Genomic DNA, 72,089 nt, shown 5'->3' with positions numbered 1-72,089 from the left:
TTTATAAAGATGCGCTTCAGAGAACCCTCCACTCTGGTCCTGTTATTCGCAGACTCATTGTCAATGGGAGAATCATTTCAAGTACTTAGAGTGGAGATAGTAATGCCCGAAAGAGAACCCTAAGGAAATTACGTGTCTTCCACTAGGTCTGTCGTAGAAGGCGTGTTTCAGGTCAGCACTGCCACGTGTGAGTGTTGGAGTAAGGACGACTCTTCAAGGCTGCCTTGTTCTGAATCCAGCAGGCACCTCCTCTGTGCCTGTTCTGTGCTGTCCACAATGGAGGCCCCAGGGAGCCACCTGTGAATTAGCTTCATTTTCTCATTCGATATCATTTAGTTGAACTGAAGAGAAAAATAAGCCAATGACTGTAACCCTGTGATGCTCTTGGCAGGTAGTGAGTGTGTTCACAGACACAAACATAAGGGAAGTCCAGAGTGTGGAATCCATTGCTAGAGCAACGTCTGGGAAGAAATGAAAATCTCAGGTAGACATCTTCCAAACTCCATATTTGAGCTACTCTGCATTCAGATGGCTCACTTTATGTGTCAGTTTGGAAGGTGTTAGAGGCTTTAAATTGCTGGACTTGGCATAAACAAATAACCCTTCATCATAGCGGGTGGGGGCCTGATCAAGTCAGACAGAGGCCTAAGTAGAACAAAAGGCTGAGTTTCCTAGGAATGGGAGCTCCCCCCACAACAGATCTTGGGCCTCTCCAGCACCATCGGCTGCCTCCTTCTCCAGATTTGGACTCCTCAGCCTCGGGAGTGACGTGAGCCAGTGCCTGACAACAGTGCTCTTTCCGTGTTTACACATCTGCTTCCTGTGGCCTCTGCTTCTCCAAAGACTCTGTTATGCGGACGTGCACTTAAACAAGGCTGCAGAAATATCCAGCTTCCATCTGGACAATGGGAAGGGCAATCATGTTCACAAAGAGCCTGGGCTGGTGACACGGGACATCCAACAGAAGAGGCCATGACTGAACACAGGATTGTAATTTACAGGAAGAAAGTTTGCAGAAACCGCGGTCACCCGCACCTTCCGTGCCCTGTCAAAGGCTGCTGCATCCAACTGGGTACCATCAGCGCTTTTGTCCCCTTGGATAATGTTCTTGGCAAGTTGGATTCCCCATGTAGTCCGGAGTGGCTGATTCCACTACTAATCAATTTTAAATTGTTCATTCTAGGGCAAACTGTGTATGTGACATACGGGGAAAGAATCTACAAAACAATTTGAATAAAAAACTGAGTGACAGCGTAATGCACACAGCACACTGTGTTCCTGTGGAAAAATCCCAAAGCAAACAAGTGATCACTTGGAGATGGTGGAGGAGACGGAAAGAAAATGGGGGTGATTCCGATAAAACACCCAGGAGTGGCTGTCACTGTGGGAGAGCAAGGAGGAGAGGAGGAAGCTTCAGAAGTTACACAGCTTTCTGCAGGCATCTGAGGCTAGTATTTGTATAATTACGTAAAATGTGTGTGCATGTCTGTGTGTGTGCTCAAATTCTATGCATGCAAACAGAAAAGAAGAAAAGAGTCTGTGATAAAAAAATAGATTTTGTCATCCCAGATCTGACACAGGAATCTTGGAAGGATGAAATGAATGAGCAGTCTTGTTCTTACCGTTCACTTAAGTAGTCACTGCCTGCATTCATTAGTATAATGTCTAATTTAGTAAACACAATCTTCAAATTTTGTCTGAAAAACATAAATTACTAAACTTCAGTCCTTTTCCAATGTATCATAAATAAATGGTGGTGAGGAGCAGAAAGCAGATGAAATAAAAATGCAGTCCATCCACAGCAGCGCATTGGGAAAGATTGCTTTAGTAGCAAAGTACAAATGATTAAATTGGGAGTGATCCTAAAAATCTGAACTGTCACAGAATGTGTTGGGGGGGGGTGACTGAGCACTGTTAGGCCCCCAGCTCTACATTCCATCCACTGAGAGGCCTCCACTTACCAATGGGTAGAGCCTGGTCCAAAATCGATCACAGACCTCTGCCACATACTCTGACCATCCCCAGACCCGATCTAGAGCACTTTATTTCTTTTAGTCCTATTTGTAAATCTGGATGGTAACACCTGTCCATTTACAGGGGAATTACGGAAATTAGATATGAAACGCACGTCAAGAGAACAACAAAAAGTAAAGGAAAAATTCATGCAAACTGTGTTACTGTTATACATTCTAGGATGTATCACAGTCAGAGTGTGAAAGATGAAAGATTATAGTAGAAAATAACAATACAAGGTGCGACCAGTCAGTATGGTGAATTTTACATTAAAAATATTGTTTGGTGATGCTAGGAATCTATATCCTCAGACTTTTTTATTTAGAGATTCTCACTAAGTTGCCCCAGAAGGACCAGAACCTATAATTTTCGTGCCTCAGTGCCCAGCCCTCTGAGTGCTGGGATTATAGCATTTGTTCCATCATTCTTGGCATTCTGAAGCAATTCTCAAAGTTCTCTTTCCTGAGCGCACGCTGCAGTCCAAGTCCAAGTCTGGACTCAGGAGACCGATGCTCCAGCTTAAAAGTGAACAGATTTGGGGGATTCTTTCTTAGCCTTTCACTGTCCTGGAGTCTCAGCAGATTGAGTGGGCTGCCTTGAGAAGAGCTGTCTGCTTTACTCAAATGTTCATCTCATCCAGAAGCAGATTCACCCAGAGTGATTTCAGTCAGTACCAGGGCCTTCTGTGACTCCCTCCAGATGACACATGACACAGTTCACCTGAAGGTTATTTTTCTGCAGTGTAGCTGGGGAATCTGGAAGGACACCTCGCTGAAGCAACAACAGTGCGCTGACTTTCGATCAGGCCCCGAATCTCGGTTCCCCTCAGTCGCTCACTTTGCATGGGGCTAAAGTTCAACTTCCCTGAGGTTCGGCCCTGAGCCACGATGTGTCCTATGTTGGCCTCTGAGCCTCATCCTGACCCAGTTTCCTTAAGTTTCTAACAGTTTCCCAGTCTTGCATTTTCTTTCCTTACTATTTCTATGGTTTTCTGCCAGAGGACTGGAACAACATACAATAATGGAACACCAAGCCGAAGGATAAAGCAAATAGGCTTTGCATTTGCATCTTTGGAAGATCATATACAACACACCTGGAGTCTGCGTATCATCCAGAGTTGTCACTGACAATCTGAATGTGCTAATAATTTACTGCACAGCTTCACTGCAAAATCCATATGGATAAAAGAAAATGTGTTTTTCTGCTCTAGTAGCAAGAAAATCAGTCTGCAGCTTCTTGACAGATTGTGATCCTGTGATTTAGGCACCCTCAATCAGAGAGGTCCTGTGAAGTCTGCAGATGCAGTGCGGAGCACATTGGAGTAATAAAGAAGAAAAGGGGAGAAGCAGCAAAGTCACAAGCACAGAGGGGCCCAGCAGGTGCCGGAAAAATGAATGAGGGACTGTCACCATGCAGAGACCTATGGCCAAGACCACGTTCAGCCATGCAAGTCAGGAGCTGCTCTGGCACAGTGCTCTGTGCCCACATCTGTGAATTCTTGGTATTGATTCCTGTCTCCTAGAACTTTCTGAACACGATGGCACAGTTGACACAGGACTCAGAAGGATCACAGTGGAAGACTGTGGGTCAGTAGCAGTTGGTCAGGAGCCGCTGTTTGGCTCTTGCTGCACATCAGGAGCTCAGAAATTGTGTCTTCCAAAGCGAGCTCCTCGTCTTCCCTTAAGAATTCATTTACGCAAACCCAGATCATCTCAGGCTCTGTACATCTCTCACTTTTTATCCTCTATAAGAGATCAGCTGCCCCAAATTCTCCTTAGCTGCACAGGGTGGATAAACAACAAACCTAAGCACACAGTGAGAAAATCTATTAGTTATTTTTAATCTATTTTTCAAATGTTTACTAGCTCGTGTTTACAGTATGTAATGACTGCATTCCTTTTGGGGACCTGGTGCATGTACATAACACACCTTAATTCTTCCCATGTCTTTCCGCCCCTCCCCACTCCATGTCTTGGTTCCCTTCTTAATTGCAAAAGATCTATCTTCCTGTTTCCTATTATCTACATTTTATTTATATCGTTACATTATGTATACTTTGGGTTGCTCATATAATAGAAACCATGCCTTATGTCTGATTGGTTTCACTTAACATTATAGCCTGAAGGTTCATCTTTTTAACTAAAAATGCTTCAAGTTTCTCCTTCCTGATGGCAGAGTAGTACTCCATTGTATATAAAACCAGATTTTTTTATGCATTTATCTGTTGGGAATATGGGTCATTTTCAAGATTTAGCTATTATACATTGTGCTGTTATAAATATCGGTGCACATATATTGCTGTAGTATGATGTGTTTAACTCTTCCAGGAACATACCGAGAAGGGATAATTGGGTTGAATGGAACCTCTTGTTTTAGTTTTTTGAGGAATCTTCATACTGATCTCTACAGTGGTTACACAAGTTTACACTCACACTGTGTGGAGAAAGTTTCCTTTTTCCTCACAGCCTCGCCAGCGTTTGTTATTGGTTGATGTCTTGATAACAGCCATTCTTTCGGGATGCAAATGGAATTCCAATGTTGTTTTAATTTGCATTTCACAAATGACCTGTGATGCTGAGCATTTCTTCATATATTTATTTGCCTTTTGTATTCCTTCATCTGAGAAATAGCTATTCATTTCCAATGCCCACTTTAGATTGGCTCTTTACATTTTGGGTATCTGATTTTGGCGGGATTCTTTATATAGTTATTAGTTCCATGTCTGAGGAGTAGCTGGTAAGGAAAACCCCCACTCTGTGGTTTATTTCTTCAACCTGCTGGGTGATGTTTTTGCTATGCAGAAGTTTTTTAGAATGATGTGATTCCAGTGCTCCATCTTGGTAATATTTCCAGTGGGATCAGAGTTTTATTCAGAAAGTCTGCCTGTACATTTGTCTTCAAGAGTTTTACCTGTTCACAAGATCATTTCTATTTTAATATTTAGATCTTTGATCTAGTTTGATTTTAATTTAGTTCATGGGGAGAGACATTGATCTAACTTTAATCTTTGGTGTGTAGGAAGCCAGGATTTCTAACACCATTTGGCTATTTGTCTTTTACTGCAAAAAATTTTTAAATTTGAAGTATTTACCATGTTGTTTGATCACAGTACATGACTAGAGTTTATAAACTGCACTATTCTGTAGCCAAAATCAGCAACTGTAAAGTTTTTAAATGAAATTCAACCCAGAAATGTTAACGTCCTTTCTTCCTGCCCCAGAACATGTGGAAAAGACATACCTAAAGAAGTCATCATCATCCTCTGTCACTGTGACTTAAAGATACCTGTGACCTCCAAAGACGCCAGTGGTGCTTGGTCCATTGCCAAAAGGAATGGAAAGTGGATGAAGGTAGTGAAGAATTCATTGTGTTTTAAATTTAAAACATGTTAGGTGCCTGTAGACACTGACAAAGTCTTTCCAATCTGTGAGTTACCTTTGGGGAAAACAGTGAAGAGTTCATAGGGATCAACTGGGGTGGTGTCAGCTTGGGTTCCCTTTGCTTCCAGAAGCCAGGCAGGAAATGGAAATCAGCTAAGGAGACAGATATAAATGTGAAGGTTTTGCACTTGAGGATTCACGCAGATGCCAGAGACTCATGTCCATCTAAAGGCTTTCGGTGGTTGGGCAGAGCTGTTTTTTTCCTTCTGAGAAAAGCTACAAGCTCTGTAGGTATAGAGCACAGTCAAGGAGTCCAGGCTTGGAGTCTCATGAGGACATTAGGATTAAGACAGTGATATTCCAAGAGATTCAGCTACATGACTTCATGAGCGCCCATGCACACACGGTAGACATACGTATCAATTGTGGGTATGCGTAAGATGATCACTTGGTTAACAGCTATTTCACAGTTTCTTTGGTTCTTCCCAATGGAAATTTTTGTTATTAAAAAAACATCCAGTGGGTTCTTCAGCTTTCCGGCTTCTGAGAAAATGGCATCTCACCACCTTGTCTTAGAGTTAAGATTTGTGTCTCCTGTTTGAACAGCGTAAATCAATGCGTACATTGTGCAACTCACTTAGGTCCCAGTTGCTGAATTTTAATGGCGTGGGAAGGAAAACAATGCACCCAGTGGGCTTGGAAGTTCCTCCCACTGTGAGCATCTCTGTTGAAAGCAGCATGAATTTTCCCTGTATGCATTCTACTGGTGTTTTCCCCATCAGGTAAGTGTAATGGCTTAGGTCTGCAGTCACCAGCAAGGTAGCTATTGCTTACCACTGGTGCTCAATGCTTGAAAGGGGAGCGATCCACTTTGAAACATCCTGTGCTTTAAAATGCACATCACTTCTCAGGGTATGCAAAAAGAAATGTAAAATATTTTCTACACTGACTATATAATCAAACTATAAAATTTTGTGCATACTATTAAAGAAAAATACATTCTTAGAACTAATTGTGTTTGTTTGTGTTTCTTGTTTTCATGAGCTTTTAGAAAAATTTAAAATATATACAGAATCTGCTAAAAAATGTATACACATTTCATAGCTTGCTCTATTGAAAAATGTCTGGAATCTAGTGGCCACCACTTTTGAGTATCTTGTAATTGTAGAGGTCAAAGGTATCTTGTGTTAAACTCACATCTCAACAAAATTAGCATTAAAGTTTTTATCCAAGGTTTTCTTTTCCTAATGTATAAACTTGTTGGCAGGATATATGTATTCATCTAGGCCATAGCCCACCTCCATGATGGAGTTGTGAGACTGAGGTTTATGCAGGAAGCCATGAAGGCAATTGTTAGCAATACTGTGGTAACTGGATTCACAAGAAGATGACCACAGTGGTGTTCACCTGAAGCTGACCCAGTGAAAGAGCCATCTGAACATGAATGCTTTGCCTGGCCTAAGGCCACGCCCCTTCCCCCCACGGTGACGCCCCTTCCCCCCACGGTGACCCCACTTCCAGGGCCATGCGCAGCGTGCCAAGCCGGGACGTAGCGTGATTTGGCGTGACGTGGCGTGACGTGTGATGTGGCGGCGTGTGGCGTGCGGCGTTCGGAAGTCACTGGCACACTGCCTGCCTGGTAAACAAGGAATGCGAGTGCGGTGCCTGTGCGAGTGCGAAGCCAAGGTAAGGAATGGCTTCCAGGCCACTGAATTAATCTTGGGAGTATCTCTGGGTGGGTTAAGGGGTTGCTGTATAAAACGCTTTCCCATTCTGCGGCTTCTTTTTTTTTCCACTCCATTGGTGATTTACTTTGAGGTGCAAAAACTTTTCAATAATTTAAAATGCCAGTTGATTCTTTGAAGTGTTTCCTGTGCCGTTTGCATTTTGTTCATGTGTTTTCTGCCTACCCCTATGTCTCCAAGATTTCGACCTACCTAGTCTTCCAGTAGATTGTCTTTTAATACGTAGGTCTTTGAACCATTTTGACTTTAGTTTAGTGCACGGTGATAGGCATGGTTGTATTTTAAGTTGTTGGCACGTGAAAAGCCAATTTTTCCAACACCATGTATTAAAGAGGATATCCGTTTTCCAGTCAACATGTTTAGCCCCTTTGTCAAATACTGGGTGGCTGAGTGCCTTTGTAGTTGTGTTTGTATTTTCTAATCTGTTCCATTGATCCTAGGCCTATTTCTTTTCCAGTAATACGCTGATTTTATCACTGAGCCTTTGTAATATAGTTTCAGGTCACGAAAGGAGGTACCTCCTGCCTTGCCTTTTTTGCCCATAATTGTCCTTGCTATTCTAGATCTCTTCTGTTTCCCTGCCTTGCCCTTCTTTCCCTGGATTGTGCTTTTGGTATTCTAAGTCTTTCCTGCTGCCATACGAATTTAGGGTCAGGTTTACCTCTTCTGTAAGCTTACTGCTTGTATTTGAAGCTTGATTTTGTGAGAGCTAAATAACAGTTTTACAAGAATGGTTACTTTTTTGAATAAAGTAGTTCTATGTGTTCAGAAATGGGATAACTTGCCAATTCTAGATATTTTATCTCTCTTATTTGAGTGTTGTTTATTATATGGAGATCATTCACTTTCTTGTTGAGATTAATTCCTGGGTGTTTCATTTCTTGATGCCATGGAGAAAGGTACTAGTTTTCTAATTTGTCTATTGGTATTCATGAATGCTGTTGATCTTTGAGTGTTGTGTCTATATCCTGGTACTCCTCTGAATGTAATTGCTACTTTTATGGACCTACTGCTGGATTTGAGGGAGTCTTCTGTGTAGTGGGTGACATCCTCAGCAAATAATGATACATTAACTTCTTTTCTTAGCCGCATCCTGTTTATTTCGTGTCTCATGCTGTTGCTTTGCCTAATGGTTCAGTATGTTTCAATATCGAAGGAGAATGGAGATAGTGAACAAGGTTGAGTTCCTCATGTTTAGGGAAAAGTTTCAGCTTATAGTATGATGTTGATTGTTATTTTGTGACTGATAGTTTTCCAGGTTGAGATAACTACATTGTGTACCTATATTTTCAAGGCTTTTAAAATAAACCTCATAAGTGTGTATTAAATTTTTTGAAAGTTTTTTCTGAATTGAAACGATCATGTGATTTCTCTCCTTGCTTTTATTTATGTGATTTGTTTCCCTCATTGATTTGCATATGCTGAACCATTTCTCCATCCTTATAATGAATTTTATTTCATCATGGAGTATAAGCTTATTGATTTGCTGCCTTCTGCTTGCCAGTATTTATTGAAGATCACTGCATCTGTGTTAATGTGAAAGAGAGTGTCCTGTAATGCTTGTTTTTGTTGGGTCCTTTTCTGGTTTTGGAATGAGGTTAAATCTAGGTATTCCCTTTCAATTCATTGAAGAGTCTGAGGAGTGTTGGAATTAGATCTTTTGTATTGTTCTTATACAACTTGACTGAGTCTTCTTTTTTGAACTTTGGTTATATATGTGAATTTACCCCCTTTTTCTGAATTCCTATATTATTAAAATAGAGGTCTTGAAAACATTCAGAACTGATCCTGTAGCTTTGTGCAAAAGCCATTGTGATTTTAACTTTTACATTTCTATTGGCATACATTTGGGAAAAATTGTTTTGTTAAAATTAGCTTAGAGTTTGTGTAGTTTGTTGAACCTTTCAAAGAATCTGTTCTTTGATTTGTTCACAGTTCCTAGTGAATTTTGTTTTGATTTCATTCATTTCTGATCTTTAGAGTTGTTCTCCTGGTACTAGTTTTGAGACTGGTTTATTATTTTTTAAGAGTCTACTGTGCATCTCTAGGTTATTTATTTGGGCTTGCTCTATTTTCCTGATGATAGAATTCATGTATAAATGTTTTTCTTTGTCGAGCTTTCATAGTGTACCATGCATTGTAGTATGTTGGCATTATGATTGGATTGCAGGAATTGTCTAATTTCTTCAGTAATTCATCTCTAGTACATTGATTATTCAAGAAGGTGTTGTTTAATTTCCATATGTTTACATAATTTCTGGGCTTTCTTTAGCCTCAGTTTTCTAGTTTTTTTTCATTGTGTATGTCTGATAAATGCACGAGGTAATTTAAATTCCTTTCCATTTACTTAAGCATGCTTAATGTGCTGGTATGTGATCCATTTTAGAGAAGCTTCAATTTGTGGCTGAGAAGAAAGTGTATTCTATTTCTTTTGAGTGGACTACTCCGTGGAAAGTTTTCTGCCATCCTAACAGGACCTGTCTTTTATGGCACAATGTGCTTTGTTTTGGTTTTCACTTATTCCAATGATTCTCAATTAGTCTTCATTACATCATCTATCAATTTTTATCCTTAATATTTTCTATTTTAAAGGAGCTGATCTTTGATCTTTAACAGCTTCATTGTCTTCTAGTTCTGAAATTCTAGCCTCACATTGGTGACTTCTGTGCCCATATTTTCAGTATGATTTTTAAACTCTTACATTTCGGATAGAAAGCTTTTTATGGCCTCCAATCTTCAGTAAACTGCTTTTTATGGTTTATATCTTTTTTCTTTTAGCTCATCTAGGGCTTTGTTATGGTCCTCTGAAAGTACCTGCATCTTTGTGGTTATGATTCTGATTGTCTTATAAGTGGTATCTTCTTTGATCCTGCTGAGCCCTTGGTAGTGTTTTGTAACCTTCTCTGCTATCCTTTTGAGTGTTTATCTTTAGTTGCTATGCTCTTCGGTACTTGCCCCACTGGATAGATTTTGGGTGTATTGGGAGTTCTGGGAGGCATTTTGTTTGTTTCTTTTCAAGTTTCTGTTGTTTTTATTTATGCTTAAATTTGTAGATAATATATCTTCTGAAGACTTTGCTGCTAGTATAGAGAACTCATTAGTTTCTACTCAGCGACATATTTAGGAGTGGTAATTACCATATTTACCACAATCCAAAGGTTTGAATGCCTCAGTAATTTTGAAGGTGAGGATTCTGTATAGTAAGGTCAGCAATGAAGTTCTCGGGAATTTGCCTCTGGTATTTTTTTAAAATTTATTTACAGAAAAATGAGGTTAACAAGACAAAAGAGAAAAAAGGGTAGAAGCAATGCAGAGTTTCAAAGAATAATATAAACAATCTGAAGATGTTAGTTGATACGTAACATGTTATCCTCTTAGAAAAAGTTACAGTGGACACTCAAACACTGACAGTGTGCACCACACTGTTCAATGATCTAATTGAAACTTAGAAACCTGGGCACCTATCCTATACACCTGGACACCTATATAGTTATATCCTTTAGAGCACTTTCCTTTCATTTTAACAATGTGAATTATGTATTTTGGAGCTTTTGTATTTGAGGTTTTATAGTTTTTTTTTTACATTAGAGAGACAGTGTGATATTTACAAAATGTGACCCTTTTATTTCCCTTCTGAGAATAGTCTCAAGTTGCCACAGTTCACCTATAAATATCTCAAGATTATCCTTCAATACAGCTGAGTAGTATTCCATTGCATAAAAACACCACATCTTTTTAATCCACTCCATGGTTAATGGGCATTGTGGTGGTTTCCCAGGGTTAGCTATTACAAATGGTGTTGCTATAAACATGGGTGCACATATATGAGGTGTGGCATGAGCTTTTCAGTTTTTCTGGGAAAATACCCAGTCGCCGAATAGCTGGGTCGAATGGAACCGCTAATCCCAGTTTGCTAAGGAATCTTCCTGTTGTTTTCCATATTGCCTGCCCCAGTCTACACACCCATCAGCAGTGCAGAAGTGTTCCTTTTTACCCAGTGCCCTGCCAACATTTGTTATCAGTTCTTTGCTTGACGGAAGCCATTCTTTCTCGAGTGAGATGTAATCTTAGTGCTGTTTTGAATTGCATTTCTGGAATGACCAGTGATGATGAACACTTGTTCATGCATTTACTTGCCATTTGTAGATCTTCATCTGTGAAATGTGTGATTATCTCAGATGTTCGTTTTTCAAGAAGGTCTTTGAATTTGGGGTCTTGATGTTTTTCAATTCTTTTTTTTTATATCTTCTTTTTTTAATTTTATTTAAGGAGAAAAGAAAAAAAAGCAGGGAAAGGGTACAAGTTATACAGATTTACAGAAAAAAAATGAACAGTAGGAAATCTTTAGTTAATGGATTACATATTTTCATCTTAGAAATAATTGTTCAAGTCACTAAATTAAAGCTTGTAAAGTGGACATTCCATCAATGATACTGAAAACAGTTCTGTTCATTGATCCAATAGAACTCTGTGATATCATTTTCTATCTTATACACTTAAATATACATGCAGTTATATAGTTTGGAGCACTTTCTTTTCCTCTCTTTTGTACCATGACTATTACACATTTTGGGTTTCATTGCTCCCACGGTTCTTATTACTTTTTTGGAAGAGAGTAAAACCAAATGTGACATAACAGAACAGAATCAGTCAAGTCAAAAGGGTGGACATAATAGATAATGTAAAAACATAATACAAGGTGATCAACAATGGTTACCATAATGCCTCCCGCTATCTCTAATAGAATTGCCTATATCATTAGTTATAATACAATTGAACAAAACAGTAAAGAATAAAACCGACAAAACCAAAACACTGGAGACATTGTAGGTCTTCAAAAGTAGATAAAAGTCAACAAGAATGGGTGTCATAATGAATCTCATTATCTTCACAGTTGATGCCTAAACTTTCGAACCTGATACTATCCAGCAAAACAGAATAGGGGAACATCAGTTAAAAACCAGATGGTGAGAGTAATACAGGGCTTTAAATCAAGGTAATGAAAAGTCAAAGTGGGTTACTATAATATATCCTGCTATTTTTTTCCTTTAATTAAAAGGATAAAGATAAAAAAGTAAATAATGGAGTGGAGATTGAGATAAAAGAGGGCATAACAATGAAACAGCGCAGATCAAAACATAACCATTTAAGCAGAATAGTGTTTCACCACCAGATAATCCTAACCTAAAAGTAGTTACCATATTGTCTCTTTCTTTGAAATCCTTGAGTACAACTTCGTATACTGTAGCATTAAGTATATCAAAACAATGTAAAACCATTCAAGAGAATGACAGCATTACAGAGTATTTAGAATCGACTAACAGAAAATGAACAATGATTTCTGTATAATCTCCTTGTCTTTAAAACGTTTTTGCTTATACTATCGTACATAATAAAATCCAATAAGATACAGGATTTCCTAGGAAAATAGGCTCGGCCCTGAAAAATGTCAAAGGAGCAGAGTATAGATCCTGTTGGCAGGAGCCCCTGCATGCTTTGGGGAGATGTTGGTGAATGTGGAACTAACTCAACTCAGTAATTAAGAAATCAGAAGTTATCAGTAGGAGATTGCCTTCAAGGGAGAAATATTCCTTAGTGTCTAGACAGGATACTCCTGTGTGTAAAGACAACAGTGCAGGTCAGCTACAGTGAAATCTCCCAGGTGCCAACACAAAACACTCAGCAAAGAAATTTGCGTCATTCTACACCAGTTCATGAGAGTGTGAGGTCCTTCGGTGTCCCTCCAGTTTGTTACCTGAAATCAACACCTCCTTTACAAACTAAGGACTTAGACGCAGGTTCAATAATATCTTTAAACTCACAGTATGCTTACCAGTATTCTCTGTGCACATACACTGAGTACCAATGGTACTTTTTGGGTTTTTTACAATAAAAAAGAGACCTGATCTCATTCAGTGGGAAATGAGATGCTAATCTGACTATGGAATACCAGGTTTGCAGAATTCTGTTATATTATCAGACAATGTTCCAAAAAAAAAATATTTTCAAGTGGACCACAAACTAAAGGTAAAATGAAATGTCTGTAGTAATTTTTGATTACAAAAACAAAATCATCAAAATTCCTGCTTTATTGTGGTCTGTGCCCATTTCAATGGATGAAAGATGAATACATGGATGGAAATTAATACAACAGGTTCTAGACTAATATAGATGAAGCTGCCTTCAGTGCAGAGGAAAGGAAAGGTGTCTTAGGGATTGACATGTCACAGAGGGATTGGAGGAATGTCCTCACAAAAGATATATCTATGTGTTTTTTATAATAAAATTGAATTTTAAGGGTTGCATTAAAATGACATCATTGATCATCTGCTCTTATACACGGTATTTGAACACTTTCAGAATTGAAATTCATCATTAGGGTGTAAAGATTTGTTGATTATGAGATATGAACATAAACATACTATGGAAATGCTAAAGGAAAATTTTGAAAGGAATTTTAAACAGGATATCGTGTAATTCCAGCAGTCAGGAGGCAGAGGCAGGAGAAGAGTCATGAGTTTAAGGCCAGCCTAGACTATACAGTGAATCCAAGGCCAGCTTTTACAGAGTGAGACCCAGACCCATAAAACAAAGAAAAAACAAAAGAAAGAAAATTCAGTAGGATGCTGCTCCATAATGTAAAACAAGGGAACTTTACAAAAGATACCAAATGGGAACTGGCCGTGGTCCAGGCCTACATTACACATCATACATTCATACCCGCTGGACAGTAAGAAGCACTAACTTACAGGCCAGACAGCTTCAAATATGGATCTGCATATGTCCAGCCGAAGTACTCTGTAACATTCCATGTAAAATGGTGGTTACAAGGTAGAAGGCCTAAATTTCTAGTTTATTTATAAATATAAAATATGTTTTAGGAGACACGGGCTCAATACACAGTCCAGAATGCCCAGAACTCACTGTGAAGCCCAGACTTAACCTGAACCCCTACCTCCTGAACCCCTGAACTCCTACCTCTACCTCCTTTGAGGCTTTTCACCTTACTAAACCTTGCCAAAGATTTAGCAAAATATTTTACCTTATGGTTTTTCCACCTTATGTAAAAATATCTCAAGCTGTGGATGGTGTCCCACACGTGTTCTCTGAGCTACTCCAGCGGCACAGGCAGGAGAGTGGCAAGTTCTTGACCAGCCTGGGAAGCACATTGGGAGACCCCACCTCTTTGTCAAACAGAAGAAGCGCTGGCTGCATAGCTCAGGGAAAGAGTGCCTCTGGGATTAATCCTCAGTAGCTCCCACAACAAAAAAATTTTTAAATATTTAAACAACATGAAACACCATAATATGTATAAAACCTTACAGGATGGATGTTGAAGCCTCAAAACCCAGAGTGTAAGACTCAGTGTTTAAATGGGAGCCAGCAACTCTCATCATCAGTAACCGCTAGACTGGAAATCACCATTAAAAGTATGTTAGCTGGCTAAGATATATCAAGAGCCAGATTTGGTTTGACTTATTCACCTTTGTGGATATAAAGCAGAAGCAGAAGCAGAGATATGCTCACCTAAACAGTCCCTTGGCATCTGAGACCAACTGTCAGTGTTGCCAAGACCCTAATCAGGAGAGGGACCTCATGCCAGTGACATCACAAGTGTTGCTTGGCAGCCATGCAAATGAGCTGATTTCTCACTCCCCATTGGCTAGGACACTTCCCAGCCTCACTATATGGTTGAGATCTGCTTTAACATGTGCATTATTGCCACTCACCCAGCATAGATTTTCCTCTAACTTCTTTTTGTAAATTTTTAATACTCAATTTTACTAGTAATTGTTTGCAGTTCTTGGAGTTTACAATCCTCTTAGGGAAGGGTTTCAGTACATACCATGAATTGCTCCTTATTCTCCTCCAATCCCCTTTTGTCACTTTTCACTCCTTGTGATATCATTCATCTTACCTGAGGTGCAGAACTGGCTCTGTGACTTGGTGGTTCTGACTCAGTCTTTCCTGAGGTTGTTGAGTGTGTAAGTCATACCTGGTTCCACTGGGGCTGGAGAGCTGCAGGCTCCCTGCTTTGTTATAGGCAGGCCCAGCTGCTCTATATGCAGGCCTACAGAGGCTAGGCAGAGAGAAGGAACAAAGGGAAGACACAAAGTCTTTTGAACTCATCCTGGAAGCCACATTCTCTGTGCTAATGTTCAAAATATATAAAATTCTAAATAATCCAATATCAAACATCAAATCTAAGATGGAATTAAAAATCTATTAACAGAAGCAAAACCCAGGCCCTGATGATTCCCTGCTGAATTCTACAAGAAATTCAGAAAAGATCTAACACCACTACTTCTCAAACTCTTTAATAAAATTGAGATGGAAGCAATACTCTCCAATTCATTCCTGGAATCAAACATTACTCTGATGAAAACTGGAGAAGAATCCAACTACAAAAGACACTTACAGGCCCATTTCCCTAATAAACATAGATGCAAAAATTCTCAATAAGAACCAGGCAAGCAGAATGCACAAAATCATCAAGATTCTATGCCATGATCAAGTGGGATACCCAGGGATGCAAGGATGGTTCAACATATGTAAATCAACAAATGTAATGTGCCATAACAGAGCCAAAGACAAGAATCCTAAGATCATCTCAATAGATGCAGAAAAAGCTTTTAACGAAGTCCAGCATTCATTCATCATAAGAACTCTACAGAAAATTGTAATAGATGGTCTTCGTCTCAGACTGATAAAAGCCATCTACCACAAATCACTAGCCAAATTCATACTAAATGGACAAAAACTAAAAACTACAAAATAAGGAACAAAACAAAAATGTCCACTGTCTCCACCTTATTCAATATAGCCCCAGAAACTTTAGCTGGATCAATTAGACAAGAGAAAAAATTAAAAGGAATAAAGACAGGAAAGGAAGAAGTTAAACTGTCATTATTTGCAAATGACATGGTACTCTACTTAGAAGACCCCAAAACCTTGACTAAAAAACTGGTAGATTTAAAAAGCTAACTCAGTAATGTAGACAAAGTCAACACAGACCTAAGTCTATCACCATGCACTAAAGTCCAAATGGATCAAACTAAATATGAAAACAGAAACATTAAATCTGCTGTTAAGATAGAGTAGGAAAAACTCTTAAAGACATTGGTGTATGCAAAGACTTCATGAACAAAACCCCAACTGCCCAACAACTGTCACGAAGAATCAACAAATGGGATCTCATCTTACTAAAAAGCTTTTGCACAGCAAGAGAAACCACCAACAGAGTGAAGAGACAACCCACAATGTGGGAGAAAATATTGGCCAGCAGTTCCTCAGGCAAAGGATTACTATCAAAAGCATACAAAGAATTCAAAAACATCAGTCTTCCGATATTTAACCCCCCCCCAAAATGGGTTCACACCCTTCTCACATGAAGAAATGCAAACAGAAAATAAATAAATTTTAAAATATACAACATCACCGGTCATTCAAGAGATGCAAATTAAAACACTGAGATTCTACCTCACTCCAGAAAGAGTGGCCATCATCAAGAAATTAAACAACAACAAATGTTGGAGGGGCTGTGGGAAAAAAAGAAACCTTTTAAAAAGATGGTAACACTTTTTAAAAACTCTTTACTGTAGATTTTTTTCCTTTCATAATCAGCCTAAGTCCATTCTTATACTCCGATATCAATGCAGTAGTTATAGCTATTGTAAACCCAAATATCGAGTTCAGTCATCCAAATATTGTAATGTTCTTTCTAGTTTTTCTCATAATCCAAGAAGTTATATTTATAATCCCATTGAGACTTATTGGAATCCCAGCAAGTTAATTCCAATCTACCACCTCCAATGCAACCCACAGCAAGAGTAAAGACTCCAAGACATGTTCCATGTTAAGGTCAGCCAAAGGATCCTAAGTCCAATCCTCGTGAGGACATGCTGACAAAGGCCTCAAACCTAGGCCTCTCCCAGAATTTATTGTCTTGTGAAGAAGAGGGGTGGCTCAGGGATGAGTGACAGTAAGAATAGCAGGACATATGTGACTAACTTGAGCTGGTTGGCCACCTGCAAGAATGGCATCTCTGTAAATTGAATAGATAGATATGTAGAAGGCTCAATTTACATAATCCAATTAAGGTAGCATTGAAATTGCTTGGAGGGGCTATTGCTTTGGTTTCTGATATGCAAACTCTTGTGCCCTGAGGAGTCACAGTCTCTTATCTTGAAGCCTATACCCAGTTGATATTCTGAGAGCTATTTGCGCTAACATGTGGCACGCTCCTATGCTGTACATATCTATATTGTACAGAGAACACTATGTGAGGAAACAGGACTGTCTGTTGGCTCTAGAGATTACATATTAGCATCTTGGCTAGCCTTATTTGCAATGCTTAGAGCCAATTAAAGAGAAAAGGAAATATTCTAGCCAGCTTTTTACATATCAGTATAAGGAAATGAGTCTCCAATGTATAAAAGTATAAGGAAATGTGACTCAAAGTCACAGTAAATGTTCTGCATTTAAAGGGAGTCACTGGAGTTGTCTCTCATAAAGAGCCTTTTTTTAAGCCCCTAATTGGATGACAATGTGCAATGTGTGTGCCATTGTTGCCCCAATTTATGTGTTTTGAAATTTTTTTCTCTTTGAAATAAAATGGACTTTAGCAATACTTTAACTGAAAAATAATTCAATAATGCAAAAAAAATAAACTCCCATAATTCAAGACTGCTGCGCAGATCCCACGTTCTTTCCTTGGAAACCAGAAGAGGAGAAGGGACTGGCTGTTAGAGGTGCTGGAGGACAAGCTGAGGGCTTTTGATCCAGTTCCTCGGTTGGCACCTTACTTCCTGCCTCAGCCTTCTGGCAAGAAGCAAGGGAAGGGAAGGACATCAGCACTGGAGGGGGACGTGGAAGAGGCCATGCCTGGGTGTTTTAACCTGGCCTCCAGGGTAAACCCAGTGCCCTGGCTGGAAGGGAAGATGGAAGCATTGCCTGGGTCTACGACAGAGTCACATGAAGCCAAGGGGACCAGGCCCTGTTCCTCAGCACACCTGCGACATGGAGCAGCCATGCAGGCTCCAAAGGACCTTGGGAGGTGACGCCTGTTGTCAGCACCACCTCAGTGCCACGAGGCCTTGGCCTGGCTGCTTAGGTAAGGGGACCCCATGTGGTTCTCTGGGAACACACAACTTTACGTCATTTCCTCTTCCCACACAGAAGGGAGGGCCTGTGAAGCAGGAGCACACCGAGAATGCTGCTACCCCAGCCCTCGCTCTGCTGCTCCCCAGGACTCTGTGGCCGAGCCCCGTTTATTATGCCAGGTGAACATCCTTCTCCCCACTCTTCCCATCTGCCTGCCCAGAGCCCCAGCCAGACCCTTCTCCCAGCCAGGCCCAGTCCTCCTGCTTGCTCTTCTCTTGCCTTGTGAGAAACCATGTGTCAGCTCCCACGTTAACACTCTGCTCTCTTCAGAGAATCCTGTGGGGGGCACTTTTGGCCTGGGACAAAACCTGAGGATATGTGACAAGGTGAGGTCCTTCTCCCCTGAGCTGGGCCCTCACTGCAGCACAGCCTGGGGAGAACACGGTTCCAACTCCACAGTCCTCATTCAGCCCGTGTCTATTGCAGGGAGCTCTCATCTGTCCTCCCACCCTCCAGAGTCTCTTGGAAACCAGCACCATTTCTCTTCAGGCCCTGGAATTTTGTAGCAGGTTGTGCAAACCTGTCAGCCTGGGGCCTCTGAGGGCTGAGTGCAGGCCACAGAATTCCTGGACACAGCCTCTGGAGCTGTTACTGCCTGAAACCCCTTCCTCCAGCTCTCAGGAACTCCTTTACTATTGCTTCTTAGAATCCCTTCTGATCCAAGTGACCTCACTTCCTTATCTCAAAGCTGCCCTTGGAGATGGCATTTTGGGTATTGTGGCCTGCTTTTTCCCAACTGCTCCCACTTGCAAACAATCCTTGTGCCCCTGACTTCCCCCTCCATGGTTGAGATCTGCTGTAACATGTGCAGACTTTTTCCTCCTGTTTCTGAGGTGTAGCATTAGCTCTGTGACTTGGTGGTTCTGTTCAATCCTAAGGAGGTTCAGGGCTCCAATTTCTTTTGGGTCCAATTCCTTCTAGGATGAGGGTCTTTCTGGTAGCAGCCTCAGCTATTCCCCCTGGGGACCAGCAGAGGTGAGGAGGAACAGAAACAAGATGGAAGCCCCTGTTTTGAACTCATGTTGGAAGCCACATTCCTTAAGTCTCGTTACTATGAATTGTTTCTATGTGGATTTCAGGACTAGGGGAGAATATAATGTTTCTCTTCATGGTTTTTCACAGAGGTACAAGACATGGAAGGTGAGACCAACAACCCAGATTTCATCCAACTGAAATCCCAAAGGAGAGAATGTCAAATGGAAGGAAATGTTGTAAGAAAACCTTGGTGGATTTTAGAAGACTAAGAAAATACTCTCAGATTCACTGAACTTACCAGATGGTAAGCAGTATAAATTGTTGAAAGATCTATATTTAAATGTATTCGACAAACTATCCTAAAAGTTGTGGGTCAAGAGGTAGTCATTAAATTTTCCAGGAAGAAAAGCCAAGCCATCTAAGAAAAAATGAGCTCGTTATCAGGAAACGCTGTATCAGAAAGAGCAAGGAAACAGTTCCAAGATGTGAGGCACAGTGAGTTCAAACAGCAAATTCAGACTTCCCTAAATGTCCCTCAGGAGGGCACGTAAGGGAGGGCACGTAAAGACCTTTCCAGTCAGGCAAGACTCTGTCACCAAGACTTTCCCCTGGACTCTAGTAACTGAGAAGTTGGAGTTTTGCACCTCTAAACAAACAAAACTAATCCACAAGGTAGAAAGCTATGTGATGTTTATAGTTCAGCCAGATATGGTGGCTCCAGCCTGAAATCAAGGCTCTCAAAGGCTGAAGCAGGAGGATCCCAAATACAATTCCTGCCATGGGAACTTGGTGAGGTCATCTCGAAAAATGTAATTTTTTTAAAGAGAAGAACAGTGTATAACTCAGTTGATAGAGAATCCATGGGTTTAATCCCCTAGTACTGGCAGGAGGGAGGGTGGGGCTTACAGGTAAGTCTAAATGCAAAAATTAAAAGGCAAAAATACACAGGAAAGTACCAGTCAGCTACATTTTCCATTTGGTGACAGATAAATGTAAGTTTAGGTAATTGTTAGAATTTTAAATTGTTAAAATAGACACAGGAACTAAATATCTTAAATAAGTTACAAGGAAAGTTTGAATAAAGGAAACTTGATGAATTTAACAAGAGGCTGAAAAGGCAGCTGAAATAGAAAGCACAAAATAAGAACCCAGGATTAAGTCCTCACAAATCCATGATCAGAAATCTGACCAGGTCAAATTAACTTGTTAAAAACAGAAACTAGTACTGAAAAGGTTGAGGCAGGAGGACCAAGCATTCAAGACCAGCCTAAGCTACCCACAGGGGAAACCCTGTCCCAAACAAAAAGCAAACAAAGCTTGGCTGTTAGGTTTTTAAAATTCCAGCTTCTTCTGAGAGACACATGTAGGTTAAAAATAAAGAAGCATATGCTAGGGGCTGGGGGTTTAGCTCAGCGGCATAATCACCTGCCTTGCAAGCAGGTGGTCGTGAGTTTGATCCCCGGTACTGATAAAAATGAAAAAGACAAAAAAAAAAAAAAAAAAGAAGCAGATGCTAAGTTTAGTAGTTTGAATGGTGGCCACCATCTTGTTTGATTTTTTGAGCAATACTTTAAAATATTAAAATTTTCTAGTGAAACATTTGATTTCCTTGGTGAGTAACTACCTACACAACTTATCAGTGTCCAAGGGGTACTGCAGAAAACCAGCCATAAACTGGGTGCCTTAAAATACAAAACTTTATTCTCCTGCAGTTCAGCAGGCCAGAAGCCTTTCTGCACCAAGGGACAATGCCTTGCAGGCCTGTCCCTGGATCATGGGCACATCACTCCAAGCTTTGCCCCCCTTCACATGAACGTCTCAGTTCTGAGGACACTTGTCACCATGCTCAGAGCAGGCTGCTCCTGTGTGCTCCCTTTCTGTTCTGGCCTCTCTCCCCTCTGAGGTGCAGTCTCACAGTCATAGGTGCCCTCGTCCTCTCAGGCTTCTGACTGCTTTCACCTCCGCGTCTCGGATGTGAACTTGAACAGTGGGTCCCAGTTTCTCATGGCTGCAGCCCCAGTCTCCTTCAAAGGAAACTCAGCCTCCCCAGCGGCCACTTCTGTTCCGCACCTGCAAGCACAGAAATTTCCTTGTTCCAAGCCTGACCGGCTTTCTTAAGTCCTCCTGAGTCATGTCACAGGATGTACCCATGTTCCTTGAGGTCTGAAGTGTACTGACTTGCAAAGATAGGTCCTGAGTGTCCAGAGCAAACCCTCCCTTGGGCCTATTAGACGTTTGGCTTCTCAGGGCACAGCCACCAACTTTGTAGCCACAGAGATTATAGAACACATAGGAGGGATGGAAATAGAAGGTGAGAGGACTGCAAGAACCTCTTAAAGCTGTGGCCCCTCCAGAGAAAACCGGAGGTACTGCCTGCTCTTGAGCTGCTGGTTTTTCAGTAAGGCCAGCTTCCTGATCTTTGGTGCCAGTCATAGACCAGGCCAGGGAGCAGTAACAGCGCTGCCTCTGCTCATGGGGGCCCCCCTGGTGTCTTTGCTTCATTACCATACCCCTCTCTTGCTCTGCAGTTTTCAGGACAGCAAGGTTTACCATCCTGTTGCACTGTCAGGCTGGTGAAGCCTTATATGAAACAATCACTTGTAATAATTTGTTCAGTAACCCACTTATTTGTCTTTAAACTGGTACATCACCAGAAGACACATATGTACTTTTCTTTGGATGGGTAAAGCGTAGAATGGTATTGGAGTCTATGGCCATACCAAGATGAACACGTCTGATCTCCTCTGATCTCAGAAGCTAAGCAGGGTCGGGCCTGGTTAGTCCTTGGATGGGAGAATGGTATTGGACAATCAGACCATGCAGTTTTCCTGTCTCTCTGATACTTTGGCTGAGTCCAAACCAGTGAGATCATCACAATGCGTTTCTGTCCATGGAAACTGAGTCTGACTTGCCTTTCTGATACTTCCTGTCTATGGTAGTCACCGTTTGCAGGGGAAACAATGCAGGACACATAATTTATAGGATTGTCTTATAATACTCACCCCAAGTATCAAATGCAAAAGAGTGGAGCAGATCTGTTCTCACCATAGAGACTCAAAGAATGTGGCTGAGGGCCTGGATGTGTAGGCACCATGGGGACCTGATTCATATTTTCACATTTGGTGCTTGAAAGCTGTGTGTCCAGAGAAGGGCACAGGCATGGTGAGTTGCGAAAGAGGCCACGGCATGGCCACTGCCAATGAGCTTCCATGGATGTGGGCAGCTGATTACTGGCATAGAGCTAGGGGTTCCTGAAAAGTCCTACAGCTGTCAATATTTTGTGCACTGCACCGAGGGCAGGAGCAGACCAAGGGGACAGAGAGCAGTCAGCATTGCCTTGATACAGTGGGTCCTTGGCTCTTTTCAGCCTGTGCAACTCTTGTCACTCTGTCCTTGGCCTATCACTCAGGTGACAGTGCCGGTACATGGGGTGGCCCAGCTGGCTGCCCTGGGCAGAGAGAGGGAAGGGATAATAGATGTCCTAAGCCAAGGATATGAGTTGTTGGAAGGAGCTGCTTGCTATGGAGACAAATGTGAGGCTGAAGAGTAAGGGTCCTCGAGCCACTGGGGTGGAGGTCTGGGGGGATCGGGACAGAGGAGAGTCACTGGTGGAAGTACAGGGAGCACCAGACAGGGGGCCTGGGAGGAGCAGTGCTGCTGTCCTGTGGTCTGAGCAGCTGTCTAGGGAGGCTGGTGGTAGGCGGGCAGCACACTGTGGGATGATTTGCTGAACAGGGTGAGGACAAGGGAAGAGCAGCAGGCATGGCCTGACCTAGCCCAAGGTGGCTGGCCTGAGACCGGGACCATGTCATAGTATGAACACTTTGGAGAAGGTGCCAGCAGAAACAGATTCAAATGTAAGTAACCAAGGAGAGAGGACAGAGTAGAGTAGGGGACAGTAGTGGTCAGCAGGGAGCAGCCCAATATGGGGATCTGCAAAGCAAGAACAGCCTTCCCTGCCCACTGAAAAACTGAGGACAGCCAGGGATTTAGCTCAGTGGCAAAAGCACCTGCCTGGCATGAGCCAGTTCAGGAGTTTGATTCCTGGTACCAAACCCCTATACCCGCCCAAAATACAAGCATGTCGGAAGCTTCATCAGAGCCTCTAGGCCTGACCTCAGCTCTCACCAGGTCTCAGGACACCACAGCTTGGAACATCACTGAGTGAAGGACTGGCCATGGCACCTGCAGAGGAGAGCAAAGTCATGGTCCATGCCCTCCACCCTCCAGGTAGACAGAAAACAGGAGGTGGAGGATGCCATGCAGCCCAGGAAAGCACAGAGGGTGGGGGTTGCAACTTTAGGGAGGGTAGTCAGTGGGACTCCTCACAGGGAGGGGCCAATGGCAGCAGCATCTGCTCACTGGGACCTGGTCCCTGAGGCAGGAGCAGCCACTGGCTTGGGCCTGAGGTGAGGCAGGCCCCAGATGTATCTTACTGCTGCTGGCCTTCCTCCAAGTTCAGTTCTGTGATGCTGATGTGGCCTCACATGCACTGTAAGCGCTGTGGGATGTCATCAAGCTCCAGAAATCACTGGTGGGATCCAGGAAACTGTGCCAGTGGGGACAAAAGTACTGGGATCCTTGCAGAAGTGGGGCTTGCTGAGCTGTTGGCTACAGTCACAGAAAAGACAAGCAGTTGGTAAATCTCTTCCCTGAATTACTGAGTGTAAAGAAATCGAGTCTCTCTGCTGGTTCTGAGGACCCCTCTGTCCTCTGTCTTCTTGCATTAGCCAGAGGCTCACCCCTGATCCCATGAGGACAGAAGAGTGAGGCTGTGGGACTGAGCTTCTGAGCCTCCTCATGGTGGCCCTGTAGCTCCTCTTATCTGGCAACTGCTTTTAAACCTCCCCAAGTTCTCTGCAGATGGGCAGTGCTGATTTGGAGGTGTTTTTATGTTTTCTCTTGCAGTACTAGAAATCTATCCCAGGGCACCCTCCTGGGGCATGTGGGCCTTTCTGTTGAAGGTGTTGAGAGAAGTGAGCATGGAGTCTTGTTGGTGAATCTTTTATCACCACGGTCACCTCTGTGCATCTATGCCAGATGGCTGCTCACCCAGGATCAGGCAGAAGACCCTGGGGCTCAGCATCTTCAGTAACTTGCCCTATCAAGAGCCTTGCTTGACATCGCTTAGCTCCAGGATTTCTGTGACAGTATTAACACTGAAGGCATCTGACATCCTGCTGTGTACCTGACCTATACCAGGCAACCTAGAAGTGGGAAGAGCCTCCCTTCAGTGAGCAGACAGTGAGGCTCAGTTGTGCTCATCGCCTCCCCACGTGAGGGTCTAAACTTTGTCTTGCATTATTGGTCCCATGTCTGGCCAGAAACCAAGCTTCCTCCAGAGACAAAGGGTGGCAGGCAGTTCTGAGCAGGAACCTGGGCCCAGAGATGGCAGCTCCACAAAGAGCACCACCAGACGAGCTGTCTTCCTGGGTCCCGGGTACCATTTGAGGTTTATTTGGCCCGACCCTATGGGCACACGAGGCCCCATATCTCCAGGTTCCTGAAACAGTTCAGGTGGTTTAATGGGACACTAAATGAACTCAAATTAAAACTTTTGTAAATAAAGCAGCATCTAATGCCTCATATAAAGCAGTGCTTGTTTTTAAGATTAAAAATGCACCCATCTACACAGATGCTCTGCTGCTATTATAGATCAGAGTCCAGTTTTCTTATTTTTATTTTCTTTTTCCCCAGAAAATGTCTCTATTAACCGAAATATAAGCAATATGTACATAAGATAGATTGATTTGAGTGTTTCGCTATTCACTGTACATACCTCCTACCACTTACATGAGTAATTTCTCGATAATAAAATATCTACCAATAATTTTCTGTAAAGTGAGCAAAGCAAGTGAAATGTGTATGGCTGTTAAAGCTTGCAATATTGCCTTCACTAAATCAAAACCACATGTGTTTTTAAAATAAGGCTGTCTAAGGCTTGCTTCCTTAAAATAGAGATGTGCTGGGCCCAGCACAGCACGGCCTGGTGGCCCTGGATCCTTCGCTGAGGTCTGAGGCCCCCCTGGAGATTCTGGCAGAACTGTGCAGCTTTTCAGTATAGTGAACGAGAAGACAGAAGATGCAGGTGCAAGTGAGTGGGGACAAAAGCTGACAAATGCCACAAACTGACGGCTTTGCTGCCGTTTATGGACTATGTCAATTCCACCTGCTGCATATTGACAGTGGAGCAAGTGCTTTTCCATCTTTAAGAGAACAAAGACCAAACTAGGAATCGCTGAACCGCACAAACTGTCTAAACCATGCAATTATTTACACAGACACTACTAAATACCATGCTCCCTGCTCCAATATTATAGCATAGCCATATGAAAAATAACATCACGGCATGATTTTGTCCATAACTAGAACTCTTAGGACCAGGCTGACAACTGACTCCAGGATCCTACAGGTGACAAGACCCAGTATAAGAAAGGGTTATATCATAAAGAACATACTGTAATCTTCACAAGTATTTGGACTTTAAATTAATAGTATGAATACTCAGCATAGCTGCTAAGTTGTTTGGAATAGTTCCGCAAAGTTCCAAAGCAAATCTTGCCTGTGAAACACCTTTTCACACCTGAATACAATTAAACTAGGAAGCAAATTAATTTTTTAGTGTCAGACACCACAGATAACAGCCTGCCATCAAAGGTCGAGTTGAAAGCTTGTAAATTTTTAAGTAAGTCTTTAAATGAAATCCCTGTGCTGTCAGTTTGTCCTTTTAATAATTCCATGGTTTCCCAGTTGGTCTTGCACAATCACGTGCCTAACTTGGAGGAACACTACATAAATATGAGTCCTCAGCCTGAGTGTGTAATTGTGCAGTTCAGCAGCACGTGAGATGTGCTGTGGCTGAGTGTTATTTTCATTGTGATTTATATACACAGCATTTTACAATGTCCACAGGTGCAGAAAGTGTTCATCCTTTTGGAATAGGGGCAATTAAGAAAAGATAAAAACCCAAAGAATCATGGCAAAATATGTACAGCATTTACTAAGGAGGCATCACCCAGATTTGAACAAATTTATGTTAATACTGTAACCGAGTTGGGATGACTGCTGTGGAACATGTTGAATCTGAAAGACAGGAGGCACAGGCATTAGTCAAAAGGAGGGTCCCCCCGGAGCCAGGTTCCCCTTTCTGTCCCCCCCAGTCCTCAGGTCCCCTTGCTCTTCAGGAAGCTCTTTTCAACTGAAGCCATGGCTGCCTTTCTGAAGGCAGAAGAGGAACCCATGGAAGCCAGGCAGCTGCAGAGGAGCTTCCCTGGCCAGGGAAGCACCACCTGCTGGGCCACACTGCACCTGCATAGCCTGGAACCCAGCTGTGGCCAGTCCTTCCCAATCCTTAGATCCTCTTTCACTCCAGAAGACTTTCAGTCCTCAGACTTAAAGGCTTTCCCTTGAGGACACACAAGTAAAGAGTGTTAATTAACTGCACACTGATCGTCTTTCGATAGTTCACCTCCAAGTTCATTTAAAATCATCCTTGCTGATTGGTTTATGAGTACCATAAAGACAGTTTCCTTTCAGGAGTTAAATGGTTCACCTCTCTCTTTGCTTCCACCAGTGGATAACATGGAACAGGAGTCCCCACCTCCCAGGACTACAGAACACCAGAGACTCAGACTCAGCCTCCATAAAATGAAGGCTCTGCACTAGTCCCCTGGACCTCATCCCAACAAGATGGCAGTGTCAAGTGAGGGGTATGACCTAGCCTCGGCCTGACCACCCACCGGGCATAGGTGCTGAGCTCTTGTGATGGACTCTGCTTTCTGGGGAGGGGACAAGGGCTTCTCATCCCAGATGCTTATCTCATGGTGGCTGATTCTGATGGGGGTTCCCTGTGGGTTTCTTCCGCGGAAGAAGGTGGGAAGAAGCAGTGCCTCCCCTTGCCTAGCCAGGGAGAAGAGGTCCCACCCTCCAGTGCTTGCTTAGAATTCAGAGGTCCCCATCATTGCTGCTGGTTCCATAGCTCACCACTCCATGACCCTTGACTTTCCTCAGAAATGTGACACCTTCTCTGTCCCTTCCCAGTGCTTCTATGAAGAAGAAAATGCCCAGGGGAAGCACTTACCTGAGCTAGTGATTATTATTTGTTCCGAGACCAAGTTGTCAATCACCTGAAAGGCAAAGGTTAATAAACATTGTAATGACAGTACAATTTCTAGTGTCTGTGCTCTCAGCATGAATGAAGTGGTTCTCATAGTTTTGTTGAAGCTTAACACTGGCTGCCTGCCTTCAGCACCAATCAGTCTGAGCAAGGTCAAGCTGCACACAGCCCCTGCAACAAGAGTCCCCTGAAAGTAAACTGAGGTCCCATGATGATGGATTGTCAAGCAGGTCATGATGGACCTGCTTTAGTCTTCTACTTGCAGCTTGGAAACTGTGTCCCAGGACCCATTCCTGTCACTTTCAATCTTAACAAGCTTCTCAGGGCTCCTCCTTGGGGAACCTTTTACAAAGGGGGAGGGGCTGCCCGACTGCAATCAGAGCACAAAGAGCTGCTAACTCACAAGAAGACACAGCTGACACACAAGGATCCAAGATGCCCAGTATCCCAGAATAAGAGGGCGAAACCAGGAGCGCAAAGGCGTCGACTTTAGAGGTGGCAGCTAACTTTTGAATGGCCTATGTCATCAAGTTGTGAGTTACAATACACTCTGCCTGTGCAAAAGCATCATTACTAAAAATGCATCAAAAACAGTAAGTTCTCCCTTGTAAGTAAATATGCAGAAATCCAGAGAGCCATGAATTTCAGGAGTCATAAATTCAACTTCCAAGAAACCATCCTTCAGTGCTAATGGATCCTTGTCAAGCATCCAAACTACACAAGGATAGTGAATCAACAGGGCCTGTGAGTCAAGGCTGGAGAGACAGGAGCCCTGCATTACTCACACCACCTTCCAGGGACTTGGGCTTACACCTCCCTGTGTCAGTCCTCATTTCATAACAAGTTTTGTGAAAGAGTTTTTATCTTCTTAATTCCACAAATCGCTTCTTACCCTGGCCATACTGGTACCGGTCAGTCCTGCTGTCCAGCTTTAAGGGTTTCTTTTCCATTTGAAAAAGTCCAAAGCCCTCCACAGGCAGGCCATCAGCAAGCAGGGAGCTACCCTGAGGTCTCCAGACATCATCCACAGTCTCACAGCTTGTGGTCTTGGGTGAGTGAAGTCCTGGTTCTGTTCCAAAGTTCTCCGAGTGCCTCTTCTTTTGGTATCTGCAGGGCTGAGTGTCTGACTGCACTACTGGGAGGTCTGTGTCCAGCAGACACCTGCAGAAGCAGCAGCCAGATATTAGCAACAAAAGCACCAGCACCACCTCAGACAGCACATGGCACTGTCCTGACCACTTACTGAAGGCACTCAATGTAAAGCCACGAGTCAGTGCTTATCTAGTTCAGAAGGGTTCTCCACTTTCAGCTGTAAATCATTTTAAAGCCCAGGGCCATAAACTCACCAACTTCAACCCACCCCTGACTCCCCCACCACAGGCTCTGTGCTCAGGAGCTGGGGGTGTCAGCTGGAAACATGGAAGTATGGGACATCTACTGAAATCAGTGATAGAAGGAAAAGGAAAAAGACAGACAGACAGACAGACAGGAAGGAAGGAAGGAAGGAAGGAAGGAAGGAAGGAAGGAAGGAAGGAAGAAAGAAAGAAAGAAAGAAAGAAAGAAAGAAAGAGGAAGAGAGAAGGAAGAAAGTAGAAGAAAAACCTTTTTCCAGTGTCTGAGACTTAGAGGAGGAAGGGGTTGGTAATTTGCTTTCATCTGCCCCCTAAGTAACCGATGCCTGTTTATATACAGCTTTTGGCCTTCCTTCGCTAGGATTTTAGGTTTTTAAAGGAAGTTAAGTAGAATACACAGGAATTCCACCCATCCTCACTCATCTTCTCATGAAGCAGTCGGTTTCAAGGCGGCAGCCAAGGCTGGGCCTGTGGCTCCCTGGCAGGCGCTGGCCTCATGAGCACAGCTGTGGGTCTCATCCCCAACACACACACACACACACACACACACACACACACACACACACACACACACACACTCACACAATCAACAACCTATTTAGCATTTTAAAAATGTGACTGTTTTTAGGTTTTGTATTGAGATTCTTAGAAGAAGACCAAGAAAATAAATGATGCCCCTCAGAATCCACCCTTGGCATACAGGGCAAATACCAATAGAACTGTGCCCTACCTTCGCCTGCTTCCATTTAGTCTCTCAATTTACAAACAAAAACAAAATTATGAAATGTAACTTACCTGATCATCAATTTTGAAGTCACCAAGTTACCTCTACAGAACTCACAATTATTCGTAGGATTTACAAAGCATTCACTGAGAATGGCGAAATGAGGCATTTTATGATACAGGAGGTAAAAGCTGCACCGTTTTAGAAATGCAGAGAAACAGTGAAGTTTCAAAACCCACAGAGCTGAGGGACTGGACCCTGCTGGCAGAGCCCGCACTCACCTGTGCTCCCGCTCATGGTGTTTGGCTTTAGATTTGTTAGGCTCCTCCAGGTCTCTCGGTAGGCTCCTGCGGGCTTTCTTTGGTGTGCTACCCCCGTTACAGATACTTTCTGCACTCTGGTACCTGCGCTTGCGTGACCTCATGGTTTCATGTCCACGAATCCGGTGCGACAGGCTGCAACCACTGTGGTCAGCCCCGAAGGCAGCTTTCTCCTGAGGGTAGCACTCAGGGTGCAGAGGGAAAGGCGGTGAAGCACCAGTGTGTGGGCTGTGGAAGCCGGTCCACTCCCACAGCAGGGCAGGCAGCTCCTGGCCCTTCCTGGCCTGGGAAGAATCCTTGTGTGACCGTTTCACACTGCGCTCCCTGGCTTCGTATGGAGTGTACCTGTTGAGGTATCTGCACTGGTCCCACCACATTTTCTTGGGGTAAGACTTCTCTGGAAGCCTGCGATGCTCCCTGCCAGAGGAGCAGTCTGGGCTCCAGTCCTGCTGAGCCCCACTCCAGGTTTGGGAGTGGTGGGAGCTGTATCTGCTCAGAACACAGGGCTTCCCGGGACTGACTCTGTCTCCACAACACAGAGGGTGCTGGTTGGCACTGCAGTGCTGCACAGCATGGCACTCCAGCTTGTTGTGCTTTCTCGCGTAGCAGAGCCACTTTCTGTCACAGTTACCCTCAGTTCTGCTCCTGCTCCTGCTCCTGCTCCTGCTCCTGCTCCTGCTCCTGCTCCTGCTCCTGCTCCTGCTCCTGCTCCGGCTCCGGCTCCGGCTCCGGCTCCGGCTCCTGCTCCGGCTCCGGCTCCCGCTCCGCCTCCGGCTCTGGCTTCTATCCCTGCTTTTCTTTACATCTTCCCCAGTGGAGGAACAGTCGTGACGGTAATGGTAACCTTCATGGTCACATCGCGTACGGCTGCTTATTTTTTGTGTACGGTGGTCAGGAACCTTCTGCACAACCTGAACTTCACTGCACCCCTTGGCATGGCTGTGCGCAGGGTCCCCTTCAGGATGGGTGCCTGGGGTACTCTGTGGCTGAGTAGAAGGCAGTGCATTGGCACATTCTCCTATATTCTGGGTCTCAGCCCCTGTGTCACCACACTGATCTCCCCTGAGGGAAACCAAGGGCCCGGGCTCACATCTGCCTTCTGACTGTGTGAAGGGAGCCGGGCTCAGCTGCTCCACTGTCCCGGCTAGTCCAGAGTGCTGCAGGCTCTCAGGTAACCCGTTCACCTTGCTGCAGTCCTGTGTTACCTTCCCAGCATCACAGGGCTCATAAAGTGGGTCTGCACCCGTGCTTGTCTGGTTCTTGTTGCAAAGTTTCTTTACAAAGGGCAAAGACACATCAGTTATGGCTGAGCTGGTTTCTGACATCACATCTCTCATGGATTTGAGGCTGATTTCCGGGGTCAGCAAAAGTTTCTTAAACATTTCACACAGACTTGCAATCGGGTCCACTTCATCATGGGAACCAGCAGAAACACTGACAGCCTCAAGTTCTGCAGTCAGGTCCCCAAACAGACTTTGCTCCATTCCAGGAACACTGCATCCCGCCAAAAGAAAGAGACAAGCCAATAGTTAGCAGGATGCTCTACATGCATTGTCATGGCTTTCATTCAGTAAATATTTTTTCACTTTAAATATAGCTACTTTAGGTATATTTAGCTACCTTATGGACAGTATCAGGCTACCACTTCTGGACACCAACCAAAATTTACATCAAGCCTACCCGGTTTTCAACAACAATAATTCTGCAGCTCTGCACATTGCTTGTTTCCAGATGTACTTCTAATTCTCAAGAACTAAGTCATTAGTTGATGACTTTCCTGCCTCCCTTCTTTCTCTTGGAAGCTCAGAGGTGAGGTAGCTATTTCCAAACAGAGCCAACAACTCCTTAAATTAAGGAAAACTAAGGGACTCATTGAGGCTCTCCACAGCTCTGGAAACAGTGCAACCCCTACCGTGATCTCCACTCTCCACTTAGGAGATCACTCCTACAGCCCTGAGGGCAAGGTAGTAGCCCTGAGTGTAGCAGGGGACTTTTGAGGCTGCAAATCAAAGCACATGTGCTTGGCCACAATGCATGCATGGCCTCACTTAAGTGTATACACACAAATTCTCTTGCACATTCATTTTGAGCAGCAAGGTGAATTAGGAAAGAAACAAGGGCAAAGTCATTGTGCAAATGCAGGGCACCCAGCTATTCTATCTGAAGGCAAAGGGGGATGGAGTGTGCTCTGCCTCTCCATTCTTCTTTAATAATGCCACATCCCTAACATAGGGTCTTGGGGGCCATCTGGGGTGCTCACAGTGCCATGGAGGTGGCTATTCCCTGACATGTCCTCACATCTATTGGGGTGAAACCCCAGGTTATACTATTGTTACCATTTCTTTTTTTTATTTAAAGACAAAAAAAGACATGACATAAAAAACAAAGCAGTAAAAGGGTACAAGTAATACAGAATTTCAAAAACAAATGTACAGTAAGAAATCACTGGTAAATGGGTACATACTGTCTTCTTAGAAACAGTTGTCCAAATTACAAAATTAAAGCATATAAAGTGGACATTCACAGAGTGAAATTGGAGACAGTTCCGTTCCATGATCCAACAAAAGCTCCGTAATATCGTTTTCCATCCTACACACTCAAACATTTCCGTAGACATTACCCTTCCCAGGAAGTAAAGGATTGTGTAAAATGAGAAATGGTCACAGTGTGAAGTGGCTGAAGCTTCCCCAAAGTGGCTCACAGCCCAGTGGTGCCGATGGCAACTCTGGATGCAGTGTTCATGCTGAATGATCACAGGGTGCACCTGCAGGTGCTCAGGTATCTGCCCACTGATACACTGTGTCCTGCAGCTTTGGTTCATCTGCAGATTCCACATGAAGCAACCACAGCTTCACTCCATATTCCTTTCCTCTTATTCCTGAGTTGTGTTACAGCTATGTCAGCACACTGACTTGTTTTTAAAAATTGAATGTAGGTCAGCCTGCCGAGAACCAGCTCAATAGGGAGTCAGCACCAGCCCTTGCCCCTGCACACTCCAGCAGCCCTTGGGATGCTCCCAACCCAGGGAGAAAGCATGACTGGGGAAAAGCAGCAGCAGGACCTGTACCAGCACACCCTGTGGCCACAGCAGTCGGGAGAATCCAGGAGAATCAAACTTGCACACTTTGGGGAAATTGTAGCCAATGCAGGAAGGGCCTGGGACACCACTACCCGCTTGTTTGGAAGAACCCAAGAAAGTGTCAAGATGAAGAAGCAAAAGGCATCCCGTGGACTCAAACCAAGCAGAGCAAGTCTAGAAGAGAAAAACATGGGAGAGATCGGGAGTTGCGCGTCTGAAGTTTCTAAAGAGATGGCAAGTGAATTAAAGAGACAACTTCAGGAGGCTCTAAAACAAATTAGTGAACAGAAATACTATCTCAGGTAAAAGATGAAATGAAACGCATGATAAAAGAGTTGCTAAACGTCTCTAAAAAACGCATAGATTTAAAAAGGGAAGTGCATAGGAAACAGAGAGAAACCTTTAATGAACAAACTAGGACAGATTTAGAATGCACGAAACAGATTCAGAGAGTTATCCAGGAAATTAAAACTTCCATTGAAATCTGGTAAAACTGCTTGAAAGAAACAGAAGATAGACTTTCAGACCTTGAAGACAGGTGTGGAGGTTGCCATAGTAAGGGAAAAATCTCTTAAAAATAATAGCAGGAAATAACAATTCAATGATTTCATGATGATGCAAAGCAAAATGATTTAAGAATACTAGGTGTCACTGAGAAAGCAGGGGTCAACACAAAATGCCATTTATGGAAGTAGGAGCAGAAAACTTCCCCAACATGGGGAAAGAATGTGACATACAGATAAGGCATATGGAACACCAGCTAGCCATAACCAAAATAAATCTCCACATATAATACATATAATAATCAGGATTCCAAAATTTCAGCACAAGAGCACAATATGAAAAGCTGCATGAAAAAGAAACAGATCACCTATAAAAAACCCATCACATTCATGACAGACTTCGCAACACAAACCAACAAGTCAAGAAGAACTTGGAGTGAAGCATTTCCAGTCCTGAAAGAAAACAGCTTCCAGCACAAATCAATGTAGCCTGGAAAAGTTTTTTCTAAACTAATGGAGAAGCAAGATACTTCCATGACAAAGAACTGAAGGAATTCATAGCCACCCAACCAACCCTGCGAAGAATACTAAAGCACATGTTAGTGAGAGATAATAAGACCAGAATTCCAGAAAGAGCATCAGAAGGGGACCATGGATTGGGGAACTCAGTTGAAAGGAGGGAAAAGTAGGCAGCCAGTGGCAGGAAAATAGCACAGCAGAGACCAGCCAGTGGATGGAGGCCATAACATTAATGTAGATGGCTCCATTCACCAATAAAAAGAAACACAGGCCGAGTGGATGAGGGGATAAGACCCATTACTGCGCTTTATTCAAGAAACACATTGAACTCAAAAGGAAATTCATAGACTGATAGTCTAAGGAGAGAAAAGTGCTCTATATGACAGGGAATCAGAAAAAAAGTAGGGGTCTCTTGCCCATCAGCTGTAGAAAGGATAGGAGAGAGGTGGCATTTCTACACAATGGAAAGCTACTCAGCTAGAAAGAAAGATAACCTTGAGGCTCTTGTGGGTAAAGGAATACAACATGAGATCATGCTCATGGTGAAATGATTCAGAGTCACAAGAGGGAACATCATGCTCTCTCCCTAGTATAAAAACTAAAGCAGTTGATGGGATCCAAAATGCACAATAGATGTTGTGAAGGTGAAAGGGGAAGAGGTGTCTACAGGGGGAAGGCTGTGGCCATTGTTAATCTAAACCCTGTTTCATACCCTGTATTGTTCTTTTTCTGTTAAGCTTGGTTTTATGGATTTGTTTTGCTTGATTTTATCTTACTTGATGGCATGAATGTCTATTTCTGAAGTAACAAAAGGTAGTATGATGGTAGCCATTATGGATTTCCTATTATCTTATTTGGAGCAATGTATTGCTTGATTTGATTTTTTTTTGAAGTGATTTTTTGTTTTGATTTTGTTGTGTTTGATTTTATTATGTCTGATGGTGTAAGCAGCTACTCTGAAGATATCAAGATACTTTATCGTAGCCACTGTTTTATTCCAATTGTGTTGCCCTGAAGTCCCCTATGACTTTCATTGTTTTGTTTTGATTAGTTTTATTTTGCTGTTTTATTTGATTTGATTATGCCTGATGGTATGGCAGTTATTTTGAAGATAACAAGAGGCATTATGGTAGCCATTTCCTTTTATCTTGACAAGAAGCCTCGTATCGTGTTCATTGTTTTGTTTTGATTGATACTTCTATTTTGTTTGTTTGATTTCATTATGTCTGATGGTAAAAACAGCTACATTTTAGAAAAGAAGAAGCATTATGGTAGCCACTGTTGTACTCCTGCAGTCTTGTTTTGTAGGCCTGTATTGCTTTCATTGCTTTGTTTTGATTGGTTTTATTTGGTTCTGTTTTATTGGATTTTATTGTGCCTAATGTTACAGGAAGTTATTTTGGAGATAGTAAGCAGCATCGTGGTAGACAGTTGGTTTCCTTTTACCTTGTTTTGAAGTCTTATATCATCTTCATTGTTTCGTCTTGATTGTCTATTCTATTTTATTTCTTTCAGTTTTGTTTTCTTAAAAATAAAAACATTGAATGTGGGAACAATTGTATTCTCTATAAACTTAATTTCAGATTTCTACGCAGGCCCTCATAGGGTATTGTGGACTCTCAGAGGGTCTGTAAACTCACCGGTTTGGAACAGAAGTAGAAGCTTGAACAGGCCTAGGCCTGTTCACCTTGGGATTTCCACCAGGACTCCACGTGGAACTACTTGATGTGTCTATTGGTGCCCTGATCCTGTTCCAGTAAGGCAGATTCTGCAAGGGAGAAAGCCAGAGCCAGGTCAGCACCCAGCCTACGGCCTTCCCACGTTGGTCTTGTGACTGACAAATTACACAAAATCACAACCACCACCCTTTTCTTGCATCTGCTCTACCCACAGGCACCAATCACAGGCCCTAATTTTAAACTAATTCACACACAGGACATATATGTCTCCCAGAACACCATCCCGGGACCATATTCTTTCTGGGTCCTTCTAGGCATGGGTTCATGTATGCTCTCCTTGGCTGGCATTCCTAGGAGGTCACCACTGTACAGACAGAAGTCACAGAAGCAAGAATTGCAATTGGTTTCCAAACAAAGGAGAAAGTCACATGGGCATGGAGCAAAGGCTGCTTTGGGCTCTGCATGTGGGTTTGTGACAGCTGGGTGTCACCTGTTGAGGTGTCAGCATTGTACTCATGCACTTCTACTGCTCTAGGTTCCAGTACTAGCCCTGGACCCTGTGACAACATAGGTGACGGCTGGTTCACTGGAAAATACTAGTTGACCTATTTGGTGTTTTCTTAATTTTCTAAAGTAGCTGCTGAATCAGCATGGTAAAACAAAAAAATACTTAATATGTTTTAAAAACCTCTTTAAAATGTCTATTGCACCTGTCCCTTTCCCACTGTGCATGCTTTCTGCTTTGTCAGTCCCCGGATGTGTCTCTGAAGCGCTGCCCAATTCAGCAGCGGGCCATCACAAACCTCATCATCACCCCAGCTCATAAAGGCCTTTAACTGAAATAGAGCCCAAAGTCTACTTAAAAAAGCGTTTAACCAGATAATCTCATGGTTCAAACCAAACTCAAACTGAGCTGCAAAACCTGACAGCAGCAATGACCTAGTGCAGTTCAAGCTGCAGAAGGCCTGGGCAGGGGTCCCCAATGGCTGCGCGCTGCGGACTGTCAGGTCCCTTGGGCACACAGACACGTGGGCATGATCACACGCTTGAGGACAGCACAGAGGAAAAATGGCTCATTCCTAAAATAGCTATGTGGATACAAAGTGTCCTTCTAATAGGATCAATTTTCTGAGGGCTAATGTGAGTTAAAAACTCAATATGACACCAGGTTAAAGCCCAGGTCCACAGTGGGTACCAACATTTAAATATGCTCATACCACGTGTACCTCTCCATCATCTTTGATGCTGAAATAACTGTACATTTCATGTTTTGAAATAAAAGACCTGAATATAGGATTTTGTTAAGAATTCCAGTTGTAGACAGGACATGGCAACTACTGCAGTGTTAGCCTGAGTGTTTAAGGACAGACTCTTAGAGTGAGGTAAAAATCAGAGGCCACATGTGAAGTATTACCCGTGTCATGTGAGATGGCAGCTGTGGTCCATTAAACCCTGGTGCAGCCTGCTCTTTGGTCGAGGTACACTGATGGGTGTCCGGGTGTGAAGAGAACTGACAGGGGTGGCAGGGGAAATGAGCAGTAACCTCACCTCCGTGCTTCACATCATAGGTCCTAGGGACAAAGAAAGAGAGGGCTTAGGAGGACAAAGGGCCTCTTGAGTAGGGACTGCTTTACAAACTCAGTCGCTCTGGAACACACGGATGGCAACGGCACTGCTTGTAAATCACACTGCACAGAGCCACAGGATGCACTGGCTGCAGTAGGGGTGTGGGTCACTGTTGGGGTGCGTAGTCCAGGTCACAAGGCCAGCGAGGTAAAGGAAACAGTATTTTCAAATGCTATTCTGAGGATGCTGCTATCAGATGCCTATTTTTCTGTCTGTATTTTTAATTAAAAATATGGAGTACTGCAGAAAACCTTGAGAGTGTATGGGAAAGCAGGAAACAAATGTATCGTCCTGTCCATACAGAAGGTTCCCCTTTCATTGGACAGATCATCTCCCCATCTGTTGTGCAACACCAGGATCTCATAACAAACTGCTTTCCCTCCTTGTACAGTCAGCACGTTCTCAAAGCATTAAAAAAGGGAGGGCTTTATAAAAAGCACTCAGCATGCGATGGGTGACACAGCAAGAAACGGTCTTTAAAAAAGGAAGAAATGAAAAAAGTCTCTCTTGAAAACTGCATAGTATTTCCACCCATCATTCTGCCATTGTTGAACACTTTAGGATATTTTTAACCGTAAGCCACCATATTTTCACAGGGGTACCTTGGGGGCTGTGGTGTGGCTCAGTCATAGTGCCTGCGTTCTCCTTTGACTGTGGTGGGATGAAAGAGGCAGGGGACACTGTGGAGGGCACAGCAGATATTTTCTAAAAGTGGAATTTGTAAGTTAGAGCCACATCAGAATCAACCAACTGCTTGTCCCAGCCCACACTAATACCTAACCAGCACTGTGCTCAGTGTTAGAGAGGTGCTGGGTGTGACCAGGCAGGGTACTCAGAGCTCCCTTCCTGAGCCCTCTGGCCACTTCACATGTTCAGGTAGCAGCATAAGCCACCCCACCATCTTAGTCACCACCTTTGTCTTCCTCTGCCTCTCTCAATTTTGAGTGCCAAGGGGCACTGAGCTACTTCCCGCTCTTAACCCGAGCTCATAAATGTCCTCCGGACTCTGGAGAGCATGCAAAAGGGTAAAACCTAAAAACTGGCTTTTAAAAAAATAACTCAAAAATGAATTGAATGTGGGTGAGTTGAAAAGCGATTACAGTACAGAAAAAGTGGCCGATTTTTCATTGACATTACCTGATATAAAAGAGTATATAGGCTTGCTGACTCAGCACAGATGAAATATCACTGGGTGATACCATGAAATCATTCATCTGGTACCACAGACCATTGCTTGCCTGCAAAAGACAGCCAGCAAGAGAGAAATGTTAGATTTGGTCAAGTTGACAAAGACACAGTGAGAAGGAGGAGGAAAAGAAGCATTCACACATGACTTGTAAACCTGCCAGCTTTCCCCCCAGAGAATGCTAGTGCTTGCTGTCTTACAGAGTCTATGTAAAAGCAAGAGCAAAATCCACACGACTTACTTTTACGTAGGAGAAGTAGTGGCCCACACAGCACTTAGATCCGGTGTGGACCAGCACTGCATACAAAGAATATTGCATGGCTTCTCCACTAGGCTGAGACATGTATGCTCTAATATTGAGATGTTCTGGGTATTTCACAATCTAAACAGAAATGGACAAAGGAGAAGAATGTCATTTCTAAAGGCACAGAATGCCATAGATGTTCAGGCACAGTGCCTGTACGGTGCCCCAGGAGACCCGCACTACATGGCACAGTGATTTTCCAGCAGAAACCCAGTGTGCTGAGTCACTTTTCAAAAGACAAGATAAACCTAAAGGACACCAGGTCTAAGGATAACTAAGGTATTCTCACAGTCTTTATTTTCATTAAACAATTTAAGGTGCATATTAAGTGAATTCCCCAAAAACATGATAGGTGATAGTCACAAAATGACAACTCTGGGCATTCAATACCAATTATTTTAGTTTTAATTAATTAATTAAGTAAGTAAGTAGCTTTGTTGACACAAGATCTTAATCTGTAGATCACACTGGCCTCAACCCTAGGCTGATCTTGAACTTGCAAAACCTCTCCTGCCTCAGATTCCCTAGTGCTGACATGTGACTCTATTCCAGACTCCTTCAAATAATTAAAGAATACGTTAGTTATTTCTCGTGTATTTCATTGCAATTTTGTTTGTTTGTTGAAATAAGACTTCACTCTGTAAGCCAGGATGGCTTTAAACTTGCTATATCATTCAATCTGGTCCCAAACTCCTAATCTTCCTGCTTTAACTTCCTGAGTGCACCATGGTCAGCCTTGGACATGAATTTTTGACCACTTTCAAACTTTAGCAAGTGGAAAGAAAATAGGAAAATTGAATATAAGTGAAAAATCAGAAAACAAGAACATAAACTTGGATGAAAGAGAGGGAAGATCTAGTGAGAAAGACTTCTTTGGACTTTCAGATTATACAAACTCTACCTGTGTACTTTCATTACCATGGATATCAAAGAATTGACTATGGATGCCTAATACAGATAAGAGTCACCAATTTTCTCAGCAGGCTTGACCTCAAGAGTATAGTAAAGACACACATAATCTTAAGCACACAAACCAAACCCTTTACTCAATTCTTTGATTTATTCCCCTGCTATCCAGTGCAAGAAAACTGTAGAAAGTAAATCATCAAAAGTGTGCAGTGAGGTCATTTGTAACCCTGAAAAGCTGCTGGCACTTAAATCTTGGCTCCACATAAAATGTTAATAACATTATCTACATACCTTGGCAATTTTACTACCGGTACAATTGGAGAACCGTTTCAGAGACAGTGTGAGAACATTAGATGGTCTGTGTATAGAAAGGCTCTTTGAAGCTGGAACCATACTGTTACACCTTGAAGTCAAGAGAAAAAAAGGCTTAAGATGTCTAATGTATGGATGGTTTTTTTGGTGCTCTAGAATTCTACTCATTATTTCTCTGAAATACTCTAATTTAAAGATTCAACTGGAGTGGCCAAATGAGGGACTGCCAGCCACACACCACCCCATCATACTTGCTACACTTGTAGCAGTTCTCTCCTTCTAGCTGTTCTGGCTTCACAAACTGAGCCAATGCCTCGTTAACACTGCGAACATCCTGGGAGGAAAAAGCATCAATGCCACATCTTCCCACACTGCCGGTGGCTTGTGTGAGAGACAGAGAGAGCAAGCAAGGAAGCAGAAGACACAGAAAATTAATGCAGCATTTAATGGGGGAATTATTGTTTCTATGGGCATGGTGTGGCTGTGTTGTCAGCTACTTTGGAGATTGAAGGCGGAGGATTGTAAGATTTGGTCCTGCTTGATCAATTCAGATTCAACCTCAAAATGATTTTTAAAATAGACTGGGAAACTGACTAAGGGCTAGAGGGCCTTGGGATTAACTTCCAAGGCCACAAAAAAAAAAAAAAAACTTTTCCCATTAGGATGATTACCCCCACCCCAATTAAAGTTTGCCATTGCAAGATCAAAACCAGATTGATTAACACTTACTAAGTGAAAAGTCAAAGAGTAATAAAGATTTACAACTTGACCACCACAAAAAGTATGAGATTTACCTGTATCTCCAATGTAACATCAAGATACAGATCAAAAGTGTCTGAAACGCCTCTGCAATTTAAACATTTCACTGAAATAAAAATAAAGTGAAAAAGATAATCAAAGTATAATCAATATGGCAGTCTCAGCTGTTTCCATACAAACAATTTAAAATGAAAGATAATTAAAACAGTATAATTTTTCTTCTGCTAGATTGGCAGACTAGTTAATCTTATCCACAGTGTATGAAAAAGACTCATGAATTTGGACCTTAGTATACTACTGGCTGAAATATAAACTTGTATGACCTCTTAGAATGACAAAATGCCAATATTAAAATTTAAAATATAACTTATGACTCAAATAATACTACTAAGAATTTATCACATGCACTTTTACTTATACATTGTAATGGTTGATACATTGGGTCACCTTGACAAGTTTCCGAGCTTCACTAAGCAACTCAGCAGATATGCATCCCACAGTGTAGAGGACATGCCCTAGTGCAGTTGCTTACACACTAGGATGCTATAATTGTCAATCCTTTGGATCAACTTGAGAAGTTTAAAATATTAACTAATAATCTAGCAGGGTCCATCATCCTCACTTTGCAAACATCCTCAGCCTGTGCAAGACATGGTCTGAAGCTACCTACACTTGCCCTAGGGCAGGTAGTTTGCATACAATACAGAGAAGCTTGCTCCCCCCAGTCTTTCTGCTCTTGCTTCTTTTGCCCTCTTCTGCCACCATGAACTGTTGCCTCCCTGCTGTGCCACTCAGCTTTGTTGCCAGCTGATAATGGACTGAAACATCTACAAATTATGAGCTACATAAATCTCTTCCCCTTTAACTTTAGATCTCAGGTATTTTGCTCAAAAATGAGAAGATAGTAAGACACACATAAAGCATGAGTGCTGTCAAGTAATGCACTGGTGATACAGAATAGAAACCTAAGTAACCATCCAAAGGAGAATAAAATAAATGACCACTATGGCAGGTATGAAGGAATCCGTTACTACTAAAGTTAAGACAAACACAAAATATTCTGTAATTGCCTCTCAGTTCCTCATGAATAAGGAACTACCAGAAGAACATAGTAGAAACTGACATAGGGGCAGCCACTGAAGAGGAAGGAGTCTATTTTCCCTTATTTCAATTATTGGCATTCTAATACCACATGCCTGTGTCACTTCATGGACTTGTGAATACAATCTTACCTCTTGATCTTAGATAGCCTCCAAATATCTGATAAATGAGGGTGGTGGCCTGAGTGTGTCTATCTAATCTGAAAAAGACAAAACAGTGATTTAAGAATTGTGCTAAATTATAGGTGCTATGACTAGACATTAAAGGGTGCATATTTATAAAACAACAAGCATGTACAAAAGGGAACAATTTAAAAATTAGTCTACATGGTACCCAGAGATCAGACCCGCCTGGTGGAACACAGTAAGTATCTGGAGAAGAGGATGGAAGGAACTAAATCGTGAAGGGACTTTGAAATCAAGCCAGAAATTAGATTCAGAAGCAAACCAGCAAGAGGCAGGCAGTCCCAGCGGCCTCGTCACCCGGTGTGGGATGTGAAGCAGGGAGGGAAGCAGAGTCTGCCATCATCCAGACCACGCAGGCCTGGACAGTGAGTGGAATGCACAGGGAGGTACCGGTACCAGGGGTGTGGACAGGGGCAGGGGGGTTAGGAACGTTACATAACTGTCTGGCCCATCTCTCTCTTGAGTCTGCATTTAGATTTCAGGAAGAAGCTAGAGGAACTGGTAACTAACAGAGAGGGAGAAACAGAGAAAAGAGGCAGGAAACATATTTATAAGGCTGTAGGTCAACAGAGAAAATGTCTGGCTCAATTAGAAAGAAGCAAATACTTTTAGATGGCCAAAGCATGCTGGCACTCGGAAGTTAAGTAATAGCAAAAACAGTATTCATTTACTAACACCTAGAATTTATCACCTTTAAATTGTGATGGTAAGCACATCTTTTTAAATTTTAGACATGGTAAATTATGCAAATCAGGTGGGGAACGGGCAATGTAAAGCCAAAAAGTAAAGTTTCCAACATAAAAGGCAAAATACGTGTGATAAGCCAGAGATGTAACCCGAAGAAATGACTTGCACTCACTCATAGCTGCCCTGTAAGCACGCTTCCTGCATAGCATCAAGAGTGTACTGAAGAAATTCGTGAGCATCTTCTTGGTTTCCAAACCGGAAGTGACTAGCTATACCTAGAAATATTAAGACAAGCCTTTATCATTACATATTAAATGCCTAGGCTTCAAAGTTACACTTTATGTTCCTTAGAAACTGCCAGACATCGTACTGAATAAGAAAGCAGCACTCACACAAACACTACGCACTCTCACCAAAGCCCACAGTATCAGCAGTTCCTGAGAGTCCAGGAGCAGCCACACGGTGAGTCTCGTGTCTTTACCAAGTTGACACAATTCATTTGAATAAAGTCAACCTCAGTTCTATTGACTCAAGTTCATCCAAAATGTGAGGTGAGTGCACCCATTGTGAATATGACACTCGAATCCATAAGAGACCCGATGCAGGACACACATATTCAACGTATATCCTGTACCAATGACCAAGAACAAGTTATATTCTCATTTCAGTCGTTCTCGATGACTAAACAGTTGCAAAAATGATTTATGATTTTCAAATTATAAAGAAGACATCAGCACAAATATACGAATAACAGAAAATCTATTATACCCTGAGTTTTGCATATGTATGAAAATATAGAAATATCCTCCAACTGAAATCATGTAAAATTGCTACTATTTCACCAGTTTGACTGACAAAAATAGCAATTCCACGATTCTACTGTATTTGTATACAAATGAACACATTCAGGACAATGACACTTTTCTAAAGACTAACAGTTGTTACTTATACCTGCTAAAAGTAAATATATAAATAATCAAACAAAAGCTGTTCTGGCATGGCACATGCTAGACCAGTGCTCTATCACTGAGCTGTCTCCAAAGCCCCAATATATTCTCTACCATTTCGATGCTACATGTGGAAGAGTGTAGTGGGGCAAGTTAAGTAAGAAGCAATTCTTCAGAGAAAAGTTTGCGAGTGATTGGACAGAATTGTAAATATGGTGAAGGTACAGAATTGTCTTGGAAGTGAATGACATAGAAAAATAAGAGAAGTGGGCTTGGGATTTAGCTCAGTTGTAAAAAATTTGCCTGCGTGTACAAAAAGGAGAAGAGAAGGAAAAGGAGGAGGAGGAAGAGAAGGAAGAGAAGGACAAGGACAAAAACAAGGAGGAGCAGCAGGAGGAGAAGATATTCAACACAGCAATCCGTATTCTTTTTATGTTTTTACCTTAAAGATTGTCTTTTTAAATTTGAGTGTTCATTGATAGCTTATCAATTGATAAAAATCGGTCCTACCTAAATTGTACCAGACTCCAGTATGATCTAAAGATTTCTGTACTGTTCAATCTGCATCACCAATAATGCCAAATCCCTTTTTAATATCTAATGTTTAGCACCTTTTAAGGCAAATGATTACAGTTAACCATTCCATGGTTATGCATCCCTATAATTACCAAGCTAGATGACAGATTAAGAGCCAAGAGTTTTTTTTTATTTCTATGCATTTTATTACAACTTAACTAATTACAAAGACAGAAAGGTTAATTTAAAAAGTACACAGAGCCTGGTGTGTTGGTATGAGCCTGTAATCCCAGGCTAATGAGCTAACTCCCTGGCCAACTGGGACTATCTTTATTTTGACAGTTCTTGTCACCTCGTATAAAACAGGATTAATTTACCAAATTAAAATCAATTACAAACCATTTAAAGAAATTTGTGGGCAAGTAGCAGAGACTACTCAGCACAGAAATCCAACTGAGAAATGGCTTCTATAAATGATTTTATTAACAAGCTGAGTTTTATATCATGTAAAATTTGATGATATTAAACTAAGGTCAGCATTGTATTTTTATATTTATATTTTTTAAATAGTTTATATAGTAAAATTATTACAAAACATGCACTACTAATTAAAGAGATAACCATATACAATGAAAGACATGTTGTTTGTTTTGTTATAAACTTTTGACTTTTTAAAAGTCATCTAGGCCACTATTACTAACTAAAAGTCAGGCATGACTGTGCATATCTGTAGTGCTAGCTACCTGGGAGGCTGATGTGTGCCATTCACTGGACTAGTGATATCAGCCCTCATCTCAGGAAAACACTAATTGCCAAGAAATACTTCCGCGATTGATACTTACCCTGCAGTTCACTGATCACAGCGATGGGCTTAATAGCATCCCCAGGATGACTGAGTGCCTGGATAATATGTGCCTGCATTATACACATCACACAAAATCCTCCTGCATGGCCTGAAAGATAGATAGCAATGCCTCATATTAGCAAAATGTGACTGGACAGTAAATCATACTTGAAGAGCACATTCCTGAGGTAAAATAAAAGTAGAAGCTGCTATGTGTTTGCATCGACCTGTCTACATTTAGTCCATTTAATTCTCTAAAGAACCCAAATACTAAGTATAGATAGGCTCTATGGGAAAAGTTCCGAGAGTTAAAAGTCTTTCCAAGGTCACACAATCAAAACAACTCATACTTTTCCCAGTTTCAAAGGCTGTGGTCTGACTGATTCTATACAAGTAAAAGAAGAATTTTTTTCCTGTGTTACCAGGAGTTTCAAAAGGTGAAAGAATGTCTGCCATAACAGGAGTTAGAAATTTCTACATAAATGTTCTTGCTTTCCTGAGCATAAATTGTGGCCCCAAAATGTTGTTCTTCTCAGTCTTTTAAAATGTAAAAAGACAACAAAATTATGGGCCAAGAAGAGAACCATAAAGTCTGCCTGCCCTTACCATGAGCCAAAAGCAGCTATGGGCAGAGAGGAGAACCAAGAAGTCACCCTATGCCTTGCTGTGAGCCAGCTGCCCTGTGGGCTAGGAGACAAGTAGAGACTCACCATCCCCTTGGGCGCAGTCAATTGATTTAGAAGAACACAGGCCAAGATGATAGCAATCAAAGTACAAAAACAAACTAATGTTTGTGTTGATTGATACTTTGGAGGCCTAAAGCCAGTAAGATGAGCATCTGTTTAGAGGATGACAATATACACTGTAGGAACTATGGGGGATCTCCTTCTGTCTTTTATTGAAAATTCAATATTGTTTTCACTGTTGTGTTTTGTTCCATTTTATGGTTTTCTTTCATTACTTTCAAAAAATCAATAATTGAAATAAAATTGCTAAAAACTGATTTCTAGGGGGCTGGAGATATAGCTCAGCAGCATAAGCACCTGCCTTGCAAGCAGGCGGTCATGAGTTCCATCCCCGGTACCATTAAAAAGGAAAAAAACAATTGTAAAACAAACAAAAAAAAAAACCAAAAAAACAAAAAAACAAAAAACTGATTTCTAGTTCATGCTATGTGCTCTTATGTGCAGCTAGCTGTCAGAGGCCAGGTACACTAAATATCCTACAAAAAACACTATATCTCCTTACAGGAAAAAATTATCTGGCCCCAAAAGACAATAGATTCTATTTACACAAAAGCTGTTCAGAACTTATCAAATAAAGCTTTAAAAACATTGAAAGGATCAAAATTATTTCTAGCTTTCTACACCCCATAGTATAGCTCAAAAGCATTTAAATAGACTTTCTTAGGTGAAAATATACTCAAGGGGATTAATACCAAATTAGACGTTATAGAACAAAACATTAGTGAATTTGAAGACACTCATTATGAATAGAAAGTAGCCTATTACACTGGCTGTCTTGGTTACTTTTCTCTCATTGTTAAGACAAAATACCTGACACCCAAAGTGAAGCAAACAAAGGTATATTTAGCATACATTTTTTGGAGGTTTCAGTCCATACTCACCTGGCTCCAAAGCAGGGTGGTGTGGCTGAGGAGCAGCTGTTCGTGGTGGCCACAAGCGACAAGAATGAAAGAGCAAAAGTGGGAGGCATGACTCTTTCCCTCCCTTATATTGTATGCTGGCTACCCACCACTGGTCGGTTCAACACTCACACCACCAATTCCCACCCTGCACAGTGAACCAATCACAAACGCTAGATTCAGTCACCTCCATTCCTGCATGAAGTTTGGGGGGGGGGTGGCATGTAAACAAATCAGAAGAATGGTTAACTCCTATCCATAGTAACACACAAAGAGGGAAAAGAAACCTTAAAATAACTATAATAAAAGGGAAGTGTATCAGTGAGCTGAGGGACAGTATCAAGTTGCCCATGATATGCACTTAACTGAAGTATGAAAGTAACGGAATGGAACAAATACATCAAGAAATAATTATCGACAAAAGCACAGTACAAGGAACATTTTTAAGTACAAGTCATGAAATGATTGTATATTCTGAGAGACAAGAGGTGGTGGTTTACCTAAATATGATACATGTGTTTAAATTTAAAGAACGTTGCACACAAAAAGTTTATTTTATTCTAGGAAGTATTGGCTATTTTCTAAAAGTCCAAAAGTTGTTCCAATTTCATGGAAACAGTACGTATACATTTTTTAAAACCTCAAGAAACTCCAAGTAGAACTGCTCAAGACAAGTGATAAAGACTTGAAAACAACTAGAAAAAAAAGCATTCCATATATAGACAGGAAGAATGGGAAACTGATGACAGACTTCTTGTCAGAAACAGCACAGTCCTTCAGTTCATGCAATAACATCTTTCAAGTATTAAAAAATAATAATAAGACTTCAACATCTTTCACAAAGGTGAGATTTGCACATCTGGGGATATGAAACAGGAGTAGTTTCTCCTGTTCTTCCTGCCAAATATGACGACAAAAACATCCTTGGAATTGGAAATGTGTTTTTAACGAATACATAAAGACTCTGAGAAGCACAGAGAAAGAGACACACACTGGGGACCTTGGGACACTGGCAAGCCATGATAGTGGTTTCTCTAGGTTTCTTTGTGTCTCCAATACTGCAGACTTGGAGCTGAAGTAGACACCAACAGAAAAACACCAACAAATGCACAGAACAAAGCCTGTTCCATCCAAGCAAATGAGCAGAGACAGCCTAGCCTTGTATAAATGGGAAGACAACTTTAGAAAACATTCTGAACCATCTCCTGTGTGTGTGTACACCTTCTCCCCAAATATTATGATAAAAATAATAGTCTTTGGGCACACCTTTAAAATCCTTTCTGGCTAGGAAGACCCTCCCTCTCCCAATTTCTAGAGACAAGGAATGGCTCAGACAGGAGTGTACCCTTGCTCAGCAAACTCAACAGTCCAAAAAATGTCCCTTTCTGTCTGGCCTGTCTACACAGGCGGCAGCATTATGCCGCAGTAATCATCCCATGATGAGGTCCAAGGCAAGTAAGGACCTTGCCTGCAGCTTGGAGCCCACTGAAACTATTCGAATGGGCCAGTGCAAAGATTCACCCTGCCCTGCTTTGTCTTGCCTGTGGAAACCTCAGTGTATGTTCTGCTCTAATGCTTTCCCCTCTCATTCCTGTCTTCTACCTCGTGACCACTCCGGTGTCTTTCCCAGGTACCCCTATGCAGCAAGCCAAGCCTCCAGTATTCAGGACCCATAAATAAACTAAAATGCATTTTTCTTAAGCCTCTCCTAAAGCTGTTCCTACCTGAACATTATGTAAAAGACCAGGCACATTATCCAGAGCAACTATGACTCCACCTCTACCATCACCTGCAGATGCCAAGTGCAGAGCCTGGACTCACTTGCCAGGCTCTGAGGCACTCAGCCCACTCCCCAGGACAGATCTATGGGAAGTGGACTAGGAGCTGGAGCTTTCCTCAAAGTGGGTTTAGTCCCCCCCCCTCACATGCAGGTGAAGCCCCATGAGCCTGCACATCCATCCCCAGCCAGTAACACATAGGTGCCCCCTCTTACCCTACCCCTCAGGGTTAAATAGTTCAAAGCTACTCCCACGGCAGGATCAGTGGGGACCCTGCAGAGGTACAATTCCCCACCCTCACCTCACAGCATCAGGGACCCCAAGCCCCACTCAGCCAATGGAAGCTGAAAGGAGAACCTGGATTTGGCCTCAGCCTACCCTCCCTTCCTGGGCCTGAGCAGTGTCAGGAAAGCTGGATAAAGCATAGCTTACAGAGGACCTGGGGCCCCCTATTGTAGTGTGAAGAACCCCAGGTTTCAAATAAAAAATCCTTCATAAAGAACAAAAAATTCCGCAAACAAAAATTATAAAACTTCCTGACCTGACTCTAAGTGTAAGTAGGAAATATATTTAAAACAACTATAACATAAGAGAAAGTAAAAGGGACAAAAAGAGACAATGTTTCTAAATAACACTCAAGCTCATAACATGATAATACCAGAAGACCAATAAATTATGTATTTTATATATATATATATATATATATATATATATATATATGGTCATACATAGAGTAGCAGAAGCAGATATACTCTAAAAAACCATGTAAATAAAAATGGAATTCTAAAAATTGTCAAGTAACCGAAACAGAACAAAAGAGAAGAAGAAAGGAAGGAAAAGAAAAGGAGAACAAATAATAAAACAGAACATAAAGTGGCACACTGAGCCTTGGTGTACCAGTGATCATATTAACTCTAATGTCTACATAAACTGGTTAATTAGACATGCGCGGTATGCACACATGTAATTTCAGGACTCTGGGTGGCTGCACCAGAAGGACCACAAATCTGCGACAAGCCTAGAAAATTTAGCAAGACCCTGTTTCAAAATAAAAAGTGAAAAGCAGGCTGGGTATATAGCTTAGTGCAAAGGCTGTGGGTTCAACTTAAAAATTAAATTAACAAATAAAGAAATGGCACAGATTGACAAAACAGTCAAAGATTTAAAAACATATGATCTACCACATGCTGTCTATAACTCACCAAACTCAAATGTCATGCTACAGGTAAGCTAAGGATCAAAGGGTGGAAAAGAAACAGTATGTCTCTATTACTCAAAAATGTCTATGTTACTATCAGATAAAGATGGACTACAGACCAAAAGCACTGGATTCAATATCCAACACTGAATAAATAAATAAATACTGACACAAATAGACACAATGGAGAAACAGAGGGCAATTCATATTTTACACAAATAATGCTTTCTCTATTTATGTAGCAATGCATTGAGACAACAGCAATCCTGCAAGATGTGGTTGCACATGCCTGTGATTCCAGTGAACTGGGAAGCTGAGGCAGGAGAATTACAAATTCAAGCCCATTCTGAGACAGAGATAGAGACAAAGACCAATTTTATATGTGTTTATACAAACAACACTGCTGAAAACTGCATGAATCAAACTCAAACGTGAGAGGTGACAGAGGAACACCTACATTTAGAGATGGAAACCTCAACATCTTCCTGTCAGTGACTCCCTGAATAATTCAACAGAAAATCACAAAGCATACTGAAAAATTCAACAATATTCTCAGTCACGACACCAAATCAATAACCATTTACAGAACACTGCATCCACGAAGAACAGACTTTGTTTTAGAGAAATCAGAAAACTTAAGTCTTCTCCAATCACAATGGAATCAATACTAAACATCACGAAAAGAAAGATCATCTCCACGTAACTGGAAACTGAAGACATTTCATCCACAAATCAAAGAATAAATAAAGGGAAGTGGAAACATACACTACGTGGAATAAAAATAAACTGGGGGGCACAAAACCAGGCTGAGGGGAATTTACAACAATTACTAAAATCAGGAATGAAACTGGGGATACTATTATAACACAAGCCTTAAAACATTGAAAGGATAATAAATACTATAGAAATTTTCACACATAAATTTAGAAGAAATGGATCGATTTCTCAAAAAAGTAACTACCACAATTCGCCCATTGTAACTGATTTTTCTGCCCTGTAGTGTAATGATGGAGCCCTCAAATGCTAAGAGGAAAGCTCTGTGTAAACTCCACTAGACTGGGGCAGTGGTGAAAGGTCTTCTCTTTGCCTGAAGATGCATGAAGCTTTCCAGTGAATGGCAGAGTGGCAGGATCTGATCCTTTGCCCCAACTGTTAATGTCAGACAGTGGGTGACATTGCCAACTAAGGGAAGAGCTAGAGGTGGAGCTCAGGGGTAGAGCATCTGCCTGACATGCTGATCCCCAGCACAAGAGAAACAAAAACATTTTTACAAGTGTAGAAAACTTCAGAGGAGATTAGAAAAGCCAAGTAATGATAAAATAAGGTTTTTCTGAACACCATCCCCATGGACGATAGTTATAGTTCAGAGGCATAAGCACCTGGCTGACAAGCACAAGGTCCTAAGTTTGATTCCCAGTACTAAAATAAATAAACACCCAACCCAGCTCAAATCACATACAAAATGCTTCTTATGTGGCCTAACTAAAAATCCTAGACTCTAAAGGATAAACCAACTCTTTTTTTTTGTTTGTTTTGTTTTGTTTTTTGGCACTCTAGGGATTGAACTCAGGACCACTGAGCTAAATCCCGAGCCCTACCAACTTCTTATTGATTACATAACAACTTAATCCATCTCATTTCTGAGGAAAAAATGACTAGCTTAGCATGCCACATTCACATAACACCACAGCATACAGCACTTACATGTCTTGGTGTGTTCACGTGATAACATGTAATTGGCGAGAGGTGGCGTGTACGTCAAACACTGCAGGGCCGCATTGACAAAACAGGTGTTACCCAGATTCTGAAGCCCAGCGCCAACTCTGTGACTTTGCTGCCACTTAAGACAAATCTTCTCTGGCGGAAAAAGAATTTTCTGTGGTGGAGGAATGCCATCACCTAGGGATACAGCAACAAACAGCAAACATTATAAAACAAAATTGGCATGCTTCTAAACTCAAAGAAATAGTGATTCCTTATCAAACTTCTAAATCTCATTTCAAGGCAAACAGGGATACTTTAAAAAGACGCAACCTAGAAAATGAGAAGCTAAACGATTTAATTGCTTCAATAAATAAATTAAAAACACAAGAAATGGGTACACTTCCCAATTAGAAGACATTTCATAGACATACCCACACATGCAAAGTGCAGACTCCACGAGGATGTTGCTTTCAGTGACTGAGTACTGAAAACAAACTCTGCAGCTCTGCATGATAGTGCACCCCTGTAACTCCAGCTACTCAAGAGAGTGAAGCAGGAGGATTGCAAGTTTTAGGCCAGTGTGGACATTTTATTGAGTTAGCAAGATCCTGTCTGAAAATAAAGTAAAAATAAAAATAAAAATACCTCAGGACTTCCCAGGTATAATCCGTGGTAATCTAGTACTGAAAACAAATTAACTAGATTTTTAAAATTATTATTATTTCTTAAAAATAATCCTATGTGTATACAAACTAAAACTGTTATAAATTAAATATGAAATATTGGACTTTTGGTTTCAGTATTGGGGACTGAACACTTGACTTTGTGCTTCCCAGGCAGGCGACTATGCCCCTAAGCTAAATCCCTGGCCCCATATTGGACTTCTTTACAATACTGCATACAGGGTCAGCGGGTGAGTTGGCCATACGTTAATAAATGTCAAAACTGGGAGAAAACTTCATGACAGTTCATTAGAATGACTTTTTATCGCTGCTTAACACAATCAGTACAATACACAAGATACACCAACACCCTGGGACACTGGTCTTGGATGCTTGCATTCCGTGCCACCACCATTCCTACCATCATGTCACTGAGCCTTCCCTGGAATCTCATGTTTTAGTTCTGAAGGTTGCTATGACAAAGAAACAACTTACCACACTAGGAAAATTCAAAATCACCAGGATAACTGGTTTCTCAGTGCTAATGAAGGCAAAGATGGCCTAGAGGTTGCTCTCTACCTGAAGTGATGTTAATGATTATTTAAGTAGGCCATGGCTTGAGAGGGAATAGAGAACAAAATTCGGAAAGGAAAAATGAGTCTGTTGAGAACAACATAAGGGTCCTAAAAAGGGGGAGTGTGAAGAGAGAAAGGGAAGCCCCAGCAATATGACAAGTGTGAAAGCCTTGCAGAAAAATGTCCTGTGGGAAAGTCTTGATGGCAAAGCTCAAGGCCTTGAAGTTCTACGTTTAACTTCAGATTAAGTTGTCTTCTGAGTTGTAAGCCTCCCCTCGTACACAGTCAGAACACCTTGAACAAACCACAGCACACATCCCCACACCACAATATCAAGGTTACTAGAGGACTCTAAACAAGACAAGGATCAAATTATCCTAAGCTGGACAACATTCCAATTATGAACTAATTCTACTGTTGCTTTTCTTTGCATTTCAAACTGTCAGGGCTTTCAGGCTGAAAAGTACCCATTGAAAGAGCCAATGTTTCATTATCTGGATAAATTTTAACAAACATAACTGTGTTTAACTTATCTGCTCTTTTCCAAAGAAAGACACTGTACCTACCTAGGGAGCGTAATAACTACTGGTTAACTGAAAACATAAGAAAACTTACTCACCTCCGCTCTCCTGAACATAGTTTACCCTTTAAAAATTAGGAATAAAACCAATGATACATATCTGAATAACTAAAATTAGTACCTTGCTGTGATACCTATGCTAATAAGGAATGCTTACATGTTAGAGGAAAATAATTTCTACCTTCGAATGCTAGTCATCCATGTGGGAATCTCTCTCACACAACAAGAGACTCTCTGAAACTACCAACTGCCTGCGGCATTTATACAAAAGTTTCTGGAAGTGATTTTTCAATATTTTTAGCAAACAGTAACTTCCTTGGTCCTTTGGTGGTGATAGCTCTGACTTACCAGCAACAGTGGACTCTGAATAAACAGCACCCAGTACCGGTCCTAAAGAAAGTGTGTGAATGGAAACATCACTCAGTGATGAAGACTCAGCGCTCTGGTCAGCAGAGCCTGCACCCAGGTCTGCAGTGCTGGCTGCTGCAGAATGGCCGCGCTGATTCCAATGGTCCGACGAGTCTGAAGAGTCAGCTCTGTCCACAAAGGTCATCGCTCAACTCTGCAAAAGTCTAAAAGCGTACATTTCTCTCCTAAAGTAAATGTATTGTACTCACCCTTGACATTAGATTTTTGAATATTTTCTAGCCATTTTATATTAGTTTCAAACAAATTATCCAAGTATAAAAAGACTAGTACTTTCTCTCTTCTTTTCTTTTTCCCAAGCCCTAGAGATTAAACCTAGGGTCTCACTCAACCACTGAACAATATCCTCAGCCTCAACATTATAAGTTTACTTATAATTTTGAAGAAAAATGTCTTGACTACATGAAGAGGAAAATGAACATTGCTTCTGAAATTAAATTCCAGCTTAAGAACAGGGCGTGGGCTGAGGATTTAGCTCAGCGGCATAAGCACCTGCCTTGCAAGCAGGCGGTTGTGAGTTCGATCCCCAGTACCGATAAAAATGAAAAAAGACAAAAAAAAAAAAAAAAAAACAGAACAGGGCGTGATGGTGCACATCAATAATAGAAGCCACAAGGAAGTTGGGTCAGGAAAATCTCAAGTCTGAAGCCACCCTGAGCTTCATAAGGAGTTCAAGGCCAGCCTGGACTAGGTAGCAAGACCCTGTGTCAAAATAAAGGACAAAGCAGCATTACATGAAAAGCATAGCAGTCTAAAGAAATGATGATTCTCGAAAGTCTTATCTTTCAAACACACATGTTTGTCTCTGAATCAAATTTCAACACAAATACATGTTCCAAAGTACTTAATTGCAGTTTTCTCTCTGATACGGTGTAAAAGTTACTGAGTATTACTCAGCTAGCATTGCAATAATTGATGGACAAACATTAACTTTCATAGGAAACCACAAAGAGCAGACAATAATCCACAGGATCTACAGTGAGGTGATTATAGCACAAATCAGTCAGCAACTGAGAACAGGAGCAACCAGGCCTCCTCCTAGCTCGACCACCTATGCAACAGAGCACTTTTAGTGATGCCTCAATAATTGCCCAGCAGCCAAATCCAGGTGTGCTGTTACCCACAGAAAACCCTTCAGGAGTGCCCTTGCAGCCACGCACAGCGCCTACTCCTAACACTCAGAGCTAGTAACCACGCCTTCTCCTAACACTCTGAGCTGGTGGTAACCTCCGATGCTTCCCAGGTTACATTCCCACCATACTGAGTCCCTATTTAGTCCCAGCTCTCCATGGACCATGCACATGCTACTCTTTCTTACCTGCTTTCCTTCCTGTCCTTCAGCCACCAGCTCATAAACATTTCTACTCGGTTTCCAATTTATCTTTTCTAACCAGGGATTTAACTAAGCAGCATAAGCGCCTGCCTTGCAAAAATTCTGTCCTCAGATTGATCCCCAGTTTAAAAAAGGTATTCCCCTCCCTGGGACACTTTCCTGCACTACTCCTTTCCCCTAAGGTTGAGATAGAAAGCTCTCCTCAAAGCTTGTCCTCCCCTCCCCGCAGCTGGCTGATTCCTATGGCGGCTCCTCAGCATTTACTCTGTAGCTCTTTTACCTGATGACAACCAAGTCAAAATATCTTTAAGGCAGGCTCTAATCCAGTGATGGTTTTTTCCAAGGGGAAGGGAAATTGGACACAGGACCACAGGGGGCAAATCCATGTGAAGATCAAGAAAGAAGTCAAAGTGAGCCATCTCTGGGTTTGAGTGTGTCAATGGTGATCATTAGTTTCCATCTTTATGTTGTTTAGACATCTCCAGCAATGTGTTCGCCTGGGAGAAATTCTCTCTCCTCTGCGAAGCTGATTTCTGGCTAGTAAAGGCCCACTCAAAACACGAGTTTCCTATAAAAACCAACCCTGTGTCTGATCTCAATGACTTATTTATCTACCTATTTCTCTAATATTTACTCTGCTCTAAAACACCCGGGCCCAGGTGCAAACATCTAGAGACTGTCCAACACCCAAAGCCCAGTGAAATTATTGCAGCCTTCCATATGTAGCTCCCTGATCTTCCCTGACTTCTAACTCCTCCAGAATCCCATAAAAGTGATTCAGGTTCCCCACATTCACGTCTTCTGTCATGTAACACATACTAGGTGCTTCTGCTTGTTTCAGCCTGGTATGTGGAACCTCCTGTCTGACACCATGTGTTACAGAAAAGTCTTCCTCTCAATGCTCATTCTTGTCTTATCTTAATGAAACACAATCTCTCCTGATCCTATCTGTATGGTTAGACTCTTAGAACACTGTAGATTTCATAGAGCTAGGCTTGAGAGAAGAGGGAGAGAAGCCAAGTCACTGACCCAAGAAGTTAGTGAAAAAACCTGCAGATTCCAAAGAATTCCAGGGATGAAGGCACTGAGGGGACCCTGCTCAGTTAGATCAGAAGATCTCTGACCTAAGAGTAGGTATCCATCAGTGGTGATGGCAACAGAAATTCCTAGTAGCAAAGATGGGGAACTGTCACTGGGAAGAGTCATTTATGCCAGCTAACACTTGAGAGACGACTACCACCCTCCTCAATGTTCAGACAGGCCATTGACTACTCTCCACAGGACTATGGAGTCATGCCATGACTACCTTCTATTTCACAAGCTACAGGTGAATTGCATGGCTCAAAATCCAACGCTCGGTATACTTACAACACACATTCTTCACAGGGAAGGATTTTCTAAGAAAATGGACTCAGCCCTGGATATGGTTAAGGGGCTGGGTGTGTGCAGTTCTGGGTGGTGCAACTCCAGGTGCTGTGGCAGGGGGTAGGGGGCAATAGGTCCAGTTCATGTCAGGAGCTGAGCAATGGAAAGCTGTCACAGAGAGATAACTGGCTCTGTCCCCTTCAGGGGAAAACCACGGTTTGGTTAGAGGAGTATACTCTATAAAGAAGACCCAGTCCCACTGTTAAGTTAGCTATCATTTCCTTCTTTTGAATGCATTCGATCCCATTCACCAAGGCTTTTCCCCACTGATTGATACTTCCCCTTGGTCATCCTTGGCATCCTCTCTGAGACCTGTAAGTATCAAAAGTCTCCCTTCCAAGACTCTTTCTTGTCCCCTCCTAGACCTGCAGACTCCTTCTCATCCTGTCTCCAACCTCTACACTGGTAGAATGCTGCAGGTGCCACAGACTGGAGTGGTAAGAACACAGGGGAAAAGCTAAGCCAAGCGTCCGACTCACCTTCAGGAGTTGACGACAAAATCTGCACCTCCACGAGAACCTCCCTCTACAGGGAGACTCAAGGGGGTGGCCCCGCAGGGCCCTGACCACCAGGCTCACAGACCCTCTGACCTAGGATTGGCTGTTGGTCAGTGGTATGGCAGCAGTCACCTCCTAGGAGCAAAAGTGAAGGATGGTCATTAGCAAAAGATATGCGTGCCAGCTAACACTGGACAGATGAGGGTTTCCCCGGCCCCTCTCCTCGGTGTTTTGGACACGCCCTTTTCTGTTCTGCACAGAACAATGCAGTAGGCACCTCTAATACAGTATTTCACTTGTACAAGATAAATGTGAAGTAGATTTCACACAGTGTAGCAATTAGTGTCAAAGTGTAAGTTCTTTTCAGTACTCGGAGTGGGTGGAAGGATTTCCTAGGTAAATAGGCTCAGCCCTGAAAAATGTCGAAGGAGCAGAGTACAGATCCTGCTAGAATGAGCCCCCAGGTGCTGTGGGGAGATGTTGGTCAATGTGGAACTAACTCACCTCAGTAGCTGAGAAAACAGAAGTTACCAGTAAGAGAGGCCGTCAGGCAAGAACTATGCCTTGGGTCAAGATAGGTTACTCCTGTATGGAAAGAGAGCAGTGCAGGTTAGCTACTAGTGCATTTACTACTATTCCTTGTGAAATTACACTGAGTACCTATGTTACCTTTTGAGTTTTTTACATTAATAAAGAGACCTGCTATGATTCAGTGGTGAAGATGCTAAACTGACCACAGAATATCAGATTTGGAGAATTATGTTACATCATGTTATATTATCAGACTTTACTCAAAATACATTTTCATGTGGACCACAAACTAAAGATACAATGAAAATGTAAGAAATTTTTTATATGGCAACAAAACCATTAAATCTCCTGCTTTACTGTGGTATGTGCGTATTTAAATGGATACAAGATGAACACATGGATGGACATTAATACAATACATGCTAGACTAATATACATGAAGCTGCCTTCAGTGCAGAGGGAAGAAAAGGGGTCTTAGGGATTGACAAGTCACAGAGGGGCTGGAGGAATGTAGTCACAAAAGAACTATCTATGTGTTTTTATAGTAAAATTGAATTTTAAGGGTTGCCTTAAAATGACATCATTTTTTTTTTTGTTTTGTTTTTTTTCCTCTTTATCGGTACCGGGGATTGAAATCACGACTGCCCACTTACAAGGCAGGCGCATATGCCACTGAGCTAAATCCCAGCCCCTTAAAATGTCTTCATTTATTGATCATCCACTCTTATACATGGTATTTAAACACTTCCAGAAATTAAATTCATTATTAAGGTGTAAAGATTATGAGATATGAACACAAAACCTCCTCAGGGAAGGCTAAAGAGAATTTTGAAAGGAATTTTAAACATGACATCCTGCAATCCCAGTAGTCAGGAAGAAGAGGCAGGAGGATGGTCATGAGCTTAAGGCCAGGCTACACTACATAGTGAGTCCAAGGCCAGTCAGTACACAGTGAGACCCAGTCCCAGAATACAAAGGAAAAGAAAATAAAAAGAATATTTAGTAGGACTCTGTACTGTAGTATAAAACAAGGGAACTTTACAGAAGAAACCAAATGGGACCTGACCATGGTCTAGGGCTACATTACACATCACACATTCACACCTGCTGGACACTGAGAAGCACTAAGTTACAGCCCAGACATTTTCAAATATGCATCTGCATATTTTCACCCGAAGTATTCTGTAACATTCCATGTAAAATGCTGGTTACTAGGTAGAAGGACTAAATTTCTAGTTTATTTATAAGGATAAAATATGTTTTAGGAGACAGGGGTTCAGTACACAGTCCAGAATGCCCAGAACTCACTGTGAAGCAAAGGATTAACCTGAACCCCTAGTTCTTGAACCCCTGAACTACTACCTCTATCTCCTTTGGAGGCTTTTCACCTTACTAACCCTTGTGAAAGATTTATCAAAATATTTTACCTTATGGTTTTTCCACCTTATGTAAAATTATCTCAAGCTGGGGATGGTGTCCCACATGTGTTCTCTGAGCTATTCCAGAGGCACAGGCAGGAGAGTGGCAAGTTCTTGACCAGCCTGGGAAGGACATTGGGAGACCCCACCTCTTTGTCAAACAGAAGCAGCGCTGGCTGCATAGCTCAGGGAAAGAATGCCTCTAGGATTAATCCTCAGTAGCTCCCACAACCAAGGAAAAGTTTTAAATGTTTAAAAGAGGACAAAATGTCATAAAATGCATACTCTCACTATACAGATATTGAGGCCTCAAAAACAAGGTGTAAGTCTCGATGCTCAAATGGGAGCCCTCAACTCTCGTCATCAGTAACCACCAGAAATCACCATTAAAAGTATGTTAGTTCACTAAGATAAATCAAGAGCCAGGATTGGTTTGACTTATTCACTTTTGTGGATATAAAAGAGAAACTAGAAAGAGTTGTGCTCACCTCAACAGACCCTCAGCCTCTGAGACCGACAGTCGCTGTTAAGACGACTCTGGCAGTTGAGGAACCTCATGCCAGTGACAACACAAGTGTTGCTTGGCAGCCATGCAAATGAGCCAGTTTCTCACTCCCCATTGGCTAGGCCACTCCTCACTCTAACTACATGGTCGATATCTACTGTAACATGTGCCAACATTTTCCTCCAGTTGCTGAGGTGTAGCATTAGCTCTGTAACTTGGTGGTTCTGTTTAGTCCTGAGGTGATTCAAGGCTTCAAGTCATTTCTGGGTCCCAGTGGGGATGAGAGTCTTCCTGTTGGCAGATACAGCTCTCCCTACTGGGGACCATAAGACGTAAGGAGGAGCAGGAACAAGATGGAAGCCCAAGTCTTCTGAACTCATCTTGAAAGTCAAATACCTTGAAGTCTACTTACTACCATTTCCAAAACCATTTCATTACTAATCACAATGTACCTGCAGTGTACTCAGAACCCTTATTAGGGAGGAAGTAATCTGAGGCACTGCATGCAAAATGGAGTCTCAGTGCCACACAGGGATCATTTTGTTCATAGGAACAAGCAGTAGTGAAGGGCAAAAAAGCATTTCACTGGAGATATTATATACTAAAAAACACTACAGTATCCTCATCAATCAGGGCATTCATCCATTCAATGCAGACAGTAATTTTTATAATCATTGTCTGGTCTTCACATTATATTAATTCTGTAGTAATTTGGACATTTAATTTCATTTCTCTTTCATTTCATTTTTAAATTTTCTGTGCTACATGGAAGAAAAAGAAGTTTAAGTTGTCAATTTTGAAGGCAAAATATGGGTGAACTCTGAGTGGTGAATTCCTGGCAGAAAAAACTTCCTGCAGGACTGCTAAGTTCATGAGTTTAGAAAGTGTCTGAACTAATGGGCCTCACAGAAGAAATCTACTATTCAAAAAGCCTTTGTTGGAAGATGTAATCAAAACAGCTGGGGCTGAACAGAAATACACTAATCATAAGGTCACGTGAAATATATAAGCATGAACATCTGCTTCTCAAAAGGTCCTGGAGTAAAAACAAACAACATTATGAAGAAGTCCAAACTTGGGTTTTCAGGGGCACCAAGGAACCGCATATACAGGGAGAAACAAACCTTTGGCAGTGCCATTCGGTTGCAGGCTCCATAGTTCTCAGCCCATGAGGAACCTCAGCAAGGGACTGAGCACTAGGAGACAAATTCCTGCTCTGGGTGTGCTTTGCCTGCACTGCTCACATCCACAACTGCACTGCTCTTCCTGCTTCTGAGTCCATTCTTTGGGCCTGGGAAAAGGGACACAGACCTCACCGCTGGTGGCTTGTGTAGGGTATCTGTGCCCATGAGTTCTAGGAGGGACATGACCCGGCTCCTTTCCATGTGGCCTACAGGGCAGTACATTCTGTTTGCTGGCATCAGACATTAGATCCCTAATACCATTGTTCTGAAGACAGCAAAACTGACACAGGGAGATAAAATATGCACTGTGGCAACCAGGAACCTCACACATGAGCCATGGTATGAACCATGAACTGGAAGTACTGCTTTGGCAATGTCGTACTCAGGGATTGTGCACAGAGAACAACTGGATCAAGACATGGAGTTTACTACTCAGTTTTATATTGGTCACTAGGAGTTAACACAGGAAAATGAAGGAAATGTATCCACAACACCAAAGACATAAATTATTTAGGTAAGAGCCTAAACCCCACAGCACATGTCCCACATCAGTCCAGATAAAAACCCAGAGCTCAGGACAATGCCTCCCAGGAGTTACAACTGGAGGCCCCTATTCCACAAGGAGGACTCACACCAGTCTCTTTTTCGTATCAGTGCCGGGAAGACCCAAGGGTCAGCTTTGGAAGCCAGAAAGTCTATGCCAGCAAAATGAAGGAGCTGTGCTAGTGGGATGAGGGCTTTACACTGGAGCCGAGAAGTCACACTACAAGAAAGACCAGGGTTATCCTGAAAGGCACCACAGCCATCCTCAGCAACATGGAGGCCCCAAGCTCCTCCAAAGACAAGCACAGTCGGGTTCTTGCCAGGAAGCAGCATGAAGAGTTCATCTTGGAGCCAAGCAGCACATGTATTCCCCTCCAGAGTCAGGAAGCAATGCACAATGTGAGGACCAAAGCTTCTCCAGGAGAACCAACAGCTCAGACAGCAAATCATAGGAGAACCCACAATGCCTCCTTAATGCCTCAACCCTAAACACCTCCCTTCTTCTCCACCTGTTTATTCTGGCAACTTTCCTCGGGTAGGGGATCTTCACACAATGCCATGCTGAGGTAATCCAGCTGGTGTTAATTTGACCACCAGTTCTGAATCCATAACAGACAGTTTGGGCATTTTCAATTATACATGACTGAGATGAGGTTTCATGAGAAACCTCCAGCATGGTTGAGTACACAGAGAGTGCAAGAAGCCTGAAGCACGGAATTGAATACAGAGGGAAATTCAATCACAAAGACCAGCAGAAAACGGAGAATTGTAGGCCTCCATGACTGAAGAAATGGGAAATAAGGACTCTGCCTCCCACATCCTCCAGATAGCCCACTCAGGAATTGCTAAAGTTTTAGGGGCTGGGGACTTCACTTGTAGCAAGGATAAATAAAAACAAAGGATGATTAAACATTGGTGTTTTGCTTGACCCAAAGTCCTAACTTCAAGCTTTCAGCCTTTTTGGCAAAATTTCAGTGATTGATACATTTACTTTTATATTCTGATTTAACTTGATATTTTTTGTTTAATTGGTATGTCTAAAAGAGCCTGCACATTGGGATAGTTCTAGAATTCAGCTCCAGGGTTAACTTGCTCTTCTGTTGGTCTCTGCTTGAACTCAGATAAAGACACTACCCAAGTTCCCTTGTAGGTGTTGCCAGTCAGCACTATTTAGACTGTAACTATTTCTGAACTCACTCAGGGACCAAGGGAAAAAGCCTGCCAGGGCACGAGCTTTGTTATAGAGAGGAACTCATAGGTAGGATAAAAAATAAAATACGAACAGTGGACAGACACATTCTTGGTGTCAGAGAATTTTGTATGATAATTCTTGCCTTACCAGGATAAAAAAGGAAGAGAATGACAAAACTACGAGGTTCGAAAATGTTCGGAAAAAGTCTAAAGAGGATGAAGCTTACTTTTTTGTTTTTTGATGTACTAATGATTCTCCCAAATATACAGATCAAAGACTCCTTCAGGGAAATTTTGTGACTGAGAGCAGCGCTGATATTACTAAAAAGTTATAAGGATTGAGGGATGGAGTGAGAAGTCAACTGAATTACTAAGAATGGCTCAAAAGCTTTGTAGAGAGGAAAGAGGAAAAGCAGAAAGTGAAAATCAAGGTCTCTTCTGTACAAAAGGCAGGAAATTGGGGGAAGACTCCACACAAGGGGGACAAGGAAAGACTCAGCAAAGAAACCACAAGGAGACTTCAAGGGGTGTAATCCTAACATAGCAAGTGCGTATTATCAATGTGGAGAGCCAGGGCATTTGAAAGAGAGTATACAGAACAGAAAAGCAAAGCAAAGCTGATTCCTCTCATGGCTTTTGATGAAGGTTGGGTAGTCAGTGGGTTCCTTCTTAGCAGCTCCTCCAAAAACACTTTGCAGATTTAAGTCTGGGACCTAAAGAGGGTCTAGGAAAATATTACTAGTCCAACAGATAAAAGAGAAGGCATACCTGCTTTACTTTTTGAGAAAATATCACTCTAACTAAGAACACAACAGGCTAAAGGATCATTTTTACTCATTTATTTGTTAGGCTTGCTTTTTGAGAAAGGGTGTCATTTTGTAGTTCAGGCTGGTGTGAAACTCACTATGCAGCCCAGCCTGGTCTCAAATTCCGGGCAATCACCATGCCTGTGGCTCCTGAGTGCCAGGGTCACAGGTGTGCACCACCATGCCTGGCAGTGTAAAACTACTCTGTTAGAAAGGGATGACTTGATTCTCAAAACTGACAGCTGTCTGATCCCAGCCAGCTTTGTGGAAGTGAAAGAGGCACCTCTAGACCCTAGAACATTACTTCTTAAGCCAAAAATCAGGCCTGGTTAAAGAAACTCACTCCATAAAGAGATCAGATTATTCATGGGTGCGCCTTGGCCAAGTAAGAGAGGGAAAGATGTATATGATTATGCCATAATTGATGATGAAATACAATCATTATGTGAGTGTGGCGAGTTGCCCAGGGCTACTCAGCTCAAACTTTTGAGCTGTGTGTTCTCAAGCATGATTAGAGCTCCTCGAAGGCCAAGAAGGCACTATACATACTGAAAACAAATGCACTCATGTTATGGCGCATACATTTGGAAACATCTGGAAAGAGCAGGGACTGCGTCTCTTATGATGAAGAGAATCAGATGATACCAAAATTATTTAAAAACCAAATGATATCATTTGGTTAAAATTGGAATAAAAATACGATCAAGACAGTAACAAAGAAAAAGAGGGAATTTGTAAGAAAATAAACTGAAACTGGTGATTTTTAAGACAAAACAGTGAACTCTGAGTAAAAAATTGCTTGCTAGCAGTTAAAATTTTTCTAAAAACTTGAAAAAGTTCATATGTCCAGCACTTTTCCAAGAAAAAGAGTTTTTGGAGGAGAAATCAACTAATGAAAAAGCCTTCAGTTAGAAACATGGGTAAGCTTGTTAAGAATAAGCAGAAAAGTAATCTTCACAAGCATGAAATCTTTAAGCAGGAACATCTTGCTTCTCAGAAAGCCCTAGAGTAAAGAACCAGCAATACCGAGGATCTGCTTTATACAGCAAGTAAGCACACAGGTGGCTTCTGGAAAGATTGTCCCCTCCCCGGACTCGCACAGTGGTGAGCTCTAGAAGGCCCCTGTGGGCTAGGAAATCATTCCTTATGGTGGGCGCCCGGGTGCCACCCTGCCGGTACCATCTTCCCCTCACAGTAGACTGACCACAGCCACACTCTCACTGCTTTTCCCTCCTTCGAGTCAGTTCTTTGAATCGAGGCAAATGAACCCATTTCTCACATGCTGCAGAAGGAATCCAGCACTTTCCATGAGCTAGTCAAGTGGTCTGCCACTAAGTTATCCCCAGACTTTCTAGACAAAACAGTTTTAAATTGTGAGGTAGGATCTTTCCAAATTGCCCATGTTTCATTGCCTTCCTCCTGCCTCAGCTTCTGGCATAGCTAGGGTAATGACACGGATGACTTTACCTGGACACATCATAACACAAGTGACAGTTTAGAAGAATCCTCTGCAGACACTTTTACCCTGGGTTGTTCCCTATGTCTTCCCTCCCATACTTACTTTATATGTCAGTGTTTCTTTATGATGCTTCCCCTTTTTTGTCTCCTTCCTTCTTTCTATCATTCTTTCTAACTGTGGTTTTCCTGTCGTTTGGTGCTGGGAATCTCAGCTAGAGTCTCAACCATATCACTGTTCATTTTCTCTTTCAAAATGACTACCCAGGTCCATATGAAACTGTATTCTAGATGTTTATACGAAGGTGTCCAAACTCAAATGCTAAGGACTTAAGGAACCACATTCTGGAGTGGTGGCACGGCTCAGTGCAAGAGCAGCTGCCTGGCATCCAACAGTCCCAGATTGACAGCACCAACCAATGCAAAACTGAAAAAAATTGAGTCCTTTTCTGACTGAAGTGGTGCGCATGACCAGACAGGGTAGCACAGGCCTACAATAATAATTCCTCAGGAGCCAGAGGTAAAAGCACGCAGTCTTTAAGTTCATCGGGGCAACTTAGCAGGGCCTTGTGTCTCATTACAATCAAAAGTGCTGTGGATGTAACCCAGCACTTTGTATTAACCTCAAACCACCATGTGAGTGTGGTGCTGGTGGAGGAGCCCACTCCATTCATAAGGGTGTTAAGTACGGTGTCATGGATCACAGAGAATGTCTTTGGAATTAAACAATTTTCTTGTAGTGTGAAGTGTAGTGTAGTGAACACTAGTTTACCAGTAAAATGCAATTATCCCACAAGGACACCTTGTGAGAATTTCTCTGTTGGATGTTCACATGGTAAAAAGTCTTGTCTCTAAGGCACTGAACTCTTTCTCCTGAAACAGACTGATTTGCGTTTGCCTGATGTTGGCTCTGCAAATCAGGGAGTCAAAAAAGGAGTTCATGACACAGAAGGCCTCTTTTGCCTGAAGCTGCTTATAGAAAGCAGCTCTGCAGCTAGAGACACCCAGAAATGGGAGGAGGTGGGGGAAACAGGATGGGTGTGGGCCACAGCATGGGAGGGAGCTTTTCACATGGTGTATTTCATGATATGCAGATGTCTCTCTCTAGCCTGGGACATATGCTCTTCCCAGGGGCAGGCAGTCATTCCTCACTCCACAGATCCCACAGGAGGCAGATGTTTCCTGTGCAGAGCAACCTTCCTTGAGTCTGACTCCCAACACCTTCGCCTGCTAACTCCCTCCCAGCACACATGACCGATGCTCGAAATCACCCAAAACCAAACTGCCAACGACCCCCACAGTCACTACCTGATGGAGTTACTGCAGGTTTCCATTTCTGACCTGATGATGACTGGGGTCTAGATTGTTTTCCTTCAGCCCAACAGCAGCTCTGGCCTAGTCCTGCCCTCTCCTCTTCAGACATGAGTCTTTCATGAGGGGCCTAACTCAGCTCTACCTGGCATGAGTAACCCCTGCTCTGAGACTTGGAAGTGCATAAATATCTTCCTTTCAAGATTCATTCTAGCCCCATTCTGGGGGGGCAAACATTTCCACCCTACCTTTAAAATCTACTCTCCTAGAATGCAGCAGGTCTCATGGACCAAGATAAGAAAACAGGACAGAAGGAAAGTCAAGTGTCTCACTCACCTTATTGACCTGATGACAATAATTACAACTACACAAAAACCTTCCTCAAGGGGGAGATTTGAGGGGTTAAGTTCCATTCAGGGGCTGCCCACCAGGATCAGAGATGATGTGACCTAAGTTTGGGTGTTAGTCAGTAGCACTGGCAGAAATCACCTCCCAGATCAAAAAGTAAGGGAAATGACATCTCTGCCAGCTAACACTTGAGGGGTGACTATGTCTAAGCACCTCTCCTTGGTGTTTTGGACATGTCATTCACTATTCTCCACAGACTACGAAATTGGCAGCACTAGTATTTCTTTTTTATGGGAGAGATGTGAACTACACCGTTTGTGATCCAACAATTAATGTCAAAGTTTAAGTTCTTCATGGGGTTGTGGGTGGGTGGCAGAATTGTCTAGGCATTGGGCTCACCCCTGAGTGATGGTGAAGGACCAGGGTGCAGTGAAGGGTGGTAGGACCCACGGGTGCTCTGGAAAGGATGTTGGAGAATGAGGGGGCGCCTCACCTCACTGTCTGAGGAATACAAAGTAGGCTAAGAGATGGATGCTTCCACGGCCTTAAGGCAAGAAATGTGCCATCGGTCAAGACAGGACACTCCTATCTGCAAAGATGACAGTGCTAGAATTAAGTCTTCCTGGTCTCAACAGGAAGACTCACCAAAGAGTCACAGTATTCCACACCATTTCCTGCAAGTGTACCCTTAAGTACAACAGTTCCATCGAAGCCCCCCAATCCTGTGAGTTACCTGACATCAAACCTGTTTGACAAACCAAGTGCAGAGATATGAGTCTATCTTTAAATGGCTATCCCATCTGTAATATTTACACATACTCTCTCTGAGCATCCACTTAGTATGGATTTTTGATACCTTATGAATTGCTTCAATAGCAGAGAAACATGATCAAATTCAAAAGATAATAGCTGAATTTACCACAGAATTTCACACTTGTAGAGTTCTGTTGTAGTAACACAAAAAGTTCTTCAAATCATATTTCAAATACACAACAAAATAAAGACATCAGAAGTATATCTTTGGTACTTTTTTAAACAGTAACAAACCTCCCAAATTACCGTCTTATGATAGTGTGTGCCTTCTTCACTGAATGGAAGAAAAGATGCATGGGAATTAATAAAAGAAGTGCTACACTAATGAACATGACGCTAACTTCCGTGAGTAGGGAAGTAGAAGAACCTTAGGGATTGATGTGGGTTGTGGTAAGGTAGAACCTTGTTTTATCCACAGAGCAGTTGGGAGGATGTACTCAGAAGAAAAATGTATATATGAATTGTTTGTATAAGAAAATAGAATTTTAAAGCTTAGCTAAAAATGACATCATGTATTGATCACCCATTCTTCCATATTGCATATGAACAATTCTAGAAATAAAATCCATCATTAAGATTTTAAAATTGGGAAGATATGATAATAAAACATTCTCGGGGAATACTGCAGGAGAATTTTAAATCTGATTTTATACAGGACAATGTTTCACACCTCAGGTAAAAAATAAAATGAATGGTACCTGATTGTTTTCTGGGCTACATTAGAAGCTAATGTTGACTGGAAGCTGAGAAGCAGTGATCCATAGTCCAGACTTTTTCAGATACAAATCTGAATATTTTCAGTTGAAGTATCTTGTAACCCTCTATGTCAAACATTGGTTACTAGTCTAAAGTTTAAGTTGCTGTTTTCTTTTTAAAGTTACAAAGATAATTTTTGAGCCAGGGTCTCATTACACAGTCCAGATGCTCCAGACGCATGTGTAGCCAGACTGGGTCTTAACTGTCAAAGTTGTGTCAAAGTTTGGTATCTGATTGTTTTGTCTCCCTACACAAAAATAGTTCAGGCTGTGAGTGTAGAGCCACATATGCCAATCTACAGGAAGACGTGGGAGGATGGCAAGTTCTTGGGCAGCCAGAAAGCACACAGTGAGACCCTGTCTCCATGTAACACACAGAAAGAGCTGACTCTATACCTCAGTGAAAGAATGCTTCTAGGATTCATCGTCAGTACTCTCCATAACCAAATAAATTTGTAAAGTTTTAAAGTAGCACAAAACACCATACTATATATACACACATATATATGGATATATATATTCCCCCTTGCTGTACATTCAGGCCGCAAAACCCAGAGGATAACTCTCCAAGTTCAAATAGCCATCTACTCTTGTGGTCAGTACCCACTGAAATCACCATCAAAAGTATGTTACTTGGCTAAGATATATCAAGAGCCAGGTGTAGTTTTACTTATTTAGCTTTGTGGATATGAAGGAGAAAGCAGAAAGAGATGTGCTCACCTCAACAGTCGCTTACCATCTGAGACCAACTGTCACTGTTACTGAGACCCAATCAGCTGAAGGAGCACATGCCAGTGACATCACCATTTTGCTTGGCAGTCATGCAAATGAGATGATTTCTCACTCCCCATTGGCTAGGCCACTCCCAGCATCACCAAATGATTGAGATCTACTTTCTCATGTGCATTACTGCTGCTCCTTCAGCAGATATTTTCCTGTAGGTTGTTTTGTACATTTCTGGTATTTAATTTTACTGGTCCATGTTTGCAGTTCTTGGAGTTTAAAATCCCCTGAGGGGAGATGATCTGTACATAGCACAGATTGCTTCCTCTTTTTGTTTAATCACCCCATGTCCTCCAGTTCCCTTATCTCACTTTTCATTCCTGTTGGTATCACTCATTTATCTGAGGTACAGACTTAGCTCTGTGACTAGGTGCTTCTGACTAGTCTTTTCTGTGGTTGCTCAGGGCTGCAAGTCATACCTGGTTTCACTGCAGGTGGAGAGCTTTGGGCTCCCTGCCTTGTTATAGGCAGCCCCAGCTGCTCCCTATGAAAGCCCACAGAGGCTAGACAGAGAGAAGGAACTAATGGAAGCCACAGTGTCTTCAGTTCATCCTGGAAGCCACATTCTCTGTGCTAATGCCGACAAAGTCCGACCTTAGCACAATGTGAGACCTTGGGGAAGTTAAGCTGGAAGGGGTCCGTGACTGCTATTTGCCTTATGAGCTGCTGGGGATAGAGTGCATGGCCTTTGCCCTGGCTGCCTCCCCAGATCTTTTTACTTCATCTGCTCTGAGACAGTGAACCCCTGACACTGGTCAAGCTCTACTGCATGTGGGTGCTCGTGATGCTGTCTCATTAGTACTGGGATAACACCCAAGCATCACCACCCTGGGTCCTGGCATCTTCCTTGAAGCCTAGCTACCACCAATTCTCAAACCACTTCTTGTATAATTGCTAAGTACACCTCTATGTGCAGAGTTCCAGCAGAGATGAAGGGATTTGGGGCACTACAAACACTGATATGTCTCGAGGACACACAGAGATAATTCCATTTATATCAACTGAATGAGCACTCAGGGAAGAAAAAAAAAGTGCTCCAAATGAAATCACACCTGAGGCACCTTGTGCAGCATAATTATAGATCAGGTCAGTACTCTTTCGCTAAGAGAAGATGACTGTTTTAATAGTGTTGAAACTGGTCCTCATATAACCAAAATAAATGCTGTACTAATGAAGAAAGTCTCAGTCTTTTCATTTCACTTTTTAAAAGAATTTTTTGAACTGTCTGCAGTACTGGAGAATGGATACAGAACTTGCTACATGCTAGGCAAGTGACATTGCCACCAAGTTACACCCATAGCCTTTTTCATCCAAGTCTCTGACATTTTCACGGAGGCTATTTTCTTCATTGCCCAGCATTCCTGGGAATTTAGCACCCTCTTGCCTCAGCCTTTGGCGTAGCCAGGGTACAAATGCAGATGACCCACCTGCCACGTCAAAATTCAGCTCAGCAGAAGCCTCTTCAGGGAAATTTCCTGCAGCCACGCAGCCAGAAGAGCTTTCTTTCAGCCTTCTTTCTGTTACTTTCTTTATATTTGTATTTTTTCTGAACTTAATTTTTGTTTTCTCACTCATTTTTTTGTTGTGGTTACACTGAGAGACTGAATTCAATGACTGTTAATTTTCCCTATCAAATTTCTGGATCAGATACTTGATTAAACTGTGTTTTGAATGTTTCCAGAAGAATGTGATTCAGTGAATCAACTTTGATATGAATGGCGTTTCGGGGCACAGTCATCCATGTCCCTCCTCGTAACTGTTTTCAGGCTGATGATCATCCTGTGAAACCTAGAGGACCTCTGTCTCAAAATATAAAATCAAATAGTAAGGTCAAAAATTCCCCAGATTCTAATCCACAGTACTCCCAATGCGGAAATAAATCAGTGTATCTGAAATCTATATACTAGAAGTAGCTCACTGTGAAAGTAGTCTTACTTAAATACTAATAAGTGAATAATACTTGAAAAAACTACACGACCCAACTCTCTTGTGCAAATGTGCTAAAGAAAAATGTTCCGTGGCGGGTTCATAGTTCAGTGGTAGCACACGTCCTGAGCACACAGGGTGTCTATTTTTTGTAGCCACAATTGCAAAACCACAAATACCAAGTAAAAAGAACTGAAAGAATGAAGCAGACTTCTGTGTCAGACATGATGGCTGGGGGAAGAAGTTGGAGAGTTGGAGCCCAGGCTACATAGGATAGCCAGGCCCTTGCCTCATACCACCAGCAACAAAAAGTAATTAATAATAAATAGAAAGAAAGGAAGGGAGAGAGAGGCCTGTGTTTTTAGCCAGTGCTCCATAATTCAGGTGCCAGTACCTTGGATTTTGGAGTGTGGAAGGGAGTCTGTATTTGTAAAGATTTAAAATACATTGCAATTGTTCCCCAAGACATTATTTTTGAAACTTAATAAAACGCTCATTGTATAGACTTAAATGAGTTTATAAACACAATGCAGATATTCTTAAAACAGTGTCTTATGACACTGTGGTGAATGCTTACCTGGGCAATAACCCTGTTCACTAATACGTCCAACCCCATTCATGGAAATCCTCCTACTTCCACTCACCTAGCATTGATTCATGCCAGGGAGGTGGCAGAGGTGTTTGGGCCAAAGCACCCAGGCTCTCAGTGGGCTTCTCAGCATGCAGCAGGCAAGCAATTAGTAACACCCCTGGGGGAAGAGGAGGAGAAACAACTGGATGGTGCAGGTGGAGAGGAGTCAGGGAGTCCCAGTGTCCCCTTCAGCATTACAAACCATAGACTAAATAGGGATGAATGCAGGGCTTTCCCACTGAGCAAAATGCCAAATTGTCTTTTAGAACAAGGTCTCACCCAGTCTCTAAGTTGCCTAGACTGGGCTCACACTTGGGATCATCCGCCTCAGCCTCCCTGAAGGCTGGGATTATAGGCATAGGCTACCAAGCTGGCCCCTTTAGCCTTTCTGTAGGGAAGGTGTATTTCTGACCTAGTTCTTCAGACTTTTTGGCCTGCCTTTCTCTCCCCCTCCCTTAACACTCCCCCGCCGTTCTTCTCTCTGCTCCCCTTCCACCTCCTCTGCTACCTCTGCTGCTTCTTCCTCCCCTTCTTCTTCCTAGGGACGGCACACTGGGCCTTTTACATGCTCTAATGGAGTGACATCACCAGCCCCTCTTAGCACTTTATTTTTCTTTTTTAAGCACTTTATGTCACCTGGCTGGCCTTCGTGGCTTCTGATAAGTAAAGAACAGTTAATAGTGCTCCCTTGCACATTGTAAGTTGCTTGTGGAGCTTTTGAGCACTTCCTGAGTTAACCACGATAAAATGAATATTATGCCTGAGAGATGACTGTGTCCCAGGCATCTCTGCTGAATGTTTTGAATGCACCACTTACTATTTACAGCAGGTAGTGGAGTAGATGCCAATACAGTTTCCATTTTACAGGTCAGATGTGAAGTACATGGCTCATAATCTCACGATTGGTGTTAAAACCGATTCTTGTCAGTGAGCTGTCCATCCAGGCACTTTCTAGGAAATTGCAAGAGCATGAACAAAAACAGAAACAAAAACAAAAAGAGAGGAAACCTCTGTGGCTAAATTAACTTGCACTACTTAACAAAACGAGGGCTTCCTGCCAAAACCTCCATTTCTAACACACCTGAGTGGACCAGGGCAGGGGAGAACACCAGGATGGTTTCT

The 72,089-nt window shown here is 42.2% G+C and overlaps 1 protein-coding gene across 4 annotated transcripts; it reads right to left on the bottom strand.

Annotated features, from left to right (window-relative positions):
* Nucleotides 1-20,955: 20,955 nt before the first annotated feature.
* LOC100735536 (ubiquitin carboxyl-terminal hydrolase 42-like) lies at nucleotides 20,956-68,371 on the bottom strand. Of its 4 annotated transcripts, none has more exons than XM_063234490.1 (21): nucleotides 68,348-68,371; nucleotides 66,553-66,648; nucleotides 57,272-57,352; nucleotides 56,750-56,902; nucleotides 53,435-53,658; nucleotides 51,270-51,464; nucleotides 44,943-45,053; nucleotides 42,810-42,912; nucleotides 41,897-41,964; nucleotides 40,700-40,770; nucleotides 40,157-40,239; nucleotides 39,885-39,996; nucleotides 38,622-38,762; nucleotides 38,332-38,432; nucleotides 36,983-37,139; nucleotides 35,530-35,657; nucleotides 29,750-31,282; nucleotides 28,285-28,553; nucleotides 23,713-27,402; nucleotides 23,393-23,461; nucleotides 20,956-21,346 (listed from the first exon to the last, which is right to left on the bottom strand). In XM_063234490.1, the coding sequence occupies exons 5-19, from the start codon at nucleotides 53,637-53,639 to the stop codon at nucleotides 27,395-27,397; spliced, it is 3,285 nt and encodes a 1,094-aa protein (XP_063090560.1). In that variant the 5' UTR covers nucleotides 53,640-53,658; nucleotides 56,750-56,902; nucleotides 57,272-57,352; nucleotides 66,553-66,648; nucleotides 68,348-68,371; the 3' UTR covers nucleotides 20,956-21,346; nucleotides 23,393-23,461; nucleotides 23,713-27,394. The 4 variants fall into 4 exon arrangements, with proteins under 4 accessions (XP_063090560.1, XP_063090558.1, XP_063090559.1 ...); XM_063234488.1 differs by having other exon boundaries at nucleotides 23,405-23,461; XM_063234489.1 differs by having other exon boundaries at nucleotides 23,393-27,402.
* Between the last annotated feature and the right edge of the window lie 3,718 nt (nucleotides 68,372-72,089).

This window comes from Cavia porcellus, unplaced genomic scaffold (genome assembly GCF_034190915.1).
Source record: "Cavia porcellus strain 051 isolate PalLab524CR breed Dunkin Hartley unplaced genomic scaffold, mCavPor4.1 scaffold_23, whole genome shotgun sequence".
Lineage (NCBI taxonomy): Eukaryota > Metazoa > Chordata > Mammalia > Rodentia > Caviidae > Cavia > Cavia porcellus.
Note: the sequence above shows the minus strand (reverse complement) of the source record. Positions and strands in the feature narration are given on the sequence as shown.

Coding starts and splice junctions, on each gene's coding strand:
- LOC100735536 (XM_063234489.1), bottom strand. CDS start 53,639: ATGACCTTTGTGGACAGAGCTGACTCTTCAGACTCGTCGGACCATTGG. Junction 51,465..53,434: donor TTCAGAGTCCACTGTTGCTG/GTAAGTCAGAGC, acceptor CTGTATCCCTAG/GTGATGGCATTCCTCCACCA. Junction 40,771..41,896: donor AGGCTATCTAAGATCAAGAG/GTAAGATTGTAT, acceptor TTTTTATTTCAG/TGAAATGTTTAAATTGCAGA.